The sequence below is a fragment of the Gopherus flavomarginatus genome, chromosome 9 (genome assembly GCF_025201925.1).
Source record: "Gopherus flavomarginatus isolate rGopFla2 chromosome 9, rGopFla2.mat.asm, whole genome shotgun sequence".
NCBI classification, from domain to species: Eukaryota; Metazoa; Chordata; order Testudines; family Testudinidae; genus Gopherus; species Gopherus flavomarginatus.
In genome coordinates, this window is record NC_066625.1 from 46,269,395 (window position 1) to 46,341,055 (window position 71,661).

At 48.8% G+C, this 71,661-nt stretch overlaps 1 protein-coding gene and 1 non-coding gene across 2 annotated transcripts; one reads left to right on the forward strand and one right to left on the reverse strand.

Moving 5' to 3' along the window:
- The first annotated feature begins 15,105 nt into the window (after positions 1 to 15,105).
- Positions 15,106 to 45,947, forward strand: LOC127058554 (zinc finger protein 92 homolog). Its single transcript, XM_050968699.1, has 7 exons — positions 15,106 to 15,422; positions 15,604 to 15,986; positions 27,162 to 27,250; positions 34,948 to 35,074; positions 44,491 to 44,607; positions 45,016 to 45,315; positions 45,652 to 45,947. Exons 1-7 carry the CDS (start codon positions 15,106 to 15,108, stop codon positions 45,900 to 45,902), a joined length of 1,584 nt encoding a protein of 527 aa, XP_050824656.1. The 3' UTR covers positions 45,903 to 45,947.
- Positions 45,948 to 58,273: 12,326 nt separating this feature from the next.
- TRNAI-GAU (transfer RNA isoleucine (anticodon GAU)) lies at positions 58,274 to 58,361 on the reverse strand. The gene has a single exon. It is a non-coding gene; the product is annotated as a tRNA-Ile (tRNA).
- Positions 58,362 to 71,661: the final 13,300 nt, after the last annotated feature.

Sequence of the window (71,661 nt, forward strand, 5' to 3'; positions counted from 1 at the left end):
CGGGCTTTGTGCTCTCACATGGGGGCTGCCTCTTGCTAGAACCCCAGATACCCTGCAGCTCTGTGGCTGCTCCTGGCTCACCAGGGGCCATTTCAGATTTTGTGGAGAGAGGGCAACGTTAATTGTGATCTCAGGGGCTACTGAGGCACCTGAAAACTGTAGCGTTTTTTACAGAAAATAACTTAGAAATTCACTTATGAGCATGTATCTCATTGTTATGTAAAGAAAGATAAATATATACGGGACTCCAATTACAGCCACGTAGTAAATTTAGGACAATCAGGAGATAACACAGCAAGATATTCCCATCCCAAGCCTTGAGGTATCAGTTCTGGAGCTTTAATGCAGGTATCAGAAACACAAGTTTGATACTTTGCACCCTCTCTTTAGCAGAGATAAATAAATATAGAGAAAGGCAGATTTTACTGAACAGACACACTCTGTGTTACTGCCGCCATCTCCTCTATTTTAGTCAATTATTTTTCACTCCACTGAAAACATATTTACTTAATTTACATACATGATTAAGGTTTTTTCTCTTTTATTAAGAAAGGTAATTTATTTTCTAGTTATTTTGGCATTTATGTTTGCTGATCACAATCATGTATGTGGCTCACTAACATTTGACTCCATCTTTGCTATTAGTATCGTACTTGGAACTGCATTTATTTTCATAGGAATTTTAAGTTATTTTCCAGATTTAACAGTATCATGAAGTTTGAGGGAGACAGTTGCCTGCACCTCCCCCACTTCCTACCATTCACTCTGACTCTCAGCCAGCCAGTAAAACAGAAAGTTTATTAGATGACAGGAACACAGTCCAAACCAGAGCTTGTAGGTACAGACAACAGGACCCCATGGTCAGGTCCCTCTTGGGGCGGGGGGTAGGGAGCCAGACTCAGTTCCCCAGCCAGCTCCAAACTGAAAAATCCCCTCCAGCCGTCTCTTCCAGCCACACCCCCCGGCTCCTTCTCCAACCTTTGTCCAGTTTCCAGGGCAGAAGGTGTCACCTGACCTCATCCCCCCCTTGGGCTCAGGTTACATGCTCAGCTATTGTCCCTCAAGTGAAGTCACACCCTGGTATCCCATCCCCAATGCAGACAGTTCCAGTAAAACTCCCCCACAACATCTCCATGTCAATCCTCCCCACTCCCTGCTTCATCACAGACTAAAAATATAATCTGAAGATAAGTGGTCTTCATCTGCACAGTGTCTGAAGTTTTGAGTTTAGCTAATTTTTTTCAATCAAACCCTGCTAAGGTAAGTACAAGCAAAATGTACAGTCTGTTGTTTGCTAGTAGCATTATAAATAATGAATGACAAAGCACAATACGGTAATAACAGTAATAATGATAATTACACCAGCCAGGACAGGTGAGGGATTTTAGAACTCATTACTCAAAGAACCGAATTTAAGCATAAGACATAAATAAAAAGACAAAATGCACAGACCAGTTAAAAAGCTAAACTAACAGCACTATCATCCTGACCAAATGTGAAAGAATAAAATTACAGAGACTATATGTACATTGTGCATTTTGACAGGAAGTAAAAATAAGTAATAACAGTAATTGAAGTGTCTGTTGTGGAGGGGGTATGTTTGTTGGGGAGTGTGAGACACAGCCCACTGTCATTTCCAGCACAGCGGCACTCACTAGTCTGAAGGCTCGTTCACACAGCAGCAGTGGCCACAGCTCCCACTCTTACCCAGAAGCAGCAGCACAGAATCTTGTCCCCCCAGCTCACCTCAGCAGAGACTGGGCACAGAAGCAGGAGGGTGGGGCCACTCCAATATCAGCAATCCCCCTGCGCAGCACACAGGAGGCCCCTGGGAGCAGCTTGGCAGGGGCAGCTCTAAGTGGCGGGAGAGGGCAGTTCTACAGGAACAGTTGTAGGTCAGATAGCTGAAGAGAAGTGGGGAGAGGAGAGACAGGATACTCCTGCTGGAGGAACCCCCTCAGCAAGGCCCCCCGGGACCGTCATGTACTCTGCCCCCCCTATGTCTGGCCCTGTCCAGCTCTTTACAATGAGAACAGCATTGGGCTCCCTGCCAGTGAACTCTCCCTGCACCCTGCTAGGGCTTCCATCTCCTGTATCCGTCTGTGGCTAGTAGGGGAGTGATGGATCTTCTGGGAGAGACAAGGGGCTCTCGCTTCATCCCCTCACCCTGGCGTTTCCTGACTGCTCTGAGCGGGGTGTGGGTGAGACTCTGACTGTGAGCCACCCAGAGCTTCCATTTGATTGGCTCCTCTCCCCCATGAGTGTGGGGCACCAGGTGCTGAGTGTTGGACTCTTGCTCTTTCAGGGGCTGGTGACCTTCGAGGAGGTGGCTATGTATTCCCGCAGAGAAGAGGGGGCTCTGCTGGACCCCACTCAGAGAGCCCTCTACAGGGATGTCATGCAGGAGAACTATGAGACGGTGACCTCACTGGGTAAGGAGTCCTGTCCCCTGGATTATTAGAAGCTGTAAGGTCTCTGAAGAACCTGAGTAGTAATAACTTTATACCTTTATCCATCATCCAAGTTTTGACAAGTTTCCTTGCCCGCCTTTTTTTGCCTTATCGCCCACCCACTAGAATAATTTTTAGACGTTTGTCATCAGTAATTTTGAAAATGCATTTAATGTATGCTTATTGGCTACATTAATTACTACATTAATAACTTTTTAAAATTAATTAATAAAATTATAAATAAATAAAAAATAAATAAAAATGTTTTAAAAATTATTAAAAATTCAATCTGTTTAAGAGGATGTAGAATTCTAAACTGAGTAAATAGGTGTGTGACTGTTGCATGGCTTGTGTGACAGTCAGATGAGCTTCTCTTTCAATAGAACTGGGTAAAATGTTGCCATTCAAAAGCCTAACGGTGAAAGGAGACCAGAGCCATGTCAGAGGAGGAGAGGAAGGGGAGAGTAGCTAATTCTGGGGTGCCAGGACATGGGGAGGGTGTGTGCAGAGTTAGAGCTAAGAAGGAGGTAGTAAGAGACGAGGATGGAACACAAGAAGCTCCCAAGGTGGCGGGAGGTGGTGCTGGCTGAGAGTAATGAGACGAAGAGAAGGGGTGTGTGGAGGAGGGGCACCCAGGAAGTGGGCTGGGTGGGTCAGTGGGAGGGAGGAGAAGTTTGGGGATCTAGAGCTGTGGGGGATCCCAGACCTTTAACCCCGAATCCCTACTCAAACCTTGTTGCTTTAGAGCCTGCACTCCAGTTTTCTTTCTGTTCAGTTTCACTTCATTATACGTTTCCTCCCCCAAATACTATTTTAACTCTTCACCACTCTCTCTCACTCATTACCTACCTCCCCATATAACCTCCCCATCTCTATGCACAGTGACCCCAGCCACCGATCCTGAGTCCTTGTTGCATTCCTCCCTCCTATAGCACTGCCACTGCCCAGGAGCAAATGTTGATGATATCCCAGGGTGGTAGTGTAGCCTGTACAATTTTTGCACCTATAAGATTACATGTTGGGGTACAACTTGCCCTTGTACATGGCTCCTCAAAGTTAATTGAGAAGATGGAATTTGGTGAAACACACAGAAACTTGATTTCATACAGACAGTTATAATTGAAATCATAGGAAAGGATCAATACATGTAACAATTAGACTAAGATCAGTATAGTAAAGAGGGTCTTGCACTGTGCATACTTTCAAGTTGGAAACAAAGATCGAGGGGCAAGGAAGGCCCTGCTTCAGTTTACACTGTCTCAGGGACCCAACAAAATGAAAAAAATGGTCACTAGGAGATTTAATTTATCCACTTCCTTATGGTAATAGGTTGGCTGTATACCATATCTGTTCCTCTACTCTGATTACAGGAATGTCAATAGCTGCCCCAACCCCTATGTGGCCTTTGGGTAGTCCATCATTTAGCATCAAGCCTTAATACTTATAATTTACATCACTTAGTTATTAATAATTCCAATATATAAATGCGTCCAACTGCTGAGATAGCGCATAGCAACCTAATTGCCAAAGCCTGCCCCAAACTTCCTTCTTTCAGAATCCTGTGGCATATTGCACCTGTTTGTAGTTACTCCTTAGTCTGTCAAAATGAAGGTGCAAAATATCTGACCTGGGATTCTCTCCTTAGGCCTGTTCAGGTAAATCCCAGACTTCAACATAATTTCTTCCACAAAGCCTCCACCTAATACAAGGCCCTTAACTGTAGCAAGCTTAATAACTCATTTATCTATGTTCACCTCCTTGCCCCTCCACGCATGTTCCAAGCTAATTAGCAATACTCAGATAATGTTTACCTCTAGCGAGCATAAAATTACCCAAATGACATGGGAGTAGGTCATAGATGATAAAATCAGGTCAGAGTCAACAGGAGTGAGAGTTTGGAGAGAGTCTTGTGTCCTCCTCTCCCTATCTGCAGCATCCACAAGCTGTCTTCCCTCCAGGCTCTTTGGATCTCTGAGCCTCTCCCTCCTGATGTTGCGTGGCCCAGTTCTTGTTTCTTACAGTCATCTTTTCCAGAAGAATTAGAGGCTGTTGCTCCTGAGTTTTAGTGTTTAATTCCCCAGCCTTCTCCACACACTGAGGGAGTTTAATTCTCCCTCCCATTACACCTGAGTCACTGGATTTCCTAATTCCCCAAAATGTGCTTTTGCAATGTCACAGTCAGGGGTAGCTAAGCCTTTGACCTGCCTCCATGGTCTGCTCAAGGAATGGCCCCTCAGGTATCAGGCCTCTAGCCAGCCCCTCTCTATGGGCAGGGACCCACATGCCTCTCCTTTTTGACCAGTGTGTGAGGATTGCAGCTTGTCCTCTACTGTGTTTTGCTGGAAGAACGTCCAGTTCCTGTACTTTGCTTTCTCTCCAGGGGCTATGAGTAGTGTGTGTGAGATAGAGGTGGGAATTTTGGTGATACTTGTATGATGCCAATACACACCTCAGTTTCCTGCTGTGATTGCTATTGCTATGATTATAAAGAGCAGGAGACGTGAGGTGTGTTGTCACATAGTTGTCATGGGGTGATATGACTGGGTCATTAAGGACTGGCTGGGACCAATTTACATCAGTGGAATACCCAACAGAGACAAGGAAATAATTGTCACCTGTCCATGGGAGGATCTCCACTTAGCTGAGTGAAGCATCCATGGACTTGTTATGTTCTTGGGAAGAGGAAGATATGGGCTTGCAGATGCAGGGAGCTCTACTGGAGCGAAGACAAATGTACAGGCAAAGTAAGAGGAAAAAAAACAGTTTTCTACAGCAGCTTAGCTCAAGAGCATTGGTCAGTATGGACTATATTGTCATCTTTGCTTCTCTGTGCTAATGAAAAGACTTTCCAGTGCTGTGTGTCGATTGACTAATAAACCTTGCTATATTTTTAAAGTCTGCCCAGTGTCACAGCAAGAACTTTCTGAGGTGCATTGAAGCATGACTGAGGATCAGTCTCTGAACAGCAGGGTTAGTTCAGTCTGGACCTGCTGGCAGAGCTCGCAGGTTGAAATGGGAATGTTGAGGCAGAGGCTCAGTCTCAGGTGTTGAAGCTACATGGCCTGTCCTTGTGGAAGAGTGGAACCCCTTGGGAGTCTGGCGCACACAAGGGGGCACCTCCCAAGGACTGTTTAAAAGCCAGGCATTGCAGAGATCCTATGGATCCATGACAGTGCCAGAGGTTAAGCCTTATGGGAATAAGATATAAAACAGAAAAAGGATCTAAATGTGTATTTACCATCAGCCCCTCATCAGTCCACTTGGGAATCCCTGATTTGTTCCAAAGTGTATTAAAACCTTCCTTAAAGATTTACTTCTTAGTTATCAGGTCATGTCAGTTTTGTTAGTGTTTTCCCTTCACCCTCCCGCTTCCCTGTTCTTGTCACGCAGACAGCAAGCAGCAAATGACCAGAAGTCTGAAACACAGAGAATGGGATGTTTATTGGGGTTAGTTTCCAAGCAAGCATATTCCGAAGCCCTTCACATCAGTTGGGCTTATCTCTATTTGTCAATAGAGACGGTTCCATAGTGTTCCATTCCCTGCTGTGACGGCCGCAGAGTGTTTACCTCATGTCCCCTGTGACGTTGCGTCGATATGATTTCATGAAAATATGCTAATAAGTTTGAATATAATATAACTGGAATGTGTATCATGCAAAAGGTCTCTTGTAAGGGTATCATTACAAAGCTTATAATCTACTGAGTGTGTCATTCCTAGCTGTATGAATGTATCATTCGTATAGCTGAAAGTAGGACTATAAAATGTAAGTCTGACCTCCTATTGTAGTTATGCAAAGTGTGGGCCATTAATGTAAGTTTAGAATCTTGATGGCTCCCATCAGCTAGGACAATTGCTCCATTTACTTGCAAGCCTGCCTGTGAGTCAGGCCGGGAAGAAGGGGCCTCACAGGACATATGACCATGTCGCCTGGTACTGGAATCCATCTTAAACCTGGTGCTTTTCCATTTAGAAGGAGGCAGAGACCAAAGAGAAAAAAAATTCACGCCTTGTGCCAAAGGTGTATAAAGGGGTTGAAGAGAACAAAGGGGGCTGCAGTCATGAGAAATCCCCTAGCTGCCAGCTGAGCTAGAAGAAGGACTGTACCAGGGGAAAGGATTGGTCCCAGACTAGAAAGGAGTCTAGTCTGTGAAAGAAGCTTATTGGAACATCTCTGAGGGTGAGATTATCATCTGTATTCAGATTCAGTATTTTTGCGTGTTTTTGTTTATTTCCCTTGGTAATTCACTTTGTTCTGTCTGTTATTACTTGAACCACTTGAATTCTGCTTTTTATATTTAATGAAATCGCTTTTGCTTATTAATTAACCCAGAGCAAGTAATTGGTACTGGGGGAGCAGACAGCTGTGCATATCTCTCTGTCAGTGTTATAGAAGGTGGATACTTTATGAATTTACCCTGTATAAGCTTTATACAGAGTAAAATGGATTTCTTTGGGGTTCGGATCGCATTGGAACTTGGTACCTGCTGGAGAGAGGAGCACTTCTTAAACCGTTTTCAGTTAAGTCTGCAACTTTTGGGGGACAAGGTTCAGACCTGTGCCTGTGTTTGCAGCAGGCTGGCGTGTCTGGCTCAACAAGACAGTACTGAAGTCCCAAGCTGGCAGGGAAAATGGGTCAGAGGTAGTCTCAGCACATCAAGTGGCAGTCCCGAGGGGTTTCTGTGACCCAACCCGTCACGTTCCCCTTCCCAGCTCTTATGCCACAGACCATTTAACCTGTGTCTCCCTGCCCATCTGTGATGCCAAGGAGCATTTACCCCGTGCCTCTTTCCAGCTCTGACACTGCAGAACCTTGCCTATGTCCTTGTTCCCGTTCCCCCCATTTAACAAACGTGATTCCAATTTCCCTTCCCCCTGCTGTTTGACCCCAGTTCATATAGTAATATTCTCAGCTACACCTACAACAATAAATTGTACAGAAGAGAGAAACAATTAGAGAACCAGACACATAAAGAACAGAAAAGTGGGGGCCATAAAGATAGAACAATACAGAAATGAGGGTTACATAGCCAGAGCCATTGATAAGTGAGATCTTGCCAGACCGGATGCTGTCAAACTAAGTTTTCCCTTTATTCATCTTAAGATCTGTTTCTTTATCTGTTGGTGATGGGCACTATCTGGACAGGATCGTATTCCTAAAAGCCCAATACCACCTTATTCCAGTGTGACTGGTTTGGGATGTGAGGATGTGACTGTTCGCTTCCCAGCTTATGGCTGCCCCTGCTGCTTAGCCAAAGGCCTTAGCCCAGGGGTCTCTAACGTGGTGTCCTGTGGGTGCCATGGCGCCCACGAGGGCATCTGTGTGCACCCACGTAGTGGCCGGCGGACAAACATCAGCTGAAATGCCACTGAGAAGCAGCATCATCAAGAGGCGTTGCCGCCGAAATGAAGCCGAAAATCAGAAGCATTTCGGTGGCGATGCCTCTTGATGTTGCCGCTTCTCGGCGGCATTTCAGCGGATGCTTGTCCTCCGGCCACACTCCTTGGTGGTTTATTGTCCGGTGCCCGCCAGACGGAAAATCTTGGGGACCACTGCCTTAGCCTAAGATCATATCCTTAGACTAATCTAGTGAGAGAAGGCCCACTCACAGGCAGACTGAGATTTTGATTGTTTCTTTTCATACTCCTGTAACTAGCTAAGTGATTAAAATACTTGTAAGTTCTTCTTCAAGTGCTGTCTCTGTGGGTGCTCCACTCTAGGTGACGGTGCATCCCGGCGCCATTGGTTGGAGATTTTCAGTAGCAGTGCCTAGTTGGGGCGCACACACCCAGATGGTATCTCTCGTCTAGTTGGAATCTTCCTGAGTGCGTGCACCCCACACCTTCCTCAGTTCCTTCTCAACTGTCCTCGGCTGAAGACGGGACTCGGGGCAGTGCTATCTTCTCTTCCCTGATATCTATAGGAAACACTAACAAAGAACATAGAAATAATTATTAATTACTTCTCAGTTGTTTCCCTTCCTTTAGTATAGTTACAAAGGTTATTTTGTTTTAAAAAAAAAACCACAGGGTTGTCTCCCATTGAGACTCACTTCTCTAATGCATAATGCCAGGACCTTCAGGTTTCAAAAGATGTATTTCCTGTCAGGACTCTATGCCACGCTCATTGTGTGAAGTGCCTCGGGGACACCAACATCCCCGCGAAGTGCTTCCATTGTGCGAGCCTCAAGTCAAGAGCTCGTCGTGACAGGGATCTGCTCCTCAAGATCATCATGATAGAAAATCCCTGCAGCCACTGTCAGAGACGGGAAGGGTAGAACCCGCTCCCACACACTCCCCAGCCAGATTGGAACCGGTGGGGAAGCGTTGCTTCACCCTCCCTGGAGCGGAGGCAAGAAGCTCAACAGTCTCACAGACGAGACTCTAACAAGGGTAGGGGGTCTCCGGTGAGATCCCTACCCCCTGCGCTGACAGCCTGAAAGACAGCTGTTTCAGCCTCTCCTAATGCCTCAGGAACTGCTCTGACAGAGCTTAGAGGCAGAGACTAGACCTCCCGTGCGGAGAAGGCACCTACTGACTCGATCCCCTCAGCTCCGCAAACGACTGCGGCGCTGACACCTCACTCCTCTTCGGCACCGAGGAAGGCTACAGCACCGGCACCACGTTACTCCTCAGCACCGGCAACGGCCGCGGTGCCGGCAGCGTGTTCGGCTCCAACACCCAGAACGGCCACGGCACTGACAGCCTGGTCAGTTTCCGTGCTAAAAGCAGCCGCGTGCGCCGGCAGCGCTCTGTTTCAGCGACGAAAATAGCTGCGGGTGCCGACAGCGCGATCAGCCTCGGCACCGCGAAGAGGGTTGGCACCCAGCCACTCGTCTGCCCGTACACCAGCTGCAGACCCCCTGCAGGGCACCTCTAGGCTCAACACAGCAAGACACTATGCCACTCTCTCCTACTAAAGAACTAGAGCAGAGAGCAAGCTTAGATCAGCCTAGAGAGCAGGAACAACAGCTTCTCACTCAAAGTGACCTTCTAGTGCCACCTGAGCCTCACTCTCCGCTCCCAGACACAGAGGACTCCTTTCTTGACCTGCCACTTTCTCCACCTGAACTGGCTTTCACAAACGGTGACCTTGAGCTACAGCAGCAAGCGGAGTTCTCCCCTTCTGCTTCTCCTCCACAGGCACCTTTACCACCTCAGGTCACGGCTCAAGCCCAGCAGCCTCAGTTTCCCTATGTTACCCCCTCCGTGGGCGATACCTGGGTTCTCCTACTCTATGCCTTGGCCTCAGTGGTACCTGTGGCAGAATCCTCCTACCAATCATCTTCCTTCGGTGCCTCAATCTCCTCCTCCATCCACTTCCAGGGTGCCTGAGTCCCCTCCAGAGTCCGGGAACTAAGCACCATATCCTGACTCGCCTAACCCTAACTCTCCATTAGCCTCAGATGAAGCCATCCTCCCTCCACCTCCACAGTCCGTGAACGACTGCAAACAATTTCAAGAGCTTTTCAGGAGAGTTGCAATCAGTCAGGATATCCCCTTAGAAGAAGTCAGGAGAAGTAGAACAAACTCCTCAAAATTCTTCAACTGTCTGCGCCCTAGAAAATCGTGCTCCCTATAAATGAAGCACTCATGGAGCCAGCTGACACCCTCTGGCAAACCCCAGCTTCTCTAGTACCAACTTGTAAGAAGATCAAACGTAAATATTACGTTCTTGCAAAGGACGCAGACTTCCTATTTTCTCATCCACCACCAAACTGTCTTGTCATTGATGCAGTTACACAGCGAAATAAACAGTCACAATATCGACCAACCTCACAAGACAAGGACCTTAGCTGCCTTGATGTCCTGGGCCGCAAGGTTTATACATCCTCTACACTACAGTTCAGGATTGCAAACTATTCTACTCTCCTCGCCAGTTATGATTTTGACAATTATAATAAGCTTCTCGAATTTGCCTCATAGATCCCAGAGGACAGAAGAGCAGACTTCAAATCAATCTTGTCTGAGGGACAACTGATCTCCAGAACGGCCCTACAAGCATCCCTAGACACAGCAGACACAGCAGCCCATACCACTGCAACTGCTGTGGTTATGCGCAGATTCTCATGGCTCTCTGCGTCAGGCATTCCTAAAGAACTCCAGACCAAAGTGGAGGACCTCCCCTTTGATAAGGACAAATTCTTTTCGAAAAAAACTGACGAACTCCTCCACATCATGAAGATTCGAGAGCGACACTGCGCACCCTGGGCATTCACCCATCACTTCCCAGGAGACAACGATACCAACCATACCAAAGACCACGCACACATCAGTACTATCGCCCTCAATCCAGACCATATGACGTAACTAGGAATCGTACTAGACCTCCCAAACGCATACAAAATCAAAATCAAGCCACCACCTTCCGTCCACCAGGCAATAAACAACAGTTTTGAAGCTTTGGTCGAGGGTCTGCACGGCCATCCCTAAATTCCACCACTTACTTGTCCATTTGTCCATCACCTCCAGTATTTCCAACATGCTTGGCAGCGGATTACACAGGACCATTGGGTCCTCAAAATAGTTCGGACCTGTTACTCCATCCCGTTCATATCCTATCCTCCTACCCTTTCCCCTTCCCCGTCCCTCTTCAGAGACCCCTCTCATGAACAGTTACTTCGCACAGAAGTGGCACACCAGCAACTAGGCACAGTGAAACCTGTGCTGATGCAACACCAAGGGACATGGTTCTACTCCCATTACTTTCTAACGCAGAAGAAAACCGAGGGATGGAGGCCTATACTAGACCTACGCCGACTGAACAAATTTGTGAGGACACAAAGATTCAAGATGGTCACATTGGGCACAATAATATCTGCATTGGATCAAGGGGACTGGTTCACAGCCCTCGACCTACAAGATGCTTAATTCCATATATCAATACATCCAGCTCACAGACACTTCGTACGATTCACAATCGGTCAGGATCACTTCCAATACAGAGTTCTCCCTTTCAGACTCTCCACAGCTCCAAGAGTTTTTTCCAAGACCCTAGCCGTGGTTGTGGCTCACCTCCGCAAACACGAGGTCACACTTTTCCCCTACCTGGATGATTGCCTCATCAGGGGCGACTCCTATGGAGAGACACTTCAAGCCACGAGCTTCACCACTTCCATTTTTCACAGCCTAGGCCTCCAAATAAACATTCAAACGTCTACCCTGATACCTACGCAACAGATCGAATTCATTGGAGCTCATCTCGACTCAACCCAGAGCAGGACCTCGCTCCCATACAATAGATTCCTCGCTATCACGCAACTCATATGTACGCTCTCTGTTCGTCCCAGGATGCAAGTGAGAATCTGCTTACAACTCCTTGGTCACATGGCAGCTACCATCTTCGTGGTTCAACATGCCAGGCTACATATGTGATGCCTCCAGGGCTGGCTCAACTCCAGTTTCAAAACCAGCAGACATCCCTTTGGGATCCTGCTAACTCCTCCACCTTACGTTATAACTTCCCTACAATGGTGGACAAGTCCAGAAAACCTCTGCACAGGGGTTTCCTTCCAGCAACGATCCCCAACGCTCATGCTCACCACGGACGCTTCCCTGATTGGTTGAGGAGCACATCTAGGGGAACACAGGGCACAAGGCCGGTTGTCTGCATCAGAGACACATCTACACATAAATCTCTTAGAGCTCAGAGCAGTGAGAAGAGTGTGCCTTCACTTTCTTCCCCTCATAAAGAACAAATACCTGCGAGTCTTAACATACAACATAGCATGTATGTATTACATAAACAGACAAGGGGGAGCACGATCACATTCCCTCTGCATGGAAGCCATTCGAATATGGAATTGGTGCATATGACATTGAATACAGATCATCGCTTCCTACCTACAAGGCTGTCACAACACGACTGCCGACGCACTCAGCAGACACTTCTCGATGGAACACGAATGGGAACTGCACCCCACAGTACTCCAACAGCTCTTCTCCCACTGGGGCATGCCATCCATAGATCTCTTTGCCATGACTCGAAATCTGAAATGCCCTCGGTTTTGCTCCAGGGTGGGACTCGGGATTGCATCCTTAGGGGATGCATTCTTCATCCCATGGAACAACTATCTCCTCTACGCCTTCCCACCTATCCCTCTACTACACAGGGTTCTTCAGAAGGTTGCGGATGACAAGGCCCAGGTCATCCTTATTGCCCCGGCGTGGCCAAGACACGCATGGTACCCCTACCTTCTCCGCATGTCTTCCTGTCACCCATGAGCTCTCCCCAACAGTCCAGACCTCCTTTATCAGGACAACAGACAAGTCCTTCACCCCCAGCTCCAGAAGTTACACCTCACAGCCTGGTTCCTTCATGGTTCCAAACCCATGAACTAGCCTATTCCGAGCAGGTCCAACATGTCCTCTTGCACAGTAGGAGAGATGCCACTCATAAAACCTACCTTCAGAAGTGGAGACGTTTCGCTCTTTGGTGCTCGCATAACTATTTAGCACACAATAATGTGACCCTCTCTAACATTCTAGACTACCTCCTGAAACTAAAGTCTCGATCAGTTCCATCAAGGTGCACCTGACGGCGCTTACCACCTTCCATGACCTATTGGATGGGTACTCACTCTTTACACACCCCACCATTAAACGCTTTCTCGCTGGCCTGCAAAATCTTTACCCTGAAATTCATCCAACAGTGCCTACATGGAATCTTAACCTCGTACTTCATGACCTCATGAAACCTCCATTTGAGCCTTTAGCTACCTCCTCTCACCTCCATATGTCCATGAAGGTGCCTTTCCTAGTTGCCATAACGTCAGCGAGGAGAGTTAGTGAAATGAGTGCCCTCATGGCCCACCCTCCCTGCACAATCTTCTCCAAGGATAGTCACTTTGAGACCACATCCTAAATTTCTTCCTAAGGTGGTGTCAACCTTCCACCTCAACCAACCTATATACTTACCTACTTTCTATCCCAAACCTCACAAAACTCTTCAGGAAGCAACCCTGCATACTCTCGATGTGAGGAGAGCAATTGCCTTTTATTTAGAACGAACTAAACCATTTTGCAAGTCTCCACGACTCTTCATTTCCATTGCCTAAAGATCAAGAGGCATGGCTATCTCTAAAAAACGTCTATCCAAGTGGATCTCTGACTGCACCAGATCCTGCTACAGTGTGAAGAACCTTCAACTGCCCGATAACATTAGAACTCATTCCACTAGAGCCATGTCAGCATCCATTGCCTTCTTACACAACGTTCCCATTCCTGATCTCTGCAAGGCGGCTACATGGTCATCTGAACACACGTTTGCAAAACACTATGCTCTTATGCAAGACACCATGGCAGACGCAATAGTAGGCCATACAGTACTATCTTCAGTACGCCCTGCCACATCTCCAAAGTCCCACCAACCTTAGTGGGTACTGCTACACATTCACCTAGAGTGGAGCACCTACAGGGACAGCACTCGAAGAAGAAGAGAAAGTTGTTCACCTTGCAGTAACTGAAGTTCTTCGAGATGTGTGTCCCTGTGGGTGCTCCACTCCCCGCCCTCCTCCCATCTGCTTTGGAGTACTCATTTGATGCTCCACGGTAGAGAAGGAACTGAGGAGGGTGTGGGGTGCACGCACTCAGGAAGATACCAAGTAGATGGGAGATACCATCTGGGTGCGTGTGCCCCAACCAGACATTGCTACCGAAAATCTCCCATCAACAGCACCGGGACGCATCGTCACCTAGAGTGGAGCACCCACAGGGACACACATCTCGAAGAACTTCAGTTACTGCAAGGTGAGTAACTTTCTCTTCTTAAAGTCTAGGCTTTACAGGCAGGCCTGAATATCTCCATTCTAACTGTGGGTTCCACCCCTTCCTCCATTCTGTGTCTGTCTTGTCTATTTAGATTGTAAATTCTTCAGAGCGTGGGCCATCTACTATTCTCTGTTTGTATTTTGCCTAGCACAGAGGGGACCCACTGTTAGTTGGTACCTAGGCACTAAGATAATGGAGCTGATTTTTGAATAATAATTACTCAACTGTCACTTTGAGCCAAGGAAGCTGGCCTTGAGATGTTACTGCTTAAAAATGAGCTGGGCTTAAAGGATGGAATATATTTTGTAACAAGTATTCCACCAATTCCACTGACCTCCTTTCTTTTCTTTGCCCTGAATAGAGTTTCCAGTTTCCAAACCTAATGTCATTTTGCAGCTGGAACGAGGGGAAGAGCCGTGGGTCCCAGATCTCCAAGTCTCTGAGAAAGAAGTGCTCCCGAGAGCTGCCTACACAGGTGAGGAAGTGGTTAAACTAACTCAAGAACTGTCTGTGCATACAGGAAACATTTGAGATGCCCTACAAATACTTTTTGAGCTCTCCCAAGTTCAGGATTGTTCTCTGCAGATGTGGAATCATTAGGTAGATATCACTCATGGCTTCCCACTTATTCTGACTAACAACTGGCAGCCGGTCCCTCCCTAATCTCGCTTTCCCTTAGAGTTCTGGTGAGATGCAGACCAAAACCAATCCCTTCCTCTCTCCTATGGGGAGGAGCTTAAGGAAAATCAGCTCCAGATAGGTTTGATCTCTCCCACACATTTTGGATTGTTCATCCCTTTTTCCATTCCTCTCTCTGAGATTTCCTTTCTCCTAGGCGCAGGGAGTGATCTATGTCTGGATTCTCTCTGTCTCCCATCAGGTGATGGGATGGTGAGTGATAACAAGGAGGAGAAGCCCCAGCAGGAAGATGCTGAGGAAGTAGAAGCACATGGGACATTATCGGGAAGATGCAAAGAGAATGTTTCTGGGATTTGTGCACACCCAGAAAAAGCAAAAGCCTGTGAGACTGAGCAGAGGCCAGAGGAAAACTTCAGTAGCTTCTCAGACCTTATTTCAAGTGAGAGAATCAACTCGGAAGACACACGTTACACATGCCATGAGTGCGAGAAACGCTTCAATAGGCGTTCATACCTTATCAGACATCAGAGAATTCACACAGGAGAGATGCCCTGTGCATGCGCTGAGTGCGGAAAAGGCTTTAGTGAGCACTCAAACCTTACCAGACAACAGAGAACCACACAAGGGAGACGCCCCCTACACATGCTCTGAGTGCGGGAAAAGCTTCAAACAGCGCTCAAACCTTATCACACATCAGAGAACCCACATGGGAGAGATGCCCTACACATGCACTGAGTGCGGGAAAAGCTTCAAACAGCGCTCAGACTTTATCACACTTCGGAAAATCCACAGAAGAGAAACGCCCTACAGATGCTCTGAGTACGGGAAAGGCTTTAGTGAGCACTTAAAGCTTATCAGACATCGGAGAATCCACACGAGGGAGAAGCCCTACACGTGCACTGAGTGCGGGAAAAGCTTCAAACACCTCTCACGCCTTATCACACATCAAAGAATCCACACAGGAGAGATGCCTTATACGTGTACTGAGTGTGGGAAAATCTTCAAAAAGTGCTCAAACCTTATCACAGATTGGAGAATCCACACAGGAGAGACGCCCTACACATGCTCTGAGTGCGGGAAAAGCTTCAATCAGCGCTCACACCTTATCAAACATCAGAGAATCAACATGAGTGAGAAACCTTACGCAGGCCTGCACAACTCGTAAACTGGCGAGGGCCACATTACTCCAAAGAAACAGCTGAGGGCCGAAACCTCCCAGCCCTGTAGAAACACCCCGACCCAGGGCTACCCAGCCCTGCGGAAACAAACCCTCCTTCCCTAGCACCACCCCGCCAAATCAGCGGTGGGCCAAAAAGGAAGGTTGAGGGTGGGGAGATGATACTTTATTTCAGAGGTCGGCAACCTATGGCAAGTGTGCAAAAGATGGCATGCCATTTAATGTTTAATGGCACACGGCTGCCTGCTGGGACTCCACGTGCCATTAAAAATCCTGCTGACATGGCAAGCTGTGGGGTCTGCAATCCCAGGCCGGAGTGCCAGCCCAAGCTCAGCAAGCCGCTGCCACCTGCCCCTCCTTCCCCTAGGTCCGGGGCCAGCGGGGGAGGGGGTTGGCTAAGGGGTGGGAACAGTCAAGGGACAGGGAGAAGGGTGGGTTCTGGGGGAGCAGTTAGGGTGGGGGGGTTCTCTGGAGGGGGTGGTCAGGAGACAAGGAGCTGTGGGGGGTTGGATGAGTGGGGAGTTCTAGGGGGTCCTGTCAGAAGGCAGGGGTGTGGAAAGTGGTTGGGGCAGGCAGGGAGCGGGGTGATTGTATGGGTCCAGAGTTCTGAGGGTACTGTCAGGGGGCGGGGAGCAGTTAGATAGGCGTGGGAGTCCAGGGGGTCTATCTGGGTGTGGGGGTGTGGATAACGGTTTGGGCACTCAGGAGACAGGTAGGGGGTAGTGTCCTAGGAGGGCAGTCAGGGGATAAGGGGCAGGGGTCCCAGGACGGGGTAGTCAGGGCAAGGAGTGGGGGAGTTGGGGATTTTGGGGGGCAGTCAGCCCTCTGCCCTGAGCCCTAACCCCCGCTCCACACACTCATCCCTCTGCCCTGAGCCCTGCATCTCCACACACCCACAAGCCCCTGTCCTAAGCCCTGTACCACCCAGCCCTCTGTAGACTCCTTTACCCCCTCCCGTGACCCCAGCCCTGACTGGCACCCCCACACATACCCAGCCCCCCTACTCTGACACCTGCACCCCCTCATACCCCCAGTTCTCTGCCCTGACTCTTGCACCCCTCATATCCCCAGCCCCCCCCACATCCCATGCACCCTGCACATTCCCACCCCACCCCCAAGCACCAAACGGGAGCCCCTGCACCACCACTCACATTTCCCACCTGCACCCCTCACACCACATGGGAGCTGCCCAGGTGAGTGTCCCACATCCAAACCTGCTGCCCCAACCCTGAGTCCCCCTTCTTCATTCTAGATCCTGGCCAGACCCTTCACCCCTAGCCCTGTGCTCGGTCCTCTCCTACTCTCAGCTCAGTGCAGAGAGAGAAAGAATGGGCCAGAACCAGGGAGAAGGTAGGCCCCCACTGTATGTGGGCAGAGCTGGGACCCCAGACAGGCACCAGGCTGAGCGGGTCCGGCAGCGGGGATCCCGGCTGACAGGAGCTGGTGGATGGAACCCCTGAGCAGCTCAGCCGTTTTGGGGTCCTGGCTGCCGGCCCCACACAGCCTGCTGCCAGTCTGGGGTCCCGGCTGCTGACCCTGCTCAGCCCACTGCCGGTCTGGGGTCCCGGCCACCAGCCCCAAGCAGCCTGCTGCCGGTCTAGGGTTCTGGCTGCAAGACCCTTCCCAGCTGGGGTCCTGGCTGCTGGCCCCGCGCAGCCCACTGCCGGTCTTGGGTCCCAGCTGCCGGCCCGACTCAGCCCACTGCCGGTCTGGGGTCCCAGCCACCAGCCCCATGCAGCCTGCTGCCGGTCTGGGATTCTGACTGCCATACCCTTCCCAGCTGGGGTCCTGGTCGCAGGCCCCACTCAACCCACTGCCAGCAGAGGTGAACAGAACCCCAGACCAGCAGGGGGCTGAGCGCGCCGGTGGCATAAGATCAACATTTTAATTTAATTTTAAATGAAGCTTCTTAAACATTTTGAAAACCTTGTTTATTTTACGATACAACACTAGTTTAGTTATATAATGTATAGACTTGTAGAGAGACACCTTCTAAAACACATTACAAAGTATGACCAGCACACGAACCCCTAAATGAGAGTGAACAGATGAAGACTCAGCACAGCACAGGTGCAGGTGGGAATGTGACTCCCATTTGGTGCTCATGGTGGGGGTGGGGGTGGTGTGGGGTGCATGGGATGTGGGGGCAGGGCTGGGAATGGGGGGTGCAAGAGTCAGGGCAGAGGGCTGGGGGCATGTGAGCAGGATGCTGGTTTCAGGGTAGGGGGGCTGGGTATGTGTGGGGGTGCCAGTCAGGGCTGGGGTCATGGAGGGGTCAAGGAGTCAACAGAGGGCTGGGGGGTACAGGTCGCAGGGCAGGGGCCTGAGGGTGTGAGGGGGGATCAGGGCTCAGGGCAGAGGGCTGAGTGACTGCCCCCCCAAAACCCCAACCCCCCACTCCTTGTCTCGGCTACTCCCTCCTGGGACCCCACCCCCTATTTAAGCCTCCCTGCCCCATATCTCCTGACTGCCCCCCTAGACCCTACCCCCTACCTGTCCCCTGACTGCCCCAACCTTTATTCACACCCAGACAGACCCCTCGGACTCTCATGCCTATCTAATCTCTCTGCATCCCGTGACAGGACCCCCAGAAATCTGGACCCATACAACCCCGCCCTCGGTCCCTGCCTGCCCCAACCCCTCTCCACACCCCTGCCTCCTGACAGCCCCCCCAGAACTCCCGACTCGTCCAAACCCCCAGCTCCTTGTCCCCTGACCACCACCCCCAGAGACCCCCCACCCTAACTGCTCCCCAGGACCCTCCTTTCTCCCTGTCCCCTGACTGCCCTGACACCTATCCATCCCCCAAACAGACCCCAGGACTCCCATGCCCCATCCAACCCCCCTGCTTCCTGACTGCCCCCTCCAGAGACCACCACCCCTAACCACCCTGTGGGATCCCACCCCCCTGTTCCCTGTCCCTTGACTGCCCCCACCCCTTAGCTAACCCCCCGCCAAGTCCCAGAGCCTGCCCCCTTACCATGAGGCTTCTTGCTCAGCCGGTGCCCTGCCGCCGCCGCCACCCCCCCGCACACAGCCCTGCTCCACCGTGTCCATCAGAGCGCTGTACACGCGGCAGCAGGGCTCTGGATGAGTGGGGAGCATCTTTCCCTCCCCAGGGAGTGAAACGCTGTCCCGCGGCAGCGCACAGCCCCAGCGGGTGGCGGCAGGGCTCTGGGGGAAGGCGGGAGAGGGGCCGGTGGCTTGCTGCGCTCGGCCAGCGCTCCGGCGTGAGACCATGGACCCCGGGGCTTGCCGCATCGGCAGGATTTTTAATGACACGTGCAGTCCCAGCAGGCAGCCGCGTGCCATCAAAAATTGGCTCCCAAGCCATAGGTTGCCGACCCCTGTAATAATCATTTCTTGCTCAATTTTCTCCTACTTTTTCTACAGCAGGTTACAGTGGATCAGTATATTTGATTTGGGAGAAATGAAGTAACAGCTGCCCAAACTGAACTTGAGCACTCCTGAATTTTCAGGTGTTCAAATCTGGAAGGCAGGTGCTGCGGGGGGTGGTGTGGCTGTGGGCTCCGCTGGGAAGCATGGCAGCAATGTGTCTGGAGTTGCGCGGAGCCAGACACGCTTGTCTGAGTGGCACGGTAAGGGGGCTGGGGGTTGGAGAAGGGGTAGGGGGTTCAGGACGGCAGTCAAGAGACAGGCAGCAGCTGGATAGGCACAGAAGTCCCAAGGATTTATCAGGGGACAGGTAGCAGATGGGGTCCTGGGGGAAACCTGTTGCCCTGAATTATTCTCCATCCTGGAGGTTGCAGCGTGTTAAATTTCCCAGTGTTGATCTTTCCCCTCTCCTTTGAGAACCATTTCTTCCCCTCTTTATCTCTGTTAAAATGTTTGCCAATGAAAGAGACCAGCCACATCTTTAATACACATCAAAGCCAGAGGCCTCCCTCTGTTTGGGGATCAGTGGTTCCCAGCTGGTAACAGCAGAGTTGATTGGACCCTTTTCTTTTCTCCAGCCGGCACAGGATGAGGTCATTGCTCTGATTGCAGCGGGGTCCGGAAGTATCCCAAACCCCATGACAAAGGGTCTGTGTGAGGAGTGGATTCCCCCTGTGCTAAGATGTAGCCACCTCTGGGCTGGATCCATGGTGACCATTATTTGCTAGTGACAGGCCACCGACATTTCTTACTTTTCTTGCCTTCCAAGGCCTTCCATTGTCCTGTTAAAGAGGCATCCCCCAGGGCTCCCTCTGCCTGTGTGACTGGCCATCAGGGGGTGGTGTTAACTTTCTATCCACTTCTCACACTCTGTGAGGTAACACTTGCAGAGGTGGAGAAGGTGTCTGTGTGGGTAAATTGCAGCTGAAGGGGCATTGTGGTAGGGGGAGGCCTCTGGGTGGCTGGGCAGGGGGTACCCTAGTCAGGTTGCTGTGTTGTGGAGGTTTGGGGTTTTGGGGAGGTGGTTGTGATGTGCCCATCTCTGAGGCTATGGGTCCTGGATGTGAGTATCGCTGGGGGCTGCAGAACAGCAGGGGTGGGTGTCTCTTGGGGAGGCGGGACGGGGTTAGAGGGAGCCTGGTGCTGTGCCAGGGGCTCTGTTTGGGCTTCCCCAGCTGGCTTCTTGGATTGTTGCCATGCACAGTGCTCAGAGCTAGGGGAGAGTGTCCCCAGCGCTAGGTTAGGGGATGCCAGGCAATCAGAGTGAGGGGTCCCAGTGTAAAGCATCAAGGGGTCCTGCTGGGTGGAGGAGGGGGTCTCAGACAAATGGCATGGCAGATCCTGCTGGTGGTGGTGTGGAGGGGGGTCCAAGGCAGGCAGTGAGGAACTGAGTTCCCAGTAGGTGGGTCTCTGGCTGCTGTGGGCTCTTGGTGGGGGGAACTCTTTGGGATTCCCAACCTGACAGTCATGGTCTGGTGGGGATTCACTGGTTGGTGGGGCTTTGAGGGGTATCTGGGGTCCCTGGCCAGGGACTCTGGGGGTTGGGTCCCAAGGAATATCTGGTAGGCCATTGGCTGTGGGAACTTCTACTAACCATGATCCTTCTCTCTGATCAACTTGTGCCAAAGTCCTGGCTCCAAGCACTGCCCGGCATTCCCCAGTCACGTGCCCTGTCACTGTCGTAACTTTCTATCCACTTATCAAACACTGTTAGTGTGAAGTCACAGATTTTGCTTTTCTCCTCTTTTGAAAACTGCAGGAACTTTTGGTTCCATTTAGAAAATTTGTGCCCCCAGTCCTTGTTCTCGATCTGGAGGGGTGAGGGAGGTGGGAAGGGGGTCAGCACTGCCACACGATGGTCTCTTCCACAGCATTCTGGATTCATTTGTGACATCTGGTTTCACTGAGACCAATACTAATCCAGAGTCACTGTATGGAAAGACAAGGAGTGACTCCGGATGGACAGTGGGGCAAATGAGGTTAGCAATTCTCTCTGTGAGGAGGGGCTCTCATTAACTGCTCTCCCCAGAGAGCTAAAGGAGGGAAGCTGCTCAAATGCTCTATCCCTCTCTGCTCAGGATATTGGGGTTCAGCTTCCTGGGTCAGAAGCTGCAGCCTCCCTTGTGATCTGGTAGACCAGACTTGGCAGCTGCTGTTCCCCCAGTGGGGTTGTGTGCTGGGAAGTTACCTTAATTAAATCTTGTTCTCTGCATGGCCCAGGGGATGACTTTCTCCAGCTGTCCTAGCCCCCTAGGGCAGCCCTGGGCCCTGTTAATACTAAATTCTGAGCCAGACATTCCACAAACAGCTGCAGCGGCACAGGAGCCAGCGAACAGAGCTGCTAACGGGAGTTTCAGTGGGAGTTCTGTTGGAGGAGGTTACAGGGGAGACCAAGGCAGAGAAACCAGGAAGGCAGACAAGGGAAGGGGCAGGGGTCTGCCAGCAGCCCCGTGCTTGTTGGTGGCCTGTGGTGCGGTGTGAGGAGTGGATTGCCAGGCACAGAGTTGAAAGAGTATGATTGAGGCAGAGGCAGCAGGAAGAGACACACTGAGGATGACCGGATGCGGTAGCTGTGGCATGTACATGCTCCTGGAGGGGGCACCTGAAAGGAGTTTTGTCTGCATGAAGTGCTGCCTGATAGAGCTGCTAGAAGAAAAGATAAGAGGACTGGAGATGCAGGTGGAAACTTTGGCTGAGTTAAGAAGGGGGTTTGAGCAGATGATGGAACACAGACATGATGAAGCACAGGGGATAAGCTCAGATGAGCCGATAGAAGCAGGACCAAAGAACTCTGAGGAGGGGCTACTGGGTGAGGAAAGTGGACGGTGGAAGCATGTGACTCAGAGAACTAGGCAGAGGAAAAGACGGGCCAGCGATGGAGAAATAGAACTCAGGAACAGGTTTGCTGAGTTGGAAAATGAAGATGGAGCACAGCAGGCTGCTGAAGGAGAGAGGGCAAGGAAAAAGAGACGAGCAGCTAGTCCTGCAGAAGGAGGGGAGGAGTCAATGGAGGCGACACCATGTATGAGCCCTAGGAGGATTGTAAGGGCGAATACAAATCGAGAGGACTTGCAGCCAGCTGGTGTGGGGGATAGACTGGAGAATCACACTGTCTCCAGGAAAAGGCAAGTCTACGTGATTGGAGACTCTTTACTGAGAAGAATAGACAGGCCTGTAACTAGACCTGATCGGGAGAACAGAAGGGTGTGCTGTATGCCAGGTGCTAAGATACAGGATGTGGACCTTAGGCTGAATAGGTTCCTAGCGGGAGCGAGAAAGAATCCGTTGATTGTCCTTCATGTGGAAACGAATCATACGGCTAGTTACTCGCTGGACTGTATCAATGAGGACTATGCCAGACTGGGGAAGACGCTCAAAGAAATCGAGGCTCAGGTGATCTTCAGTGGGATTCTGCCGGTTCCTAGAGCAGGGCGAAGAAGGAGTGACAAGATTATGGCGATCAACAGATGGCTCAGGTATTGGTGTTATAAGGAGGGCTTTGGGATGTACGGTCATTGGGATGTGTTTACGGATAGACAACTGTTCACTCAGGATGGACTTCATCTAAGTAGGGAGGGAAATAGAATTCTAGGATGGAGGCTCGCCGACCTCATCAAGAGAGCTTTAAACTAGGAAGTTGGGGGAGATGGTTGGGAGATGTTCAGGAGATCTCCACGCTGGAATATAACCTGGAGAGGGAAGTAAACAAAGTGAGAGGGGATACCCTTGCGGACCAAAAAATTGATCCAAGGAGGAATAGTGGAGTAGAAACCAGACTAACGGGTGATGCTGGTGGTAGAAGGTCTGTGCACAACGGGGGAAAGAATGTCACTGACACCAAATGCCAAAAATTAAAATGTCTGTACACTAATGTGAGGAGCCTAGGTAACAAGATGGAGGAACTGGAGCTACTGGTGCAGGAAGTGAAACCGGATATTATAGGGATAACAGAAACCTGGTGGAATAGTACTCATGACTGGATTACAGGTATTGAAGGCTATGTGCTGTTTAGAAAAGACAGGAAGAAAGGCAAAGGTGGTGAAGTATCCTTGTACATCAATGATGAGATTAACTGTAATGAAATAAGAAGCGATGGAATGGATAAGACAGAGTCTGTCTGGGCAAAAATCACACTGGGTAAAAAAGCAACTAGAGCTTCCCCTGAGATAGTGCTTGGGGTGTGCTATAGACCACTGGGATCTGATTTGGATATGGATAGAGACCTCTTTAATGTCTTTAATGAAGTAAACACAAAGGGGAAATGTGTGATTATGGGAGACTTCAACTTCCCGGATATAGACTGGAGGACGAGTGCTTGCAAGAATAATAGGGGTCAGATTTTTCTGGATGTGATAGCGGATGGATTTCTTCATCAAGTAGTAGAAGTACCTACGAGAGGGGATGCCATTTTAGATTTGGTTTTGATGAGCAGTGAGGACCTCGTAGAAGAAATGGTGGTAGGGGACAACCTTGGTTCGAGTGATGAGTTGATTCAGTTCAAACTAGATGGAAGAATAAACAAATGTACATCTGGGATTAGGGTTTTCGACTTCTCGAGCGCTAATTTTAAAGAGTTAAGGAAATTAGTTAGGGAAGTGGATTGGATGGAGGAACTTGTGGATTTAAACGCGGAGGAGGCCTGGAATTACTTTAAGTCGCAGCTGCGGAAATTGTCGGAAGCCTGCATCCCAAGAAAGGGGAAAAAAACCATGGGCAGGAGCTGTAGGCCAAGATGGATGAGCAAGCAACTCAGAGAGGGGATTAGGAAAAAGCAGAAAGCTTACAGGGAGTGGAAGAAAGGCGGGATTAGCAAGGGAAGCTATCTTGGAGAGGTCAGAAAATGTAGGGATAAAGTGAGGAAGGCTAAAAGCTGCATTGAACTGGACCTTGCAAAGGGAATCAAAACCAATAGTAAAAGGTTCTACAGCCACATAAATAAGAAGAAAACAAAGAAAGAAGAAGTGGGGCCGCTATACACTGAGGATGGAATGGAGGTTAAGGATAACCTAGGCATGGCCCAATATCTAAATAAGTACTTTGCCTCAGTTTTTAATAAGGCTAGTGAGGAGTTTAGCGATGATGGAGGGATGATAAACGGGAATGTGGATATGGAGGTGGATATTACCACAACTGAGGTAGAGGCCAAACTTTAACAGCTTAATGGGACAAAATCGGAGGGCCCGGACAATCTCCATCCGAGGATATTAAAGGAACTGGCGCGTGAAATTGAGAGCCCGTTAGAGAGAATTTTTAAGCAATCGATAAATTCGGGGGTTGTGCCGTACGACTGGAGAATTGCTAACGTAGTTCCTATTTTTAAGAAAGGGAATAAAAGTGATCCGGGTAATTATAGGCCTGTTAGCTTGACATCTTTAATATGTAAGGTCTTGGAAAAAATTTTAAGGGAGAAAGTAGTTAAGGATATAGAGGTCAATGGTAATTGGGATGAACTGCAACATGGATTTACTAAAGGTAGATCGTGCCAAACCAATCTGATCTCCTTCTTTGAGAAGGTGACGGATTACTTAGATAAAGGAAATGCGGTTGATTTAATTTACCTCGATTTCAGTAAGGCGTTTGACACGGTTCCACATGGAGAACTGCTAGTTAAATTGGAAAAGATGGGGATGAATATGAAAGTTGTAAGGTGGATAAGGAACTGGTTAAAGGGGAGACTCCAGCGGGTCATATTGAAGGGTGAACTGTCAGTCTGGAAGGAGATCACTAGTGGAGTCCCTCAAGGATCGGTTTTGGGACCGATCTTATTCAACCTTTTTATTATTGACCTTGGCACAAAGAGCGGGAATGTGCTAATAAAGTTTGCGGATGACACAAAGCTGGGGGGTATTGCTAACACGGAGAAGGACAGGGATACTATTCAGGAAGATCTGGACCATCTTGTAAACTGGAGTAATAGTAATAGGATGAAATACAATAGTGAAAAGTGCCAGGTCATGCACTTAGGGATTAATAATAAGAATTTTAGTTATACGTTGGGGACACATCAGTTGGAAGCGACAGAGGAGGACAAGGACCTTGGGGTATTGGTTGATAGCAGGATGACTATGAGCCGCCAATGTGATACGGCTGTTAAAAAAGCAAATGCTATTTTAGGATGCATCAGGCGAGGTATTTCCAGCAAGGATAAGGAGGTGTTAGTACCGTTATATAAGGCGCTGATGAGACCCCATCTGGAATATTGTGTGCAGTTCTGGTGTCCCATGTTCAAGAAGGATGAATTCAAACTGGAACAGGTCCAGAGACGAGCTACTAGGATGATCCGAGGAATGGAAAACCTGCCTTATGAAAGGAGACTCAAAGAGCTTGGATTGTTTAGCCTGGCCAAAAGAAGGCTGCGGGGGGATATGCTTGCTCTATATAAATATATCAGGGGGGTTAACGTTAGGGAGGGAGAGGAATTATTTAAGTTTAGTACTAATGTAGGCACGAGGACGAATGGGTACAAACTGGATATTAGGAAGTTTAGACTTGAAATTAGATGAAGGTTTCTAACCATTAGGGGAGTGAAGTTCTGGAACAGCCTTCCGAGGGAAGTAGTGGGGGCAAAAGACTTATCTGGCTTTAAGACTAAGCTTGATAAGTATATGGAGGGGATGTTATGATAGGATAGTTTAATTTGGGCAATTGATCTCGGATTATCACCAGATAGGTCTGCTCAATGGTCTGTGGGGAGATGTTGGATGGGATGGGAACTGAGTTACTGCAGAGAATTCCTTCTTGGGTGCTGGCTGGTGAATCTTGCCCACATGCTCAGGGTTTAGCTGCTCGCCATATTTGTGGTTGGGAAGGAATTTTCCTCCAGGGCGGATTGGCAGGGGCCCTGGAGGTTTTTCGCCTTCCCCTGCAGCGTGGGGCATGGGTCGCTTGCTGGTGGATTCTCTGCAGCTTGAGGTCTTCAAACCAATTTTGAGGATTTCAATAACTCAGTCCTAGGTTAGGGGTTGTTATAAAAGTGGATGGGTAGGGTTCTGTGGCCTGCCTTGTGCAGGAGGTCAGACTAGATGATCATATTGGTCCCTTCTGACCTATGAGTCTATGAGTCTATAAGTAACTGAAAGGAACGAAGGGACAATGCTGGGGTCTGGCCTTAATATGACTCTGCACAAACAGACCCCCCTCATTTCTCATCCAATTAGCAATTGCAGGAGCAAATCCAGCCATGGGGGAGCAAACTAGGAATGGGACTTTCTTTCTCCTTTTCCCATCCCCTCTGCCTGCCCGTCTGGTAGCAGAGATTGAAAGGGGCAATGAGAGAGAAGAGTTTGGAGAGAGATTTCCAGATCTCTGATCTGCCCAGAAAGATGTATTGCTGCACCCTGGATAGAGTCACTTTCCTGTAGAAAAGATGAGAATCAGACAGAGGAAAATCCAGTTCCTGACTCCATATTCCCCCTGCTGGGGTGTGGCTGCCGTGGGGTCAGTGTCTGAGGGAATCCCCCACAGTGACTCCTTTGGTTCTGCTTTTTTCTAGCCTTGTGTTCAGAGACTTTGTTATGGAATGGGGGGAGGGAGAAGGGAGGTTAAACATGTCTCTGTGGGTTTAGCCTGGCAGAAGAGGCCAGGTCTACACTGTACAAAGAGATGAAGTCTTTTCTCAGCATGGCAGACTCTAGGGTGTCTGTCTGCATGGAAAGGGCCTGGGGGAATCGTGCTGTGAAATGAATTAAAGCCTGTTCTGAAACCTTCAGAACTGCCCTTCTCACCCTACCAGGCTGCAGAATAATGTCCATGTTTCACTCCAGTTCATCCCGTCCTCTTGTTGGACAGGGGAGAGAAATGGCTGCAGAGGAGCCAGTTCAGGTAGGTATTATCAGGGGGTTGCTGGTGGGTTCCTCCAGGAGGGAGCAGGACAGCAAATACACAGGAGATGGGAAGGTTTGCACAGTCTGGTTTGCAGGAAATGCACAGGGTGGAGAAAGGGAGGAGGACGTGTGTGCTAAACCTGCTGGGAGTTGTTTAATAAGTGGCCTAGATTCTAGGAACAGACTCATGAGGTTCGGCAGTGGAAATGCTCTAGTTCTTCTTTGAGTGCTGTCCCTGTGGGTGCTCCACTCTAGGTGACAGTGGGTCCCGGCACTGTCGATCAGAGATTTTCGGTAGCAGTGCCTGGCTGGGGCGCACGCACCCAGATGGTACCTCTCATCTACTTGGAATCTTCCTGAGTGCTTGCGCCGCACACCCTCCTCAGTTCCTTCTCAACCGTCCTCTGCTGAAGACGGGACTCGGGGCAGTGCTACTTTCTCTTTCCTGATCTCTATAGGAAACAGTAACAAAGAACATAGAAATAATTATTAATTACTTCCCAGTTGTTTCCCTTCCTTTAGTATAGTTACATAGTAAGTTACTTTGTTAAAAAAAACAAAAACCCTCAGGCTTGTCTCCCATTGATTGTCTCTTCTCTAACTCGTAATGCCAGGACATTCAGGTTTCAAAAGACGTATCTCCTGTCAGGACTCCATGCCACGCTCAGATGGCCACTCTCATTGTGTGAAGTGCCTCGGGGACACCAACATCCCCGCGAAGTGCTTCCATTGTGCGAGCCTCAAGTCAAGAGCTCGTCGTGACAGGGATATGCGCCTAAAGATCATCATGATGGAAAAATCCCTGCAGCCACGGTCGGAGACGGGAAAGGAAGAACCCGCTCCCCACACGCTGCCCAGCCAGATCGGAACTGGTGGGGAGCGTTGCATCACCCTCCCTGGAGTGGAGGCAAGAAGCTCAACAGTCTCACAGACGAGACTCTAACAAGGGTAGGGAGTCTCCGGCGAGATCCCTACCCTCTGTGCTGACAGCCCGAAAGACAGCTGTTTCAGCCTCTCCTAATGCCTCAGGAACTGCTCTGAGAGAGCTTAGAGGCAGGGACCAGACCTCCCGCGCCGGGAAGGCACCTACTGACTCAGTCCCCTCTGTGCCACAAACGACTGTGGCATGGACAACTCACTCCTCTTCGGCACCGATGAAGGCTACGGCACCGGCACCATGTTCCTCCTCAGCTCCGGCAACGGCCGCGGTGCAGGCAGAGCGTTCGGCTCCGACACCCAAAACGTCCGCAGCACTTACAGCCTGGTCAGTTTCAGCGCTAAAAGTGGCCGCGGTGCCGCCAGCGCTGTCTCCCTCAGTGACGAAAATATCTGCAGTGCTGACAGCGCGGTCAGCCTCGGCACCGCGAAGAGGGTCAGCACCCAGCCACTCGTCTGCCCGCACACCAGCTGCAGACCCCCTGCAGGGCACCTCTAGGCTCAACACAGCAGGACACTATGCCAATCTCTCCTACTAAAGAACTAGAGCAGAGAGCAGGCTTAGATCAGCCTGGAGACCAGGAACAACAGCTTCTCACTCAAAGTGACCTTTTAGTGCCACCCGAGCCTCACTTTCCGCTCCCAAACACAGAGCACTCCTTTCTTGACCTGCCACTTTCTCCACCTGAACTGGCTTTCACCGACGGTGACCTTGAGCTACAGCAGCAAGCGGAGTTCTCCCCTCCTGCTTCTCCTCCACAGGCACCTTTACCACCTCAGGTCACGGCTCAAGCTCAGCAGCCTCAGTTTCCTTACGTCGCCCCCCCGTGGGCGGTGCCTGGGTTCTCCTACCCCATGCCTTGGCCTCAGTGGTACCCGTGGCAGAATCCTCCTACCAATCATCTTCCTTCGGTGCCTCAATCTCCTCCTCCATCCACTTCCAGGGTGCCTGAGTTCCCTCCAGAGTCCGGGAGCTATGCACCATATCCTGACTCGCCTAACCCTAACTCTCCATTAGCCTCAGATGAAGCCATCCTCCCTCCACCTCCACAGTTCGTGAACGACTGCAAACAATTTCAAGAGTTTTTCAGGAGAGCTGCAATCAGTCAGGATATCCCCTTAGAAGAGGTTCAGGAGAATCAGCAGAAACTCCTCAAAATTCTTCAACCGTCTGCTCGAAAATCTCGCTCCCTATAAATGAAGCACTCGTGGAGCCAGCTGACACCCTCTGGCAAACCCCAGCTTTTCTAGTACCAACTTATAAGGAGATTGAACGTACATACTATGTTCCTGCAAAGGACGCAGACTTCCTGTTTTCTCATCCACCACCGAACTCTCTTGTCATTGATGCAGTTACACAGAGAACTAAACAGTCACAATATCGACCAACCCCACAAGACAAGGACATTAGACGCCTTGATGTCCTGGGCCGCAAGGTTTATACATCCTCTACACTACAATTCAGGATTGCAAACTATTCTGCTCTCCTCGCTAGCTATGATTTTGATAATTATAATAAGCTTCTCGAATTTGCCTCATACATCGCAGAGGACAGAAGAGCAGCCTTCAGATCAATCCTGTCTGAGGGACAACTGATCTCCAGAACGGCCCTACAAGCGTCCTTAGACACGGCAGACACAGTAGCCTGTATCACTGCAACTGCTGTGGTTATGTGCAGATCCTCATGGCTCTCTGCGTCAGGCATTCCTAAAGAGCTCCAGACAAAAGTGGAGGACCTCCCCTTTGATAAGGACAAACTCTTTTTTCGAAAAAAACTGATCAACTCCTCCACACCATGAAAGATTCGAGAGCGACACTGCGCACCCTGGGCATTCACCCATCACTTCCCAGGAGACAACGATGCCAACCATACCAAAGACCACGCACATATCAGTACTATCGCCCTCAATCCAGATCATATGACGCAACTAGGAATCGTACTAGACCTCCCAAACGCAGACAAAATCAAAATCAAGCCACCACCTTCCGTCCACCAGGCAATAAACAACAGTTTTGAAGCTTTGGTCGAGGGTCTGCACGGCCACCCCTTGATTCCATCACTTACTTGTCCATTTGGCCACCACCTCCAGTATTTACAACATGCTTGGCAGCGGATTACACAGGACCATTGGGTCCTTGAAATAGTTCGGACCGGTTACTCCATCCCGTTCATATCCTACCCTCCTACCCTTTCCCCTTCCCCGTCCCTCTTCAGGGACCCCTCTCATGAACAGTTACTTCACACAGAAGTGGCACACCTTCTTCAACTAGGTGCAGTGGAACCTGTGCCGGTGCAACATCAAGGGACAGGATTCTACTCCCATTACTTTCTAACGCAGAAGAAAACCGGGGGATGGAGGCCTATACTAGACCTACGGCAACTGAACAAATTTGTGAGGACACAAAGATTCAATATGGCCACATTGGGCACAATTATATCTGCATTGGATCAAGAGGACTGGTTCACAGCCCTCGACCTACAAGATGCTTACTTCCATATATCAATACATCCAGCTCACAGACGCTTCCTACGATTCACAATCGGTCAGGATCACTTCCAATACAGAGTTCTCCCTTTCGGACTCTCCACAGCTCCAAGAGTTTTTTCCAAGACCCTAGCCGTGATTGTGGTTCACTTCCGCAAACACGAGGTCACACTTTTCCCCTACCTGGACGATTGCCTCATCAGGGGTGTCAGTAACCTAGTTCCAGATTTGGACCTTAGTGTCTAAAATATGGGGGTTAGCATGAAAACCTCCAAGCTTAGTTACCAGCTTGGACCTGGTACTGCTGCCACCACCCAAAAAATAAGAGTGTTTTGGGGCACTCTGGTCCCCCCAAAAACCTTCCCTGGGGACCCCAAGACCCAAATCCCTTGAGTCTCACAACAAAGGGAAATAAACCTTTTCCCTTCCCCCCCCCCCAGGTGTTCCTGGAGAGATACACAGAAGTAACCTCCGTGAATCTAAACAAAGGGATTCCACCCTCCCCGTTCCCAGCCTGGAGAACAGAATTACCGAGAGTCAATCTCTCTTCCCCCCTCACCCAGAGTGAATGCAAAGTCAGGCTAGTACATCTAACACACACAGGTTTTCCCCTGACTTCTTCCTCCCACCAATTCCCTGGTGAGCTGCAGACCCAATTCCCTGGAGTTCCTCACTAAAGAAAAACTCCAACAGGTCTTAAAAGAAAGCTTTATATAAAAAAGAAAGAAAAATACATACAAATGGTCTCTCTGTATTAAGGTGACAAATACAGGGTCAATTGCTTAAAAGAAATATGAATAAACAGCCTTATTCAAAAAGAATACAATTTAAAGCACTGCAGCAACTATAGACATGTAAATACAAAAGAAAAAAACCCATATAACTCACTATTTGATCTCTTTGTACTTACAACTGGGAAGCAGAAGATTAGAAAGCAGGAAATAGAAAAATCCTTCTCTAGCTGAGAGAGATTCAGGCAGAAGACAAAGAACTCAGACACAAACTTCCCTCCATCCAGAGTTGAAAAAAGTCTGGTTTCCTGATTGGTCCTCTGGTCAGGTGTTTCAAGATACTTTTTTTTTTTCAGGTGAAAGAGACATTAACCCTTAGCCATCTGTTTATGACAAGGGGCGACTCCTATGGCAAGACACTTCAAGCCACGTGCTTCGCCATCTCCATTTTTCACAGCCTAGGCCTCCAAATAAACATTCAAAAATCTACCCTGATACCTACGCAACAGATTGAATTCATTGGAGCTCATCTCGACTCAACCCAGAGCAGGACCTCGCTCCCATACAAGAGGTTCCTCGCTATCACGCAGCTCATACGTATGCTCTCTATTCATCCCAGGACAAAATCAAGAAACTGCCTACAGCTCCTTGGTCACATGGCAGGTACCACCTTCGTGGTTCAACACACCAGGCTACATATGAGATGCCTTCAGGGCTGGCTCAACTCCAGTTTCAAAACCAGCAGACATCCCTTAGGGATGTTGCTAACTCCTCCACCTCACTTTATAACTTCCCTACAATGGTGGACAAGTCCAGAAAACCTCTGCACAGAGGTTTCCTTCCAGCAACGATCCCCAACGCTCATGCTCACCACGGACGCTTCCCTGATTGGTTGAGGAGCACATCTAGGGGAACACAGGGCACAAGGCCGGTGGTCTGCATCAGAGACACATCTACACATAAATCTCTTAGAGCTCAGAGCAGTGAGGAGAGTGTGCCTTTATTTTCTTCCCCTCATAAAGAACAAATACCTGCGAGTCTTAACAGACAACATAGCATGTATGTATTACATAAACAGACAAGGAGGAGCCTGATCACATTCCCTCTGCATGGAAGTCATTCGACTATGGAATTGGTGCATACGACATTGAATACAGATCATCACTTCCTACCTACAAGGCTGTCATAACACGACTGCCGATGCATTCAGCAGACACTTCGCGATGGAACACGAATGGGAACTGCACCCCACAGTACTCCAAAAAGCTCTTCTCCCACTGGGGCAGGCCGTTCATAGATCTCTTTGCCATGACTCGAAACTGGAAATGTCCTCCGTTTTGCTCCAGGGCGGGACTCGGGACTGCATCCTTAGGGGATGCATTCATCATCCCATGGAATAACTGCCTCCTGTATGCCTTCCCACCTATCCCTCTACTACACAGAGTTCTTCAGAAGGTTGCTGACGACAAGGCCCAGGTCATCCTTATTGTCCTGGCTTGGCCGAGACAGACATGGTACCCCCACCTTCTCCGCATGTCCTCCCGTCACCCATGGGCTCTCCCCAACAGACCAGACCTCCTTTACGAGGACAACGGACAAGTCTTTAACCCCCAGCTCCAAAAGCTCCACCTCACAGCCTGGTTCCTTCATGGTTCCAAACCCATGAACTAGCCTGTTCCGAGCAGGTCCAACGTGTCCTATTGCACAGTAGGAGAGACTCCACTCATAAAACCTACCTTCAGAAGTGGAGATGTTTCGCATAACCATTTAGCACTCAATAATGTGACCCTCCTTAACATTCTAGACTACCTCCTGAAACGAAAACAAGACGGACTCTCGATCAGCTCCATCAAAGTGCACCTGGCGGCGCTTACCACCTTCTGTGACCTATTGGATGGGTACTCACTCTTTACACACCCCACCATTAAACGCTTTCTCGCTGGCCTGCAAAACCTTTACCCTGAAATTCATCCAACAGTGCCTACATGGAATTTTAACCTCGTACTTCATGCCCTCATGAAACCTCCATTTGAGCCGTTGGCTACCTCCTCTCACCTCCATATGTCCATGAAGGTTCCTTTCCTAGTTGCCATAACATCAGCGAGGAGAGTTGGAGAAATGAGTGCCCTCATGGCCCACCTTCCCTACACTATCTTCTCCAAGGATAGTCACTTTGAGACCACATCCTAAATTTCTTCCTAAGGTGGTGTCAACCTTCCACCTCAACCAACCTATATACTTACCTACTTTCTATTCCAAACCTCACAAAACTCTGCAGGAAGCAACCCTGCATACTCTCGATGTGAGGAGAGCAATTGCCTTTTATTTAGAACGGACTAAACCATTTCGCAAGTCTCCAAGACTCTTCATTTCCATTGCCAAAAGATCAAAGGGCACGACTATCTCTAAACAACGTCTATCCAAGTGGATTTCTGACTGCATCAGATCCTGTTACCGTGCGAAGAATCTTCAACCGCCCGATAACATTAGAACTCATTCCGCTAGAGCCATGTCGGCATCCATTGCCTTCTTACACAACATTCCCATTCCTGATCTCTGCAAGGCGGCTACATGGTCATCTGAACACACGTTTGCAAAACACTATGCTGTCATGCAAGACACCACTGTAGATGCAATAGTAGGCCATACAGTACTATCTTCAATACTCCCTGCCGCATCTCCAAAGTCCCACCAACCTTAGTGGGTACTGCTACACATTCACCTAGAGTGGAGAACCCACAGGGACAGCACTTGAAGAAGAAGAGAAAGTTACTCACCTTGCAGTAACTGAGGTTCTTCGAGATGTGTGTCCCTTTGGGCGCTCCACTCCCCGCCCTCCTCCCCTCTACTTTGGAGTACTCATATGATGCTCCACGGTAGAGAAGAAACTGAGGAGGGTGTGGGGTGCACACACTCAGGAAGATTCCAACTAGACAGGAGATACCATCTGGGTGCGTGCGCCCCAGCCAGGCACTGCTACCGAAAATCTTCGATCGACAGCCCCAGGACGCACCGTCACCTAGAGTGGAGCACCCACAAGGGGACACATCTCGAAGAACCTCAGTTACTGCAAGTTGAATAACTTTCTCTTTGTGGAGCAGAAAATAACGCAGCTCCATTGTCCTGGGACAACTGACTAGACTCGTAGTGCTGGAGCCTGACCTGACTAACCAGTGGCTGCTGTGAGATATGAAGGGGGCACCCACCTGTGAGACTTAGGGAGATTCCCCTCCCTTCACATCCAGCTCTTCAGAATGGGGAGGGTGTTGGGAGTCCTACCAGGGAGCTGTCTCTGGACTCTGCTAAGGGCTCCATCTCCTGAATCAGTCTGTGGCTAGTAGGTGTGTGATGGCTCTGCTGAGAGAGAGGAGGGGCTCTCTCTTTGTTCCCTCCCCCTGGTGTTTCCTGGATGCTCTGAGCAGGGTGGGGGTGGGACTCTGACTGCAATCCACCCAGAGTTTCTGTTTGGCTCCTGTCCCCCATGTACAGGGGGACTGTGAGTGGAGCAGCAGGTACTGAGTGTTGGACTCTTGATTTTTCAGAGGCCGGTGACCTTCGAGGAGGTGGCTGTGTACTTCACCAGGGAAGAGCGGGCTGTACTGGACCCCACTCAGAGAGCCCTCTACTGGGATGTCATGCAGGAGAACTATAAGAATGTGACCTCGCTGGGTAAGGGTTACTCTCCCCTCAGTTCTTGGAATGGGAAAAGAAGAGAGATGGTTCATGCCAGCCACACAGTGCCACCTCTACTCTCCCCTGTTTCAGCATCACCCCAATATGCTAGTGACACACACGCTACCAGAGACCCTCCCTTACTGCAGAACACTTTGGGAACAGAGCACAGGAGCCATATCGCACAGTGTCAAATATCTCCTGTTTGCTCAAGTGAAACTGAGGATTAGGTGAGGCATAATCAGCAGAAGCTTCCTACCCCCGACCTCTCAAACCCTGAGCCTTCTCCACCCAGACCTGAATGTGCTTGGGGTGTAACAAGCAGGCTGCTGGAGTCAGAGCTGCTGGTCCAGGGTTTCTTATCAAACAGACTGTCCGTGTGTCCTTGAATACTGGCTGGGGGTATCCAGAGAAGGAAGCTCAGTGGTGGATTTAGCGTTAGTGGGGCCCTGTGCTCAGCTCCATTTTAGGGATCCCTCCTTGGGACACAGGCAAGAAAAAGAACATTCTCTCATTTCCCTCCCACCCCTATTTTTCTTTTTTTTCTTCCTCCTCCTCCTATAAGTAATAGGAAGTAAATGAGGCTAAAGTGAGGTCTCTTGATTGTTTTTGTGGTCTGAGTTTTCCACAGACCACTTGAAAATCGCTGAGCGTCTCATTGCATCACTTAATGATCTTTCCAAATATTGTTTGTACTGTTAGCTAACTATTGTAAAGCACTCTGGATAAGAGCCCTTTATAAAAAAAATTAAACGTTGGGGTGCAAGGTCTGGCCAGGAGTTAAGATGTGGGAGGGGGCTCAGGGCTGGGACAGGTGGTTGGGGTGTGGAGCACTTACCTGGGACAGCTCTTGTTTCATGCAAGCAATGCAGATGGGGATGTGGGGGGGTAGGAATCAGGGTTAGCCGGAGGCTTCTTGGAGGGGTGCAGGAGTCAGGGTTCGGGGGTGTGTGAGGGGCATGGGGCTGGAGAGGGGAGGGGTTATGGGTGGTTGCAGGAATCAGAGAGGGCAGGGAACTGGAGTATTTTTGAGAGCAGTGAAAGAGAAAGGGCTGGAGGTGTGAGAGGGGGTGCAGGGCCTGGGAGGGAGGGTGCAGGAGAAGGCTGGAGATTGGGGTACAGCATCTGGCCAGGTTTTAGGATGCAGGAGGGGGCTCAGGGTTGGGGCAGGACATTTAAGTGTGGAGTGCTTACTTTGGGCAGCTCCAATTTGATGTGAGGGATGCAGATGGCAATGTGTGTGTGTGTGTGCAGGAGCTCCCATATTTGGTGCTCAGAGTGGGGATGAGGAAGTGTGGAGGGGTGCAGGAGTCAGAGCATGGGGTGTGAGGGCTGGGTATGTGGGAGGGGGTGCAGGAATCAGGGCTGTGGTCCTGGGGGTGCTCCCAGCCCCCTACCCTGGGTGGCTCACAGCAGGGGGTGAGGTGGTATGTGATAGGGGAGTGCTTAGTGAGCAAGCGACCAGGAAGCTTTGCAAACAGGGCTGCTAATGAGGAGTTTCATGAGGGAGTTTGGAAGAGGGCAAGGTTCTCTTCCCATTCTTTAAATATTTAAGCTATAATACAAACTTCTTGATTGAAACACAAACCCTGTTGTTAACCTAGGTAGCTGTAAGAGAGAATGCAGGCAGAAGCCCAGCAGGAGAGTAGGGGCTATCCTGTTTATTGCTCTCAATGTAGCATGTGTGATTACCTGCCCTGTGGGCGGGTGGCGTATGTGTGCATTTGGTGCAAGGAACTCCTGGCCCTCAGAGACCGCATGGAGGCTTTGGAGGCCAGGATGGTGGAACTGGAGACACTAAGGGAGGCAGGGAGGTATGTTGATGAGGCTTTCCGGGACACTTGTAGATTTCTCCCACCTCCGGTCAGACAGCCACTGCGCTGTTGAAGAGAATGAAAGGCCCAGGGAAGGAGAGCAGTCTGTGGGAGTGTTGCAGGCACAGAGCGTGCCCGAGGCAAGCAACAGTGGTTCGTTGCCCAGAGTGCGTAGCACCAATAAACACACCATGGTGGAGAAGCAAGCAAAGTTTGAGATTTTAAAGCGGTGCAGGGAGGCTGACGCCTCAAATCAAGCACAGCTAAAACAAGCAGTCTGTTCCTTTATATTCCATGAGAACTTTTTTTGCTGACTAACAATTCCCCGTTTTCCCTCGCTCTTCTGTCCGGCTGCAGCAATCTTTTCTCACACACTTCTTTGTCTTTTCCCTTCCTCTCTCTCTTTCTGCTGCAGAGACATGTTTGCTGTGTCTAAAAGCGGCCTTGAAACTTGCTTCAATTTAGCTCCAGTGTGTTACAGCAGGGAACTGGCTGTTACAATCAGAAAACTAACTGCTGACATTACATTTTACAGCTTTTAACATATTAGGTTACACTTGGTTACACAAAGTGTTTAACATGGAGGAACATTGGTTCATTGAGGCCTGAGCAGGAGGGCTTCATCGGCATTTGTGATTTTCCACCCTCCCGAGTTACCTAGGGTTATGCCTAGTGACACCAACAACTTCCTTCTTTGAGAACACTCAACAAACTTTTGGCTGAGTTTTTTTATACTTTAAGGACAAAAAGCAATTAAGCTCTAGGGAGCTGGAGTGCTTTACAGCAAGCAAGCAAGAGGAGAGTAATGATACACAACACCACACCAGTGAGCAGGAGGTGAACAATGCCTCCCCTTAGTCCTCCCAGGTTGGGTAACCAGTCCCAGAGGAAATTAGAAATAGTGGGTTTTCTTTCCTGGGCCTTTTACTGTTTAAAAGTCTGTTTGGCTGACAGGATGTGCTTGTTAATATTCTGTGTGTTTTCTGGGACATAAGTACGGCATTTATTTCCTATACAGGTGGACACCCCGCCCTGTGAAGCCACACTTTCACCCAGAAAGTGTCCACGTATGTCTTTATGATTACAGATTAGATGGTATTTTTGATGTGTCTGTAAGGGCAGTGGGCCAAGTCTGATACTTAAGATTACTTCGAATGGCCATCAGCTGGTTATTCAGGAAATTCTGAATTTCTAAACATACTAGATCCCACTGCAATGCCCTTCCAGCCTTAGTGATATTTAATACCATTTTTCTTGATGTAGTACTATAATACACCTGTTATTTAACTATTCTCAGTTACGTTTAAAATGCATTGACATTAATAGCATGGGGGGGAGGGTTATATTATTAGTTATTTTTCAGGACACAGGTCACAGCCTGTAGAATAAACCCCAAGCTTCAATTAAACCACATTCCCAAGCACAGGTTTCACAAATGTTCTCCCGCCAGTGTATAATTTTTTGGTTTTTTAACAGGGTTAGTTTTTAATGTTCTTTTTAGTCAGGAATTTCTGGACTTAGGCAATTTTTGAGTGTTTCTTTTTTTTTTCAAAACAGTTGTGGTTTAGTATTCTACAGGGGAGAGGTTACCAGCACATTACCCTGTAATGGTTTTGATTTTTTTAGAAAAATTTAAAGGCACAGTAGGTCTGTTAGTGGGCAAGGGAGAGGTTACTAGCACTTTACCTTGTACTTTTTCCCTACTGTCTAGAAGGCACAGTGGAGCTAGAAGGAGAAATAGGCTAAACATTAATAGGAGAATTCTCCCAAGGTAGAGGGGTCTTTTTGCAGTGAGAACCATGGGTCCAAGCAGTCAGCCTTTGGCACTTCACAGCGGTGTTGGTAGTCAGCAGGGCTTAATAAGGGCCTTTTTAGCATGGAGCCAAAGCAGTTTTTTGTTGGTGGACCTTTATATCAATTTAGTTTCCTGGTTTCAAGGAGTGGCAGGACTGCTAGGGTTTTTGGATAGCGCTTGCTTACCTGTGAGAAAATAAACCTAACGCATTTTATTAGTGCTTGGCAGTGTTTTGCAGATTTTATAGCTGCGTGGGCAAATTTAAGCCCTTCTTTTTCTGGTTGTTAGCCAAATCTTAACTGTGAGCAGTGTCCTTGAATGGAGTTAGTGTTTTATTTATAGCCTGAGCTTGCTAACTAATTATTTTTTTCAGTTAACTTATTTTGGTTTTTGTCCTTTTTTTTTTTTTTGGCTTTTTTTTAACCTGCAAAGGAAACTTTTACTTTTTACTTATACACCTTTTCTCCAACAATGAACACCTACACATTGTCATTATACAGTACATTAGTTTTATTATTTAATATATGCCACACACACCCTTTTACTAAAATAACCTTATTACAGAACTTTGGAGCAACAAGCTAGAACAAGCACACCCACTTCGAGGAGTTTATTTAATTTAACTTTTAGTCCAATAGCTTCCCACCTTCCCCAGCCCTCTGGCTAGAAATCTGAGGTAGCCAGAAAGATCTCATGTACAATATGGGGAGTGGGTTAACTTTTCATGTCTTTGCTTTCAAAGACTGTTGGTATGCAAATTTTAACAACAATTTTTGCAATTAACAATTTGGCCAATGAATTTTTCTTTTCTTAAGGAAATGCATTAGACTTTAGCATATTACATTTTTCTGATTTATTCAAACACTTTGTATTCCAAGTTGAACAAAACAAGTATTTGCATTTTAATTTAACCTTTTTGTTTGATTTTAAAATAGACTATTCTATGAAATTATTAAACACAACAATTCCAGCCACAAGACAAAACACCACAAGACAGAACATAGGACACAGAACATAAATTCCTATTGTGCCAGTAAATACATGGTACTTAGAATGCTGTTCAGCTGGCATTATTTTTCTTTGATTATTTGAAAGACAAAAAAAACCAGAGGTCTACCCCTTCTGGGCAGACAATCATTGCTTAAAATATACAAATACCCTTGTTGACTTCAGGCAAAACAGAGGAATGACCTTATATTTTCTTGTATTTGTTTCATAGGCAGCCCAGGTTTTTAATTACATAACACTGTATGCATTCTTTAGCTAATTCAACTAAATTGAAATGATTGCAATCCATTAATTTCTTTGCCTGAATTTATTTACAAAGATTTTACAGACACCAAGAATTTTCTTCTTTAGCATTTTTACAAAGTTCAACTGCTGTTCCCTTCAACAACTACAGAGTTAACTTCTTACTTTCCCTTAAATTACTTGCTTGTTTTCCAACAGCCACTTTAATTAACTTAACTTACCATTTCAAGAAGGTCCTGGGTATTTGAAATCCCCATGATTACACTTACTGACTCCTTCCTTCCACTACACCCTTAAAGTTTTCCAATCTGTTTTCCAATCTCCCTGTCTGTTGCCTGCCCGCCTGGACCCGATCCTGCTTTTTTTGCTGAACCGTCCCTTCCATGGGCACCAACTTGTTCCACTACCAGTTTAGCTAGGACGGTGGGCTTTTTAACTAGGCCCCACCCCTCCTGGTCTCTTCCCTTAAACATTCTTACTTATAAGACTACCCGAGTCCTCCCTCATGAGGCTTGTCACCTGGACAGAAACACATGGCCCATTGGGCAAAGGCCATTTACTTAACATATAATCCAGAACCCTTTAGAGGGTTTACCCAGAGACCCATCCATCTGTCTGCTGACACTTAAACAGAAAAGAGAATTACACAGAGCAGAGGAACTTACAGTCTAAGCCAGGCTTTCCCACTTCTATACACTGACCACTACAGGGGACGGGACAGAAGGATCTCAATTCGACCTCAGAGCTTCCTCGCACGCATGGCTTCCACTTCGAGGAATTACGAACGAGAGGTTCAGTTTCGCCCACACTCCTAATGCCCAAATGAACAGAGCAGAAAAACAACACTAACCGGTTAAACAAAACAGAACCAGAACCAGATAGCGTTTTTTTATTCTATTAGGACTCACTTTTAATCATGCAGTTTTCAACATATAACACCAACAGTACCAAGCAAAGCAAAGATAAAATAACAAGGGTAAAACAAATAGATGGTGTAAATTTTGCAGGGCTTCCCCCTTCTTAATTGCTTACCAAACTGTGACAAATTTTTGTTACCAGTCTATCCCTCGTGTCAGGTGATCAGACTGACACTACAGGATCGTTGGAGGAAGATAAAGAAAACACACCATATAACTGAATTTTAAAGCTTCATTAATAAAATAATACAACAACAACAGAGAGTGTTGGGAATGCTCCCACATCACTCAGGAAGACATTAATGCCCCAAGCCCTAAGCTCCTTTCATACTCACACACGAACATTCAGACTGGCCACTTCTGTGTATAATGTTCAGAGAAGGGGGAGAGGTGGAAGGGAGATTATTCTGTATACAGCTTGTCCAGAATTTTCAACATGCTTCTGCTCTTGGGAGGGCTGTTCTCTTACACCCTGGAATTTCCTGCGGCGTCTCTTTCAGAGATTCCAGTCCAGGTCGGCTGCCTGTGGCTTCTTCGGTGTCACCAAGCCACACTGGCTCCAGGGTCACAAAGGCACACTGTTGGATTTTACTGGACAGTTAAGCTTTGCAAATGTAATTTCAGTTCTGTAACTTGCATTGCCTTTGGTTCGCCTCTGTCTATATTTTTTCCTTCACAGCCAGCTGGGGCCGAAAGCAGTTTTTCTTTGTACTTAGCATAGCCTGCGTTGATTCTTGACCTTGAACGCAGAGCAACTTTCTTTTTATCCCTGGGCCAAGCTGAATTTCAAATTAACCCATTCCTTTCCTCAATAGACAAATTTGCTCATGTTTTGTCAGGGCTTTTTGGTGATTAAACACTCCTCTTAGATGTATGATCTTATCTAGATTGAAGTACCTCCTAGTGGGCATTGTTTAGATGGATTTTCATTCTTGTAAATATTCCAATTCTCTAAATACCTGCAGGTTGTTGAACCATAATGTACGTACATGTAATATGCGGGAGTACCCTTAGGGAGTGAGGTGGAATGTTTAGACTGTCCCCCACCCATTTTCCACTTACACACACAGGGAGGGTGCTCTGTCTGCGCTAGTGGCACATAAACTAAGGATCTCTCCCTATAGCATACTCACACAGGGGAGGCTAACGAGGATGACCACGACCCTCCTAAACCTCCCTTCAGCAAAGAGCGTCGGCTAGTCTCTGGGAGATGGCGCTGCTTACTCTGATTGCATCCAGTGAGATGATCAGACTATCAGTAGCCCACACGGAAAGGAAAGGGGGAGGGAAGGTGGGTACACACACTCCTAGATCCTGATAGCTTCCTCACTGGACGATGCCAGGCCGAGTCAGCTCACCATGGGTCGGATCTCCTAAAGATCCACTAATTACTGGGCTTGTGTTGGAGTAGTCCTGGTCACGAGCTTTTGCTTCACAGGGTACTCTGGGCATCTTCCGGTAACAGTCACTCACACTGGCCCCCAGTACCATTTTGCATCTGATCTTTCTTTTTAGCTTCAACAGGGAGAGAGTGCACTAGGACATAGGGTCTCCCCTTTCTAGACAGGTCCCTTCTTTGTTTCTGCACTATCCCTAACCTGCTTTTGAATCCTTGCACTCCGCCAGATGGGGGAAGAACAGGAGCTATGGTGGGGGATTTTTTTACAAGAGCTCTTCATACAAACAGCTTCAGAAGCTACTCGTTCACTGAGAAAACAGGAGTAATTGGAGGATCATGTTATAATTAAGTGATCCTTCCGGTGGCCACCTTTTCTGCTCTTCTAGTTGATATTGAGGCCAGTCTACTGTACAGAACTTTTTCAGTTTATTCTTAGTTATTGGATCCGAGCCAAACACCTTCCAATTCACTAGAATGCATTCTAAGAGTGTACACCTTCCCTGGCGCCCCATACCATGCCCTTGACCCATTATATGACACTCTATCGTCTAATGGGAATTACAATGACTGGGCATCCCCAGCCTCGAATTACAATGACTGGGCCTCCCCAGCCTCGGGCAAAAGTCCACACTACTGGACTGTTCCTACCTTATCCAAGGGACTGGTTCCTCACCATCGCCCTCAACTTCTTCTCCGCTACTCAAGCGCATTGCACCATTGTGCCCTCTGGGGTCGGTTGAACTGCATCTCCGCCGAGGCCCCCGGTGAAGTCACTGGTGTGCACTGGGCGTCGGTCATCGCCGCAATCCATTGACACCAAGAGGGATCCAGGCAAGGTTAATTTTCAGCCTCAAGCCCACTGTTGGGCGCCTAGAACTGTTGCCGGCACAAAGTGCCCGAGGCCAAGAAACAGCAGGAGGGCAGGGTCCGTCGCCCGGTGTGCCGCGCCAATAAACACACCAGGTTGGAGAAGCAAAACACAAGTTTATATGAGCTCAGATAAGGTGCAAGGGAGAAATAACAATCTCAAATCCTGCACGCCCACATGCAGGCGGGGCACTAGTATTTATATCCCCACCCTTGTATCTTTCTTTTTGTACTTTTCCACTGTGTAAGCTACTTTCTCATGCATATGGCCTTGGCCATAACATCTGTTTTTCATTTGTCTTATCTAGCATAAGCAATATCTAGTACTAACTGGTTTTGCTAACTACGGCCTTATTGTTTAGCAGTCAGCTCATAAAACAGGTGGTTACAGTCAGCACATTAATACAGAAGGTTACAAATGTTTAGTGAGGCTAACACAAAGGCTTTTAACATGGAGGTACTTTGGTGCACACAGGCCTCAAGCAAGAAGATTTCTACCTAGTGGCACCAACATAATTGTATCTCACTACCCTAATTAACTTAAACATAGCAAAATTAATTATACAGCAGACAAAAACAATTAGAGAACCAGACTGATTAACATTGTAAAAGTGGTGGCCATGAAGATAAAATAACACAAAAATGAGGGTTTCACAACCACAAGCATTGAGAAGTGATTTTTTGCCAAACAGGCTTTCAAACTAAGTTTTCTCTAACCATCTTAAGATCTGTTTTTTTATCTGGTGGTGATGGGCACTATCAGGACAGGATCATCTTCCTAACAGCCCAATAGCACCTTATTGCAGTGTGACCAGTTTGGGATCTGAGGATGTGATCCTTGGCTTCTCAGCTTATGGCTGCCCCTGCTGCTTAGCCAAAGGACTTACTGTAAGAACAAGGCCTCAGACTGTCACAGTAAGAGAAGGCCCTTACAAATACAAACAGTGATTTTGATTCTTTGTTTTCATACTCCTGTAAGTAGCTAAGTGATAAAAATACACCTAAGTTCTTAAACTATAGGCTTGACAGGCAGGCCTGAATATCTCTATTCTAACAGTGGGTTCTATCCCTTCCCCCATTCTGTGTCTGTCTTGTGTATTTAGATTGTAAATTCTTCAGGGCATGGGCCATCTACTATTCTCTCTTTGTACTTTACCTAGCACAATGGGGACCCACTGTTAGTTGCTCCTTAGCACTAATGTAATGAATATGATTTAAAATCATAATAACTCTCCTGCCTCTTTGAGCCAAGGAAGCTGGCCTTGGGATGTTACTGCTTAACAATGAGCTGGGAGTTAAAACCATGGACTATTCTTTGTGACAAGTATCCCACAAATTCCACTGACCTCCCTGGTTTTCTTTGCCTGCAGTAGGTTTTCCAGTTTCCAAACCTGATGTGATCTCACAGCTGGAAGGAGGGGAAGAACCATGGGTCCCAGACCTCCAGGGCTCTGAGAAAGAAGTGCTTCGAAGAGCTGCCTGCAAAGGTGAGGACTTGGTTAAACCAACTCAACAACTGTGTGGGAATGCAGGAAACATTTAGGATGCCCTACAAAGACCCTAGGAACTCTACACGTTCAGGATTGTTCCCTGCAGATGTAGAATCATTATGGCAGATGTCACTCATGGCTTCCAACCTATTCTGACTGACAACTGGCAGCAGGTCGCTCCCCGATCTCAGTTTACCCTGAGTGTTCTCGTGAGATGCAGACCAAAATTGATCTCTTCCTCTCTCCTCTGGGGAAGGGTTTGGGGAAAATCAGCTCCTGATAGGTTTGATCTCTCCCACACATATTTTGGATTGTTCATCCCTTTTTCCATTCCTCTCTCTGAGATTTTCTTTCTTTCCGGTGCAGGTAATGATCTATGTCTGGATTCTCTCTGTCTCCTATCAGGTGATGGGATGGTAAATCAGAATGAGGAGGAGAAATCCCATCAGGAAGATGCTGAGCAAGAAGAACCACATAGAACTTTATCAGGAAGATCCAAAGGGAATGTTTCCTGGAGTTGTGCACTCCGAGAAGAAACAAAAGCCTGTGAGACTCAGGGTAGGCCAGAGGAAAACTTTAGTAGCCTCTCAGACCTTGTAACAAGCAACAGAATCAACTTGGAAGAGACACGGTACACATGCCATGAGCGTGGGAAAAGCTTCAATCAGAGCTCTACCCTTATCAGACATCAGAGAATCCACACAGGTGAGAAACCTTATGCATGCACTGAGTGTGGGAAATGCTTCAATCGGAGCTGTGCCCTTATCAGACATCAGACAATCCACACAGGTGAGAAACCTTATGGATGCTCTGAGTGTGGGAAATGCTTCAATCGGAGCTCAAACCTTAACACACACCAGAAAATCCACAAAGGAGAGAAGCCCTACACATCCTCAGAGTGCGGGAAAATCTTTAGTCAGCGCTCACACCTCATCATACATCAGAGAATCCACACAGGAGAGACGCCTTATACGTGCCCTGAGTGTGGGAAAATCTTTAGTCAGAGCTCTGCCCTTATGAGATATCAGAGAATCCACACAGGGGAGACGCCTTACACGTGCTCTGAGTGCGGGAAAAGCTTCAGTCAGAACTCAAACCTTATCAAACATCAGAGAATCCACATGGGAGAGACGCCCTACACATGCTCTGAGTGTGGGAAAAGCTTCAATCGGCGCTCAAACTTTATCGCACATCAGAGAATCCACACTGGGAGAAGCCCTGCACATGCTCTGAGTGTGGGAAAAGGTTCAGTCATTGCTCAAGGCTCACTAGATATCAGAAAATCCAGATGAGAGAGAATTGTAATAAATCCTGTGACTAGGGTTGGCCAAAGAATTTTTTTTAAATCACATTTGCTAATTCCCACATAGTGATTTTTGCATCATCTTCACCGTGGTTTCTCAGCTCCACCAGATAAGTTGCCTTCTTCTGCCTTTTGCAGCTCATCCTTCTTTGGGGTCAGTCCTCTGATATTTTCTATCAACTCCTTTCCTTTTGAGTCATAGGAGTGTGTGTCCCTCCTGCCAGGAATGTTCATCAGCTCCAGGTGGGGGAGAGAGAGGTTTGATCCCAACAAGCTACACTGAGGCAAAAACTACCTGTGCCTTCCATCCACTAGGACTGTACATGGCGTTGGCTGCTCAAGTTAGTCTATAAGGTGCAGCAGGATTCTTTGCTGCTTTTACAAGTTAGTGATCTTCATGTAAAAATTGTAGTGCAGATGCAGTCCAAGTGCAGTGGTTGGCATTAGTTTTCCCCTTGACCTGACCTAAACTCCATCACTGTTCCTAGTCTAAACTAACCCTGAGCATCACGGTTATCTTGTTCCACCATTTCAATGCAATTGTTAGTCATCGAGTTCTCTCTTTGGGAACAAATTGTTTCATTCCCAGTTGCTCTGATGTTGCTTCAGGTTGTGCTGGGGAGCAGATATTTTTATTATCATTTTCCGCAGTTAAAATATATTGAACTATAACGAAGAGCAGGAACAGGGCAGGGATATGGGGAAAAAGACATTTAACTCATTGTAACAACAGACGTAGTTAGGGTATGTCAGAGGGAGTCCCTTATTCCCCATCGCTCTCCTCCTTCAATCCGTGGTAGAACCTAAGAATCCTTTTCCTTTCCCCAGTTGTGTGATGGGAGACTTCCAAAAGTGATCCCTGTGCTATAGCACATGGCGAAGCTCAGAGAATAAACCCCAAATCTCCCCTGAGCTTTGCTTTTTGAATTCTGTATTTCCGATTACTTCAAGCCTGGGCATTTTGATTATTTACCATTTTCTCTAGCACTGTTCCTACCACTGTTTCTGTAACATTTTTTGTTTTTTATGGGACAAGGTTGTTATTTCTTTACCCAACCCCAACCTGGAAGGCCAAGGTGTCTGTTTTCTCTGGCCCCTCCCCACAGACAAATCTGACATGGTTGAACCTGCCAGGAGCAAACAAAAAGCCCCACTGGTCACACACACAAAGCAGATAGACACACACAAGATGCAGAAGAAACTGAATTATTTGAGCTATCAACATTTCCACTTTCCCACAGCATGTTAGTTCTGAAGCTTGTTTTAATTTGTTTATTTTCTTGGAACCAGAACTGGGGAAAGAGAACACTGGAGTCAGTGGAATTACAGCAGGAAAGGATAAGTCTCATGATTTGTCACTAACCAAAGGCTTTGTAAACAGAGCGATAATGTTACTGAATGGTCTGGCTAACCCTGCAGTTAGAAACAATCAGCTCTATGGGTGGTAAATTGGCAGAGGCTCTGCTGCAGTTCATGAAATAGCAGCTGTTGAAAGGTAATGTGCTTCTATTTCAATATCTCTGGAAGAACAGAAAACAATGATCTGTGTTAATGGAAAATTGCCATTTCTCAGAGCTTCAATTTCTATTGTGTGTGTACAGGAAGGTTTGAATGTGCAGCAGGTAGTTTGGTAAAGCTTAGCTATTTTATGTGTGTAACAGGCTCTGCCCACCTCCAGCAGAGGTTTCAGTCACATACTATGGTAACTTTCCGAATGTCACACAAATTAGTCCATTCCTCCCCATAGTCAGTCTCTGATGAGAATGTTAGAATGAGGCAGAGAACCGGGAGAGTATTGCAGTAGGAATACATTAAAAAGTGGGATTAATCAGAGCTGGGGTGCAGACAGAGCCTATTCTACAGCTGGTGAAATGACAGGGACACACTCCCACTAGTGCTGGCTCTGAAATAACAGCAGAAGCAGATCGAAGAGAATTAGCTCATGTGGGAGCTGTGGGCAGCTGCCCTGTCAGTGCATCACTCACCTGGCAGGTGTTACACAAAACACAGCACTTCCCCTCTGGAAGAGAAACACTCCCCCCCACTGCCACCACTTCATTGTACTGTCTGTGGGGCTTTTTGTCCTGCAGGACTTTGATCTCTTCGGGTGGTCCATGGTGATTCATAAAAGAGCCATTAGGGGAGCAGGAGTCATCCCAATGGAAATCTCTTCACTTCTTTCTCAGTGTTACCTTCTTAGCCCTGGCTTTGGAGATGACCTTAGCCTTATCCTGTCTTGATTTTAAGTAGGATTTTGATCACCTTCTGGGGCTTGGCAGCTTAGAACTTTTGAGTACTTTTCTCTGCCTTTTTGGTCCCCGCTGCAGTCAGTACATTCAAGACATGAGCATGGTGAATTCCTGAGGATCTTGAGAGCTTTAGCTAGCTTCTTGGTGGGTATTTTCCTGCTCACAGCCACTGTCTTCTTCTCATGTCTTGTCCTGGGGGCCCAGCTGCTGATTGAATGTGAAGGAGCCAAGGTACTGGTGACTTTAGCCCGCACCAAGTTGCCTTTGCTCATCAGACTCCTGAACCTCAACTGGATGTGGCTCTTGTTCTTCTGCACAGCACAGCCCTGGAGAAGAGGGATCTGCAAATGTACATTCCTATGATCCCTTTGTTTAATTGATGAAAGCATAAAGTCGACACTTAGAGGATTGGAACTGATTCCAGCTGATGGACAGGTTTGCTAGGTTTTTATGCATTTGGACAGTGAAATGTTGAGTGTTTACATTCATTTCAAGCATCCCCATATAGTGGAGCTCTGAAACATAATGGATAACGGAAATGAAAATATTTTCCCTTTTTTCAAAAATAAAAATAAAAAAAATAAGAGGCTTATTAGAGAGCACTAGGATTTGAAGCAAGGACCACTTGATTTGCAGTCAAACACTCTACCACTGAGCTGTACCCCCATGAGAGCAGATTCTTTCCCCACTGTAGCTGAAGCACATCAGTGATTCCAATAGCAGGGGCAGGTTCTCTCTGGGGCACAGAGATTTTTTGGGGAGTTGGTGGCTCCTTTTTTCCCTCACCCTGGAGGAAATTCAGCTTTTTATTCCATAGTACATGTTTTATGGAATAACAGCAGCAGCTTGAAGAAAGAGGAGAGTGAGATCTCACTCTCAGGGCTGAAGGTGGCCACGTCCCCTCTGTTTGACCGTTGCCATTGCAGTAGAGAAGGTTTCAATGGAATTGAATGCCCTGGATCAGACTAGAGACACAGAAAGGTTTTGCTGTTCATTGAACGGCAAAGGAAATTGTATCTGTATGTGAAACTGAGGAGGGACATGAAATGCCCACAGGATGGTGCAATGCCTTAAGCTAAGGCAGGAGAGTGAAGGAATGGGGCTGAGGAATGACGGAAGTGGACTCACCTGGGATTGAAATGATATTTGTTTGTGTCGGGTAGTGAGAAATGTGACATGAATTCAGATACAGGGTTGAGGCTTCTTTAGCTCCTTGTAGAACTTGAACTTGATTTCCCAGAAGGGAGAAAGTGAAAGTCTGGGGTTGCCATTAGTCTCTGGCTGGAGCAGTGTATAAAAAAGGCTACAGAGAGGCAGCTGGCAATTACAGGCCACTAAGGCTAACTTCAGTACCAGACACATTGGATGAAATTGTAGAGCCCAATTATTAGACACATAGGTAAACGGAGTTTGTTGGATGTAGCAGGGTGGTTTCTCGCTCCTGCCCTACGGGGGTTGAAACAGCCCAGGAGAGGGCTGTGGCTGGGGCAAGAAGCCTGGGCTGACTGAGGAAAGTAGGCTCAGCTGTGGCCATGCCCCAATCAGGCCCAACTGGCCCCTATAAGAGGCTGTGAGCCAGAAGTCCAGTCAGTCTCCCTCTGCTTGTAGTGAGAGAAGGGTTTGACTGCAGGGACCTAAGCAAGACACCTAGCTTGGGAGCAGGGCTGGGGAAGGGCCAGAGGAGCTGGGAGCTCTGGCCTGGAAATCCCAGGAGGTAGGCCTGACTATAGGTTGAATAGGTGCAGGGTTGCAATGGGGCAGCCCATGGGGAAGCAGAGATGGCAGGTCCAAACCCCTTTGCCTGTGATGAGTGGCTCATACTGCAGTCTGGCCCAGTGAATGGGGGCTAGATGAAGACTGGGCGGTAGCCAAGACTGAGGTGAAGTGGGGATAGTGGGTGGGAGTTCCCGTGAGAGGGGGAGACCCAGAACTGTGAGGGTACTGCCAGGGTAAAAGGGGCACCGGGATCCTGGGAGGGACAGGGGGCCAGCTGTGGTAAGGGAGATCACCGGCCTGTAGAGGGTACTTTGATGGCTGGAGAGCTAATTCCCAAGATAACCAGCAGGAGGTGCCACCAGGTGAGTCTGCCACCGCTTACATTGGGGAAGAATGAACATGGTTTTTGTAAAGGAAAATCATGCCTCATGAATCTACTATAATTCTTTGAGAGAGTCAACAAGCATGTGGATAAAGGTGAGCCCGTGGATATAGTTGTCATAAACAGGTAAGTAAGAGTTAATAAAACAGAAGTACTTCATATCTCTTTTGCCTGTAAAGAGTTAACAAAATCTGTGAGCCTGGCTGTCACCTGACCAGAGGACCAATCAGGGGACAGGATACTTCCAAATCTTGAGGGAGGGAAGTTTTTGTGTGTGCTGTTAGAATTTGGTTGTTGTTCACTCTGAGGGCTCAGAGGAACCAGATGTGCGACCAGGTTTCTCTCCAATCTCTCTGATACAGGCTCTTATAAGTTCGAAATAGTGAGTACTAGGTAGATAAAGCGAGTTAGGCTTATGTTTGTTTTCTTTATTTGCAAATGTGTATTTGGCTGGAAGGAGTTCAAATGTGTATTTGGCTGAAAAGATTTTAATTTGTACTTGTATACTTAGGTTGGGAGGGTATTCCCAGTGTCTATAGCTGAAAGACCCTGTACCTGTTCCATTTTAAATTTACAAAAATAATTTTTACTGTTTTTCTCTCTTTAATTAAAAGCTTTTCTTGTTTAAGAAACTGATTGTTTGTTTTTTTTATTCTGGTGAGACCCCAGAGGACTGGGTCTGGATTAACCAGGGACTTGGTGGGAAGAAAGGAACGAAGGGGGAGAGAGAGGTTAATTTCTCTCTGTGTTAGGATCAATTTCTCTCAGGGAGAGTCTGGGAGGGGGAAAGAGAAGGAGGGGGGAAGGTGAATTTTCCTCTCTGTTTTGTGATTCAAGGAGTTTGAATCACAGTGGTCTTCCAAGGTGACCCAGAGAGGGGAAGCCTGGGAGAGGCAACGGTGGGGGAAAGGGTTTACTTTCCTTGTGTTAGGATCCAGAGGATCTGGGTCTTGGGGTTCCCCAGGCAAGGTTTTGTGGGCACCAGAGTGTACCAGGCACTGGAATTCCTGGTTGGTGGCAGCGCTACAATTACTAAGCTGGTAATTGAGCTTAGAGGAATTCATGCTGGTACCCCATATTTTGGATGCTAAGGTTCACAGTGGGAAATTAAACCATGACAATAGTACACTTAAATTTTCAGAAAACCTTTGACAGTCTCTCCCCAAAGGCTCTGAAGCAAAATGAGATAAGATGGAAGGTCCTCCCTGGGATAGGTAACTGGTTCAAAGGCAAGAAAAAAATGGTCTGATTTTTCAGAATGGAGAGAGGTAAACAGTGGGGTCCCCCTGGGGTCTGTGCTTGGACCAGCACTGTTAAACATACTCCTAAGTGATCTGGAAAAAGGAGTAAACAGTGAGGTGACAACATTTGCAGATGATAAAAACCAACTCAAGTTAGTTACGTCTGAAAGAGAGTGCAAAGTGTGACAAAGGGATCTTACCAAAGTGAGTGACTGGGCAGCAAAAAGGCAGATAAAATTCAGTGTGGATCAATGCAAAGTGATGCACATGGGAAAAGATGATCCCAACTCTACATCTAAACTGAAGGGGTCTAAATGAGCTCTTCAACTTAAGAAAGAGATCTTGGAGTCACTGTGGATACTTCTCTGAAAACATCTACTCAATGTGCATCGGCAGTCAAAAAAGCGAACAAAATGTTGGGAAGTCATTAGGAAAGGGATGAATACCAAGACACAAATATAATATTGCCTGTCTATAAATCTATGGTGTGCCCACATCTTGAATACTGGAGCTGATCCCTCTCGCATCTCAAAAAGATATTGGAATTGGGAAAGGTACAGAAAAGGGAAACCAAAATGATTAGGGGTCTTTGAACAGCTTCCATGTGAGGTGAGATTAATAAGACTGAGGGGAGTTTTCAGCTTGGAAAAGAGATGACTAAGGGGGGGGGGCTAGGATAGAGGTCTATAAAATGATGATGGGTTTGGAGAAAGTAAATAAGGAAGTAACAGAAGGGTAGCCATGTTAGTCTGGATCTGTAAGGAAGTGCTATTTATTCCTCATAGGATAAGAACTAGGGGTCACCCGACGAAATGAATAGGCAGCAGGTTTAAAACAAACCAAAGGAAGTATTTCTTCACCCAACACACAGTCAACCTGGGGAAACTCTGTCAGAGGATGTTGTGAGGGTCAAGACTATAAGAGGGTCCAACAAAGAACTAGATAAGTTGATGGAGGATGGGTCCATCATTGGCTGTTAGCCAGGATGGGCAGGGATACAAAACCATGCTCTTGAAGTGTCCCTACTCTCTGTTTGCCAGAAGCTGGGAATGGGCAAAGGGATGGATCACTTGATGATTCCCTTGCAGGCACCTGGCATTGGCCACTGTGGGATGATAGGATTCTGGGCTGGCTGGACCATTGGTCCTATCCAGTATGGCTGTTCTTATGACCAATAGAGGGCTGTCCCCACCAGCAATATCTATATTTGGTGCACTGAAAGGGCTAACTTTCCAAAGCTGACCAAAATGATCAGTGAAAGTGTTTTGGAGAAAACACTAAACAGAACAATGTGAATGAAAATTGGGAGCTATTGTTTGAGGAGCTTGTTAGATGGGCCATAAGTCATGTTGCATAATTAGCTGAGCTTGCAATGGCCTTTCACTCAACTCCCTGACATTTCTCCGTCTGCCAACGTGGTAACTGTTTGGATCTAGATTTTAAATCAATTACAACACATCAGGTTGGGTTAAAAACTGTGGTGCAGATATTTGTGTTCACACTGAAGCCTGGGTTCAGAAACCCTCACTCCTCGTGGGGCCTCAAAGGTTGGGCTCAAGCTCCAATGTCTGCACTGTTATTTTATAGTCTTGCAGACCAAGCCCCATAAGCCTGAGTCAGCTGCCTGGGCTTTGAGACAAGTGCCCTGGGTGTGTTAATCACAGTGTAGACATAACATTAGGATATGTCTCCAGTGCAATGAAACACCCACGGCTGGCCCGTTTGGGATTAATCAGGGTCATGCGGCTTGGACTGTAAAGTTGCAGTGTCCGTGTCTCGGCTCAGGCTCAGTACCCTGTCCTAGGAGCCCAGAAGGTTGGGAGGGAGTTTAGCAAGTGGAAATGGTAAAACCGCAGTGGAGTATAACCCTGGACTCATGGCAGTTCTCCATTGGTCTGTCTGCTTTGGGGCAGGGACAGAAACACGTCCTGCTGCATTCGTTATTTCAAAGGACGGTTTAGGATTTTCATTCTCACACACGGTGCACAAAACAGGACTCAACCCTCGGCATAAACTAAACTAGCTGCCCACAGATTCTGGCAGCCACAATGAGCATTTGATGTGAGAGCTCAGATCTGCCCCTGTCCCAGAGGGAGGGAGTCATCTGTGAGGGGACTGGACCACTAACCTATCAGCTCCTAACTCCCAAACTTTCAGTAACTCTATCCTAATTGCCTGTGAGTGTAATTTAAACCATAAGAAAAACCACACTAGGCTAGACCGAAGGCCCATCTAGCTCTGAATCTTGTCTTCTGACAGTAGGTAACATCAGGTGCCCCAAAAGCAACTCAGGAAGATAACAGTGGAACTTGAACCCAAGATCTCCTGTATACAAAACAGTGATTTTAGCCAGCTAAGCCTGGTGCCTACAGTTGCTGAAGGGCTCATATCTGCACACACCTGACTCTCTGCCAACCTCCATCTGGTCCTGACAAGCTTTGTTTGTGTTTGGATTCAGTAAAGCAGAGAAGCAGGTGAAGTTTTACTCCTAAGGTTCTTTGGACAGGTCTACAGTACAAAATTAGATCAGTGTAACTACATTACTCAGGGGTGTAAAAAACTTATCTCCCCAAGCAATGCAGTTATATCAGCCTAATCCCGTTGCAGATAGCGCTGTGTCAACAGGAGGGATTTTCCCATCAACATAGCTTGGGGAGGGGCTTGGTTAGTGAAGACCCAGAGAATAGGTGGCCCATGACTCTTGCATTTGAGGAGGCTGGGTGTGAGCGCTGGAAGCTCCCTAGAAGTGGGGGGCCCATTGGTACCCAGACCATGGCACTTCCCCCCCCCACCTTTGTCCTCTCTCTGAGGGCCCACCTGTGCTCCCCCCTTGCTCCTGTTTGACCACTTCCCACCCCCACTCTTCCTCTTTGGCTGAGGACTGCTGGTCCACCTTTCACTCGCTCCTTTCCTCCCCCAAGGCCTTCCTGCCCTCTGCTCGTGCCTTTCCACTCCCTACCACAAGCTCTGCCCCCCAGCTGCCACCGCCACCTCTGACCTATCCCTGCAACCCACCCTGCCAACCAGCCACAACTCTCTGCCCCTCTCCTGAGACCACCCTGCCCACCACTCACACCTCTCTGCCCTTCCCCGAGACCTTCCCTGCCCACCTCTTTCTTTGGTTGTCTGTTGTTATTCCATGAAATATCAAGAATGGAATAAAAAGATGAGTTTACTCCAGGGTGAGGAAAGAAAGGAGCCACCAACCCTGGTATTGTTGCTTTAGTTAAAGTGTTTTAACTAAACAGTTATTGAATGTCCTCCCTATGCCCCTTGTGTCACCAGAGCACATCTATGCTAGCAGTTCTTGGATGGCAACAGAGAGCAGTGCACTGTGGGTAACTATCCTACTGTGCAACTGGCTGCAGGGTGTTTTTGGAAGGGTTTGCAATGCCTCACGGGCTGGTACAGCATCACATAATGCAGGTTTCTCTATCCCACAATTCCATAGGCATCTTACTAGATTACCAGCTGCTTTTCAACTGCAGTGTGCGTGGCGGGGTAGAGACTGATTGTGTGTGGGGAGAGACAGTGTGTGTGTTGGAGAAGAGTGAGTGTGTTGAGCTAGGTAGGAGCAGATCATTATTATCCTTACTTGAAAGAGGGAGAAGCTATGTCTGAGAAAGGAGAATTGACTTGTCTTAGGTCACACAGCCAGTCAGTGGCAGAGTTGGGAATAGGACCCAAGAGCCCTGATTTTCAAACTAACCATCGGATCTTGAATTTCAGACATTGAATAACCTGAATAAAGTGCTCTCAGATGAGCTCCAGACCAACAACAGTGCACAGTAATTATTCAGCAATATTTGAGGAGAACTGCAATGTTAGAGAGAATCATGAACTGCTCAGAGACAATTAATGCAGAGAAGCAGCAAAATTCATCAAACATATGACTGGTTCTGACTTATTTCCTTGGTCTTAAAAGAGAACAACAAGGACCTGAGTATCCTCCCTGTCAATAACCCCCTGCTCAGCCAGTCAGGGTAGAGACTGAGGACATGAGGCTGAGGGTTCTCACCAGAGAGCCCAAAGGATGGCCCAGGTCATTGGTGGGGATCACTGCCCGAGCACTATTTCAGCCCCACATTTTTGGCTGAACCTTCCACAGGGGGAGCTGCAAAGCACTTCCCTGTAACACACACACACACACACACCCCTCTCCTGTTGTTGGGAATGGAATAGGAGAAAGGATAAAAGAAGCAAGAGACAAAGAGGAAGGAGAGAGGGAGGAAAAGGTGAAACCCTAACGTCCCCAGTGATTCTAAGGGACAAAATCCCAGGTGCAGAATAAAATTCTGCCTCTTTTAGCTCATGTTTTCCATGCCTCGAATTCAACTCTCACGAGATGGATCAGACTGAACAGGTTTCAAACCTCCAGGAGCCTCTTACCTTCTAAACAGGGATGGCAGTTTTCTAATAAAATCACTACAAGGGAAGGAGAAAACTCGAAAAAGGTTCCTCCTGGCGCTCACGCCCGTGAACCCAAATACTCTCTCAGTCCTCAAAGAGAGACCTGGAGAAGGAGACTTGATGAAGCAAAGCCACAGGGGTCTCTGAGGTTTCCCTGGCCCCTTGCCCCTGTCCTGCCTGGATGATGTCAGCATCTCTGTGAGGTCACCACCTCCCCACCACCTTTGACCAATAGTCTGAGGTCCTGCAAAAGGCCTTTGTGATGTCACTGCCACACTCCTCCCTTGCTGTGCCAATGTCCTGCCCCTGGCCAGGCCCTTTGGAGGTTTGAGCTACTCCCTGTGGATCACCCCACTCAAGGAGCGTTCGTTCCAGGCAGCAAGCCGGCTATACAGGAAAACATCAGACGTTGCTCCCAATGCTACACTCAGTTTTTTAGAAATTAGTCAACTTTATGGCCAGAAGAGACCATTAGAGCATCTAATCTGACCCCCTGCATATCACAGGCCTCTTGTATGACACAAGAGCTACTTTTGGGGCAAACCCATTCCAGAAAGGCATCTAGTCTTCATTAAATGACATCAGGAGATGGAGAATCCACCACTTTCCTTGGTAGCTTGTTCCTGTGGTGAATCATCCTCGCTGTTGACTATTTGTGCCTTAGTTGTAATATGAATTTGTCTCTTTTCACCTTCCAGACATTGGGTGTTGTTATGCCTTTCTCTGCTAGACTCAAGAGCCCTTTAATACCCAATCTTTTCTCTCCATTAAGGCACTTCAACGAAGTCACCTTTCAATCTTCTTTTCATAAGCTAAACAGGTTGAGCTCTTTCAATAGCTCACTAGAAGGTATTTTTCTCCAGCCCTCAGAACATTTGGTGGCTTTTTGCTGCCCTAGCTCCAATTTCACAACATCTTTTTCAAATGAGGACACCAAAACTGGAGGCTATTCCAATATCAGTCTCACTGATGCCGTGTCACCTCCTGTGATGTTATTGACATAATCTGTAACTGTATAGATCACTGTTGCGACTACTATTCTATATTTGCAGCCAATACTGTAGAAAGATTGTCGTGGAAGGGGTCTAGGGAGAGGTTATGATTGGCTGATTATAATGAAGCTATCTCTAGATGTGTATCATTTTTGTAGTTGATGTTATGAATACTGACTCTATGCTGCCCATGTTTCAAACTTATGCCATAATGGGGGACAAAACAGCCACCTTGTTAGAAGTGGCTTTGCCAATATATGGAACCTGGGATTTAAACTCCCAATGATCACACTGTGTTTGGGATCCATTTGAATTCCTCTCCCAGGTCTTTGACACTTTCATCTCCACTCATAGCGACTCTGACATAGCATTAAAGAAGTCAAAGCATCATCTCCAAGCACAGACAACGGAGAATGCTTCATCACATGACACTTTGAGAAGTGGATGGATAGAACATGATGAAGATAAACTCTGCCTGGCTCAGACAAAAGCTAATAGTTCTGCAGTGATGAGGAAGGAGGGAATCTCTGAGTCACCCGTCCATGGTCAGGTCTTCACAGTGCTCCTGAGCTGGAGAGTGAAGAACTTCCTCTGTCCCCCCGTGAGACTGAGGAACAGGAGGCCTGTCACCCCTATTCCTGACGTCCTGCATTCCTGGTGTCCAGCCTCCCAGAGGGCCTCCCTGCCAGCGCTGAAACCCAACCGCCATCTGAACTCCCCAGTTCTCCTCCTCAAAGGCTCTAAATCAGCCAGAGAGTGGAAGGTCCTGGGTGCTGCGCCAGCACGTGGGATCCACTGCACCTGAACAGTGGGAAAAGGTTTCTGTGTTGGGGCATCGTTTAGTGTTTTCCAGTTTCCAAGGGAGGGTTTATGGCCTGAGCGTTAAGCTCCCAAAGCCAGTCACTGTTTCATTGTATTCATTACGTTTGCATTTTCCCCTGTTCCCCCATTTTTCTGTACCTTTACCCTGGCTACACTTACCAAACCACCTTGTCTCCTCTGTATTTTATTTACAGCACACAAAGAGAGAGGCTAAATCCACTGGTGATAGAGACAGGAGGGAGTCGAGTTTGTATCTCCTGAGAAAAGGGGCTTTTTCCTTTCCTATTTCTCCCTTAACATTTCTAACATTTTCCTTTGAAGTGTTACCTTATTCAGCTTGATGTAACATTACCTTTTAAGATAAAAACTACGAAATACAGAACTAGAGACATTTTTTCAAAATCTGGGATTTAGACATTTTATTTAAAGCAAGGGGGTGGGTGTCGGAGTTTCTGAGAAGGTTTTTGTTTGCAAGAAGCAACATCGTTGGGTCTGTTATTGTACAAAGTGGGGAGATGGTTGTATATAAAAGAGGAGTTAAGACTAAATGCATCCAGTGAGGATGGGATTCGAACCCATGCATGCAGAGTACAACGGATTATCAGTCCATCACCTTAACCACTCAGCCACCTCATCTGAGCTGTAACAAAAAGGACAGGAAGAGAAATCTAAGGCCGGCAGACTTAGGGACACTAAGGAGTTGCTCAATACTAAGCATAAGCAGGGTCTGAATGAGCTCCCCCCTCACATCTAGTGAGGAGCTGGGGAAAGACTTCAGGAACAGACCGTGTTTGCATAGACACACCTACTCTGCCTAGCTATACAGCATGATGGGGCCGGGTCCCCAAAATGACCAGTTTGGGATGGTGGTGGGTTACAAATCACTTTAGGATTGAGTGGAATAAAATGTTATTCTCCTTCCTGTATGAGTGAAGGGCAGCAAAACATACCTAGTCCCTCCTGATGGAGGGGTAGGTGGTTGAGGAATAGCTTTTATTGAACTGCAGAGAAGTGACTGAGGACGTCAACCTAAAACAGTGGTCCCCAACCATTTCACATTGTGTCCTCTTAGCCATGGCTGTGGCCCCTCGGAAGCCACGGTCGAGAACCAGGGATGGGAGGAGTGGGGCTGTTGCTTGCTGGGGAGAGGGGTATGAACAGCGGTAAAGGGATTGGCGCCGGGCTGGGAGCCAGGGACCAAGGCTGAGGGTGGGGTTCAGGAAGAGCTGGGACAGAGTGGGGCTGAGTGTTGCTCCCTCTCTACTCTCCACAGGAGCTAGCTCAGGCCCTGAGGTGCCCCCATGCATGTTCCTCTGTGTCCCCCTAAGAGTCACTCCCCGTATTTTGGGGACCACTGAACCCTACTCACTAAGCAGGGCCTACTGATGCCAAAGCCCAGTGAAAGGGAGAACAAGTGCAGGGGCCCCAGCACTGGAACCATGCCCCCACCTTCTGTCTGTGGCTCCACCACCTTCCGCCCACGGCCCATCCACTGTCACCTCTGTTCCACCCCTTCCTCCACCGTCACTCCTTTATCCCTGTACCACTGTGGCCCTGAGACCAGTAAGCTCTGTGCTCGTGTTGCAGCCCCTGGGCCATAGCAGAGAGTGGGAGTTCCTCCAGCCCTGGGGCTGACATAGAAGAGACTTTTGCATGGGGGCCTAATTTGGCCAGGGCCCCTAGTCATACGCCCTACTGTCCCCTTGGCAACGCAAGGTTTGGGGAGGCTGAGCCCCCCCAACCTCCATTACTAGCCGCCCAGGCTACCACTGCTCAGTGTGTGGCCAGTCTCCCTATGTTCTCTGCTGTTCGTGCTGGGGAGCCTGGACAGCACTAGGGGTGGGGCCCCCCAGCAGCAGCCCAGGGCTCCAGAGGGACAAAGGGCACCGTGTGGCAGTGCAAAGGTGCTCACAGCTCTCCCCTGCCCCAATGCTCCTCCATGGGCTCATAGATGTTTGGGGGGAGCGAGGAGCAACACTATATGCTCCATGCATCCTGGTCACTTTCCCCACCTGGGCTGTGCTGTGAGGGGAGCATCAGAAGCTGCTGCTCTCTGCCCTCCCCTTACGCAGCCCAGCTGAGAAAAGTGACCTGGATGCAGGGAGCTCAGATGATGTCACTTCTCACCCCCCCCCCACAGCCCCTAGGGGTACCCAGAGGAGCAGCATCCCAGGGAGGAGCAATGCTAGCTGCTCCATGCACACAGGTCACTGTCCACACGTGAGTACAGGAGGGGGTGCAGGGGTTTGGGGTGAAGGGGGTGCAGGAGAGGGGTAGTGGCTTGGGGCACAGGAGGGGCACACGGGTTACGGGTGAAGGAGGTGCAGGAGAAGGGCAGTAGCTGGGGGCACAGGAGGGGGCACAGGGGTTGGGGTGAAGGAGGTGCAGGAGAGGGGCAGGGGTTGGGGGCACAGGAGGGGGCGCAGGGGTTAGGGGTGAAGGGGGTGCAGGAGAGGGGCAGGGGTTGGGGCACAGGAAGAGGCGCAGGGGTTAGGGGTGAAGGGGGTGCAGGAGAGGGGCAGTGGCTGGGGGCACAGAAGGGGAGTATGGGAGTTAAGGGCAAAGGGGACACAGTGTAGGGTTTAGGGCACAGGAGGCAGCAGAAGTGGGGGTGAAGGAGATGCAAGGGTTGGGAGTGCCGGAGCTAGGGGGGAAAAGGGGAAGTGTATCGTCCAGGGGCGATGGTGAAGTGCCAAAGGCTAAGTTTTATCCAGGGCACCATTTCCCCAATGCTGGTCCTTGGTAACATTTCTTGCTGGGACGGGGAGGGGAGAGAGATGAGGCGTTTTCTCTCTCGGTTTCTTTCCTCTCCATTTTCTGCTCCTTCCTTCAATTCCAGAAACCTCCCTTGTGTTTCAGACTGTGCAGTGACGCCCTCCCCACCCCACGACTCTGGAACCTTTGGAGCAGAAAGATCCCAGGAGCTGAGGAGGAATCCAGGGGTGAGTAGCTGGCAGGAAGGAGTCCTAGCAGCTCTTCTGGGAGTGCAGGTGAGGAATGACTCCCCCTTCCCTAGATTCTCCCCATGGGACTCTGGAGAACAGGGAGGGTTGTGTGATAAATTCCTGTAACTCTTCTGCCCCTCTGAGTTGGCAGAAACAAGGGCTGGGTTCAGTATCTAGGGGTTCTGCTTCAATAACACAATACAAAACTGGCTCGAGCCCCCACCTAGTGACCTGGGACAATTACACACCACCCCTCGGGGTGCCTTTAGGAGGAAATACTTCCTCTCTTGCAAGCAGGGAGTCTGAGCCGCTCCACTCCACCAGCCATTCCATGAACCACTCCAGTGGTCCCTGCAAACTGCTCTGCTGAGGCAGCTAAGAGCCACCAAGTGTTCTGAGGGCTGGAGAAAAATGCCTTCTAGTGAGCTATTGAAAGAGCTCAATCTGTATAGCTTGTCAAAAGAAGACTGAAAGGTGACTTCACTGAAGTGTTGAAGTGCCTTCAGGGAGAGGAAAGACTGGGTATTAAAGGGCTCTTTAATCGAGCAGAGAAAGGCATAACAAGACCCAATGGCTGAAAAGTGAAAAGAGATAAATTCATATTACAAATAAGGCACAAAAATTCAACAGCGAGCTTGTTTCACCACAGGAACAAGCTACCAAGGAAAGTGGTGGATTCGCCATCTCCTGATGTCATTTAATGAAGACTAGAAGTCTTTCTGGAATGTGTTTGCCCCAGAAGTAGCTCTTGTGTCATACAAGAGGCCTGTGGTATGCAGGGGGTCAGATTAGATGCTCTGATGGTCTCTTCTGGCCATAAAGTTGACTAATTTCTAAAAAACTGAGTGTAGTATTGGGAACAGCGTCTGATGTTTTCCTGTCTAGCCAACTTGCTGCCTAGAACGAACACTCCTTGAGTGGGGTGACCACAGGGAGTAGCTCAAACCTCCAGAGTGCTTGGCCAGGGGCAGAACATTAACCCAGGAAGGGAGGAGTATGGCAATGACATCTGTGACAAAGTTCCTCCTCTACCTTAGTGGGTCTTGCGCTTATTGGTGGATTTGTTCACCTCAGTGATCTTTCCCTCTTGTGGAACCCACAGTCTGGGTCAGCACCTCCTGTGTCTGATCAGGAGTTGGGAGGCTTGGGGGGAACCCAGGCCCTCCCTCTACTCCAGGCTCCAGCCCAGGATCCTGTGGATCGCAGCTGTCTATAGTGCCTCCTGTACCAGCTGCATGAGAGCTACAACTCCCTGGCCTACTTCCCCATGGCCTCCTCCAAACACCTCTTCTTTATCCTCACCACAGGACCTTCTTCCTGGTGTCTGATAACACTTGTCTTCCTCAATCCTCCAGCAATACACTCTCAGCTTCTTGCTCCCAGCTCCTCACAAACACTCCTTCTCCTCTGGCTCCTCCCTACCTGATTGGAGTGAGCTCCTTTTTAAACCCAGGTGCCCTGATTAGCCTGCCTTGATTGGCTGCAGGTGTTCTAATTAAAGTAACTATCTCTACTGCCTTCTAGAAAGATCTTAATTGGCCCCAGGTGCCTTGATTAACCTGGAGCAACTGCCATTTGGTTACCAGGGTCCTAGGGATTTGTTTAGCCTGGGGCTAACATACCTGTTTCTCAGTACTTTACTGTAGCCATCTGGCCTTGCCTCATCACACATCACAAAGGCCTTTTGCAGGACCTCAGACTATTGGTCCAAGGTGGTGGGGAGGTGGTGACCTCACAGAGAGATGCTGACATCAGCCAGGTAGGACAGGGATGAGAGGCCAGGGAAACCTCAGAGACCCCTGTGGCTTTGCTTCAGCAAATCTCTTTCTCCAGGTCTCTCTTTGAGGACTGAGAGACTATTCAGGTTCATGGACGTGAGCACTAGGAGGAAACTCTTTCAAGTTTTCCCCTTCCCTTGTAGTGATTTTACTAGAAAACAGTCATCCCTGTTTAGATGGTAAGAGCCTCCTCGAGGGAAGGGGTGTCATGGGGGTGTCACAGTTCAGATGCCAATGCCCCTCCGCCCCCACTGTAAGGAAGCTCCTGCCACCTGCTCTGTGTTTGCAGGGTGGGAGAGAGCAGCATCCACGGCAGAGATTTGCTCCTGGCTGCCGGAGCAGAGCAGCAGGCTCAGCTGTCAGAACTTCCTGGAGCTATGAAAGGGGAGAGCTCCATGGCTCTGTAGCAGAATGCAGGGCAGGCGAGTTCATGGCAGGCATTGTGGGACACTGGTGGAGGCCAGTTATGGTTATATAATGAACGGCAGCATCTATACTGGCACTCTGTCACTTTAAGTTTGCTGCAAAAAACTCTAGGCCTCTCATTGAAGTGGTTTTATTTTGTCACCAAAACAGGGCAGTTTTGTCACCAGACGTGGCATTGCAGTGTGTACACTAGCCGCAAGCTGCCAACCGAGGGAGAGTTGTGAGTTTTTCGTACACCTGAGCAATATAATTCTACTGAAATAATTTTGTAGTGCAGACCTGGTCAAAGATTTACACACACACACACACACACACACACACACACACACACACACACACACACACACACACACACACACACACACACACACACACACACACACACACACACACACACACACACACACACAGAGCTTGCAAGGAAAACCTCATCTGCTCCTCTGCTTTGCAGAGTCCAAACACAAGCAAAGCTTGTCAGGTCCTGGTGGAGATGGCAGGGAGTCAGATGTGGTCAGACACTGTGTTTTAGCCACATGCAGGCACCATGGCTTAGCTGGCTAAAGCCTTATAAGCAGGAGATCCTGGGTTCAACTCCCAATGGTACCTGGGGGAATGGCTTTTGGGGCACCTGGTATTGGCTACTGTCAGAAGACAAGCTTTGGAGCTAGATGGACCTTTGACCTAGCCCCAGGTGGTTTTTCTTATGGTTTAAATTACGCTCAGAGCCACTGATAATAGAGTTACTGAAAGTCTGGGAGATAAGAGCTGATAGGTCAGTGGTCCAGTCCCCTCGCAGATGACCCCCTCCTTCTGGGACAGAGGCAGGTCTGAGCTCTCACACCAAATGCTCATTGTGGCTGCCAGAATCTGTGGGCAGCTCGTTTAGTTTACGCCCAGGGTTGCGTCCTGCTTTGTGCACCATGTGTGAGAATGAAAATCCTAAACCACCCTTTGAAATAACGACTCCAGCAGGACATGTCATTGTCCCTGCCTCAAAGCAGACAGACCAATGGAGAAATGCCATTGAATCCATGGTAATACTCCACTGCCGTTTTACCTTTTTGGCTTGCTAAACTCCTTCTCAGCCTTGTGGGGTCCCAGATCCCTGTATTGAGCCTGAGCTGAGACGTCTACACTGCAAATTTACCACCCCATGGCCCAAGCCCCAGGAGCCTGAGCTGGCATGGGGCAGCCCTGGGTGTTTCATTGCAGTGTAGGCATAGCCTAGCATTACGTCTACAGTGCCATTAACACACCCAAGTCACTATTCTGAAACCCTGGGTCAGCTGATTCAGGCTTGTGGGGCTTGTGCTGCAGGGTAATAAAATTACAGTGTAGACACTTGGGCTTGAGCCCAGCCTCCGAGACCCCATGAGGGGTGAGGGTCTCTGAGCCTGGGCTCCAGTCTGAGCCCAAATGTCTACACTGCAGTTTTTAGCCTCACAACCTGAGCCCCAGGAGCCCAAATCAGCTCATCCAAGCCAGCCAGGCCACAGGGCTTTTATCTCAGTACAGCTTCACTCTCAGGGTACGTCTACATTGCAATGCAAGCTCAGGGTTAGAAGAAGTCATGTCAGCAGCCCCAACACATAAACCTAAACCATGAGGAAAAGACCCACCCACAAATAAGCTGGGCAGTGTCCTTCTCCCAAAGGTTCGTAAGTCCAGCAACCAAAAGTCCTTTAACATGAGCCATCCCCTCTCTGCACCCCACTCACAGCTGTTGTCCTTACTCAGTGCAAGCCCAGAGGTTCCTCTGTAGAGTTCATCTGCCATCCTGGGTGGAAAAGGGGGAAAATAAAAAGGCACCATACTCACTATGTTTTCTAGGGACTCACTCACCCCTCCACAGCCACCCTGACCTAAAGTTGGTCTAACACATAAATTTTAGTATTAGGACCTAAGCCCCAGCCCACTTGGCTTTGGAACCCATGTCCCCTGCCTAGCGAGTGCTATTGAATTGAGGGTGAGTCCTTCCATTGGGGTCTGCCAAGCACAGTTCTGCTGCCCTTGATTCACACAACAAGGATAACAAATTTCTCCTTCCCCAATAACCAGGAGACTGGGAATCCAACACCAGCCAAAAGTGATCATTTCGGCAAGCAATCCAACATATTTCCAACATACTGTAAAATCCACATGCAGACTCATACATGAAACCTTGCAAGAAAATCTTCCTGAGGGGGTCTGAAGCACCTGCTGCTGGAGGGAAGGAGGGAGCTGTGGGCTGGGACTGAGGAGCAGCACGAGGAGGAGGGGCCTGTGGGTTGGGATTGAGGGACACTGCGAATAGGAGGGGGCTGTGGGTTGGGACAGAGGAGAAGGGTGAAGAGGAGCAGGCTCTGGTTGGGAGTGAGGAGCAGTGAGCATAGGAGGGACTGAGAGTTGGGATTGAAGGGCATTGGGAATAGAGAGGACATGGGTTTGGGCTGAAGAGCATCCTCATTTGGGGATCCAGCAGGACGGGGAAGGCAGCAGGTGATTCTAATTCCTTAGGGATATTCTGTGTGTGTGTGTGTGTGTGTGTGTGTGTGTGTGTGCAGAGGAGGAACACGCTATATGCCCAGAGGCCTTTATTTCTCCAGCCTGTGAGGACAGGGCGGATGTCAGGAAGTTGCCCCTTCAATCCCCCATCCCACAAAGGCCCTTTTTAGAAAAGGCAAAATCCTGAAGAGAAACAACAACATAAAAGAAGACTCCAGAAAGACAGATTTTTAAGATATAGTGAATAGTTCATCACCTGACTAGGGACTTGAACTCTAGACCCTCAGTTTAACAGTCTGTTGTGCTACCAACTGAACTACCCAGGTTCAAAAAGCAAAAGAGTAAGTTGGTGCAGAGGAGAAACTAGTCAAGAAAACAAGAGCAGGAAACAATAGGGGAAACCTGCTGCTCTCTCTGGTCTGGTCAACACTACGAGTTTATATCCAATTTAGCAGCATTAAATCGCATTAACCCTGCACCCGTCCACACAACAAAGCCCTTTATATCGGTATAAAGGGCTCTTAATACCGATATCTGTACTCCTCCCTGATGACGAGTAGTGCTGAAATTGGTATTGCCATGTCGGATTAGGGTTAGTGTGGCTGCAATTTGATGGTATTGGTCTCCGGGCACTATCCCACAGTGCACCATTGTGACCGCTCTGGACAGCAATCTGAACTCGGATGCACTGGCCAGGTAGATAGGAAAAGCTCCGTGAACTTTTGAATTTCATTTCCTGTTTGCCCAGCGTGGAATGCTGATCAGCACAGGTGACCATTCAGTCCCAGAATCAAAAAAGAGCTCCAGCATGGACCATACGGGAGATACTGAAGCTGATCTCTGTATGGGGAGATGAATCTGTTCTATCAGAACTCCGTTCCAAAAGACAAAATGCCAAAACATTTGAAAAACTCTCCAAGGCTATGATGGACAGAGGCCACAACAGGGACTCAACTCAGTGCTGAAACTTAAGGAACTGAGACAAGCGTACCAGAAAGCCAAAGAATGAAATGGAAGCTCATGGAGGGAGGAGCGACTGATGACTGTAGCTATCCCACAGTTCCCACACTCTCCAAAAACCATTTGAATTCTTGGCTGAGTTCCCAAAGCCTGAAGGGTCAAAAACATTGTCGAGGGTTGTTCAGGGTATATGTTGTCCCCCCTCCCATGAAAGCAAAGGGACAAAAATCCTTTCTCGCCTTTTTTCAATGTCACTGTATGTCTATTGGATGCTGCTGGCAGATGTGGTGCTGCAGCGCTATACAGCAGCATCCCCTTCCCTTCCTTTGCGGATGGCAGACAGTACAGTAGGACTCCTGGCTGGCCTTGGTGAGGTCGGCCGGGGGTGCCTGGGCAAAAATGGGAATGACTCCCAGGTCATTCTCTTCTAATGGAGATTCAGTCCTGCCTGGAATATCATAGCAGCTGGAGGATGCCCTCCCATCCCCCCTTTGAGCTCTGCTTGCAGAGGCAATGAAGTCAGTGTTGTTTCAAATTCCTGCATTCTTTATTACTTCATCACACAAATGGGGGGATAACTGCCACGGTAGCCCGGGGGGGGGGGAAGCAACTGGTGGGGTTGTTGCAGGGGCACCCCCTAGAATGGCATACAGCTCATCATTTCTGCAGGATGTCTGGGGCTCTGACCCGGAGCAGCCGTTTGCCTCTCTGGATCTTTAGTAGGCTTGCCTGATAGTCTGGGCAGGACTGACTCTCCCTTTAGACAAAACTTAAAGAAGGGAATGACCTGGGGAGTCATTCCCATTTTTGTCCATGCGCTCCCGGCCGAATCCACCGAGGCCGGCCAGGAGCACCCATGACAGCAGCAGATGGTACAGTATGGCTGGTAATCATCATTGCCAACTTGCAAAAAGCAAGGGGATGCTGCTGTGTAGCGCTGCGGTACCGCGTCTGTCAACAACATCCAGTAGATAAACTCTGACAGTGAAAAAAGGCTGAACGGGCTCCATGGTTGCCGTGCTATGGCATCTGCCCGGGCAATCCAGGGAAAAGGGTGTGAAATGATTGTCTGCCGTTGCTTTCACAGAGGGAGGACTGAGTGACGACATTTACCCAGAATCACCCATGACGCTGGTTTTGCCCCATCAGGCATTGAGATCTCAACCCAGAATTCCAATGGGTGGGGGAGACTGTGGGAACTATGGGATAGCTACCCACAGTGAAACGCTCTGGAAATTGATGCTAGCCTGGGTATATGGACGCACACCACCGAATTAATGTGCTAGTGTGGGCGCGTGCCCTCGACTTTATACAATCTGTTTCCAAAAACCGGTTTCTGTAAAATTGGAATAAGCCTGTAGTGTAGACACACCCTGTGATTAACAACTTTGGTGGCTAATTGAAAGGCTGAGATTCAAACCCAAATGAAGATGGAGGTGTTCTTTTTTTAGTGATGAGAATCCAGTATATTTTATCAGGCAGAAAATCTCCTCAATACTGGTCTAGCCTCATTTGACAAGCATAAGTGGCACGTAGGAGAAGATCTTTTGCCAAATGCATTGGTGGTATAGTGGTGATCATAGCTACCTTCCAAGCAGTTGACCTGGGCTTGATTTCCAACCAATGCAATAATGTGATGTTTTCTCCCCTGGGAATTGGTTTAATTTCAGTCACATTGTATCAGTTTAGCAATGGAATGAGAGAATCAGTGTCCCAAATCCCAGCAGGTCATTAAACACCCAGTGGAGGAAGAAAGGGGCAGGACTATACAATAAGCAGTTGGAGTCATCCTGGTATTACAATGTTTGGTTTATTTTTTTAAAAAAATTCCTTTAATTCCCTCTCCCTTTTAGACTCAGAGCCTTTAAGGTCAGAAGGGACCAGTGTGATCATCTAGTCTGACCTGCTGCACCTTGCAGGTCAAAAGACCCCATTCACCCACCCACTCCTGGAATAGACCTGGGAGGGGAGGCAGGTCCATGCTCTGTCCCTACCCCAGGCAGCACATGGAGGCCCTCTGCTCCCCTCCCCCCATGGGTGTGCAGAGATGTGCCAACAGCACTGAGGTGGCTCCCTGCCCACTCTGCCTGTGTCCCTCTGTGCCGCTCCCAGAAGTGACTGGCATGTCCCTGCATCCCCTGGGGCGGGAGGAGTGTCTCCATGCACTGCCGCTGCCCCGAGTACCAACTCCACAGCTCCCATTTGCCAGGAACTGCAGCCAATGGGAGCTCTGGGGGCAGCACCTGCAGGCAGCGGCTCACTGAGACCCCCTGGCATGGCCCACCTAGGAGCTGCTGCCACAGGGCTGTGTATACTGGTCACTTTGGAAGCTGCATTGCCCGAGGTAAGCACCATCCCTTCTGCACCCCAACCCCCTCCCCAGTGCAGAGCCCGCATCCCGCACCCAAATCTCCTCCCAGAGCTTTGCTTGTCATCCTTTCACCCAGACCCATCTTTCCTCTCCTGGGCTGCAAGTAGCCACCCCTGGGAAGCCAAGAGGCAGGCACAGGATTCTACCTCCCAGCAGCCAACCGCCCCTCCCTAGGCTTTGCAGAACAAATGGTGGTGCTCTACTAACCCCACTGAGCCGCACTGAGGAGCATAGCTTCTGCCCTGCCTTCCTCAGCTCGACTTTCCTCTTTTTCCCCATTCCTGCCTCACTTCCTCCTTTGGCAAGTAGCGCAAAGGAGACCAGCAGAAAGAGCTAGCCTCCATAAGCCAACCTCCCAGGGCAGAGGAGACCAAGCTACAAGGCTCCAAAAAGTGACTGGTCCAGATCCTCTAGCTTTTCCCTGCTGATGCCAAGCCTTTTTCTTAGCTCATTTCCCCATCCTTTCTCATGCAAGGGTTGGGGTTATCACAGGTGTTACCCAAAATTGGGCCAGCTAGTAAGCTTAGGGAGGACTAATGACCCACCAGAGATTGGCAGAAAGCAGCATGTTTATTATAGTGACAGCTAAGCTCCAAAGAAGATGGGTGGGTTGTCACACTCACACTCCCATATTCATGCTTCCAGGACTGGCACAGCACTGGAGATGTCAGGATTCGACAAGGTAAGTGTCCCACAGTGCCGCAATGGACGGTGGAATGAAGGTAAGTCTTCCTGAGGCACAATGAAATACAGGATACACAATACAGCAGAAGGAGACTTGCTGAAGCCTGGAGGGAGGAGACCGTTTGATGCGGGTCCCTGCGTCCACTTGATCTGTCCCCATGCGGTGCCAGAGAATGGTACCGGGAATCGTATCGGTGCCAGGAATGAGACCGGGACCTGCGACCGGCATGGTGCCAGGAGGTTGTCAGTGCCGGGCAACCTCCGGGCGGTCTCTGAGGTTCTTCTTCGAGTGCTTGCTCATATCCATTCCAGTTAGGTGTGCGTGCGCCGTGTGCACGTTCTTTGGAGATTTTTACCCTAGCAACACTCGGTGGGCTGGCAGGATGCCCCCTGGAGTGGCGCCGCTATGGTGCCGGATATATACCCCTGCCGGCCCCTCCGCTCCTCAGTTCTTTTTTACCGCCTATGTCGGTCATTGGAACAGTGGAGCGCAGCTTAGCTGACCTCCAACTCCCTAGTGATTCACTCTTTTCTATTGTATTGTGTATATAGTTCGATTTCCTATAATAAGTGTTTAGTTATTAGTTCTGTAGTAGTTATTGTATATAGTTAAGAGGGATCGAAGGTTAGCCCCTTCCCCTCACCCGGTACTGGGGCCCATGCCGGTTTACCTGGCTTCAAACTGTGCTCGGCCTGTTATAGGCCAATGCCCACAGGAGACCCTCACGACTCCTTTCTCAAGTGCTTGGGTGAATCCCATCTCACGGACAAGTGCCGCATCTTCAAGGCTTTCAAGCCCTGGAGTAAAAAAGAGCGGGACATTCGCCTGAAGCAACTCTTGATGGAGGCAGCTCTGACCCCTCCGTCTTCGGCACCACCTGCGGCACCGGGAACAAGTACTTCTTCTGCACCGGAGCGTGCGCCGACAGTGAAGGCTTCTCGACATCAGCCATCACCGGCCCAAGCTCCTGCCCGGCACCGCTCTCTCTCACCAAGGAGCAAGAAGCACAAGCCTCCTGCAGCTACTGTATCTAAGCTGCAGTCTGAGCGCTTAGCTAAGTCAGACCGCCCGGCACTGACAACTGCCGCGGTACCGACGCCTTCTGCACCGTTGATTCTGGCCTAGCAAGAGCCTTCGAGTCCGGTGCCTACCAGCTCCCCGGCACGCGCCGTGGTTGAGCTTATCATTCCCTCCCCTCTGGAGACGTTCTCCACAGCACAGGACTTGATTGCCTTGATGGAGCCTGAGCTGTCTCAACCCCCGGCACCGCCGGTGCGGGTTGTTCAGTCAATAGGCAAGCCGGCCCTCATGAGACATCTTTGCCCGGCACCACTGAACGTCACCGGTCCCGATCCAGGTCCCACAGACACTCTCAGTCCCGTCATCGATCCCGGTCCCGGTGCTGCTCACAGTCCTGGTACCGCTCCCCATCGAGGTACCAGTCATACTCACGGCACCGTTCAAGGTCCCGGTCGCTGACCAGATACTCTCGGCGCTGCTCTAGGTCCTGAAACCACTCTCAGCACTATACCTCTCACAGTCAATCTTGGCACAGCAATTCAAGGCACCGGTCGACCTCCTGGCACCGCGCCGGTCGCAGGTCACGGTCTCATTCCCGGCACCAATACGACTCCCGGTACCATTCTCTGGCATCGCATGGGGACAGATCAAGTGGACGCAGGGACCCGCATCAAACGGTCTCCGCCCCTCCATGACCTTCTCGTCATCCGTCTATCTCCTCCCATGCAGACAGTGCATCCTATGGGGATTTGGATACTCACAACAGGTTCGCCCAAGGAACCCTTGGCCAGGACCAGGGACCTCATCTGTGGTCCTTTTGGACACCTTGGGCTTATCACCAAGCCCAGGGTGAACCCCCATACCATCACTCTCCGGCCCTTCTGAACACCAAGAGCCAGCGGCCACCATTAGCAGACCTCCCCTGGCTGGTACAGAGGAATCTCTTGCCCACCTACCGGACCCACAAGATCTACCGGCTCCGGACATTCCTCAGGATCAGGAGTCTGTCCAGGACCCACTTGTCCCCGGGGTTTCATCCTCCTCCTCCCCGGATGAAGCGGTGGCGGGGACGTCATCATCGGGACCACCCCAAATCGACCTCAGGTCACACCAGGACCTTCTGTGGCATGTCGCCCTTAATATCAACTTACCCGTAGAGGACTTTCCTGAGGTGGAGGACCCACTAATCAATATACTGTCGGTGGAGGCGCCAACTAGGGTCGCCATCCCCTTCATTCGTTCGATCCAGGCTAGAGCGGATATCATC

Coding starts and splice junctions, on each gene's coding strand:
- LOC127058554 (XM_050968699.1), top strand. CDS start 15,106: ATGGTGAGTGATAACAAGGAGGAGAAGCCCCAGCAGGAAGATGCTGAG. Junction 15,423..15,603: donor ATGCCCTGTGCATGCGCTGA/GTGCGGAAAAGG, acceptor GTGCGGGAAAAG/CTTCAAACAGCGCTCAGACT. Junction 15,987..27,161: donor ACATCAGAGAATCAACATGA/GTGAGAAACCTT, acceptor TCACCCTACCAG/GCTGCAGAATAATGTCCATG.